Source organism: Pleurodeles waltl, chromosome 7 (assembly GCF_031143425.1).
Source record: "Pleurodeles waltl isolate 20211129_DDA chromosome 7, aPleWal1.hap1.20221129, whole genome shotgun sequence".
NCBI lineage: Eukaryota > Metazoa > Chordata > Amphibia > Caudata > Salamandridae > Pleurodeles > Pleurodeles waltl.
The window spans coordinates 757610558-757682646 of record NC_090446.1 but is presented as its reverse complement, the minus strand read 5'-3'; the positions used below and the strand labels follow the sequence as shown (position 1 = coordinate 757682646).

The window sequence follows — 72089 nt, the reverse complement described above, 5'->3', positions numbered from 1 at the left end:
GAAGTGTATGATTAAGGTAGGACATATAGTAATGTGTTTTATATGTCCTGACAGTGACATATTGCTAAATTTGTTTTTCACTGTTGCAAGGCCTGTCCCTCTCATAGGTTAACATGGAGGCTACCTTTAAATCTGATTAAAGTGTAGATTCCTTTTGGGAGTGGATGGACATGTGGAGTTTGTGGTTTCTGAGCTCACAATTTAAAAATACACCTTTTAATAAAGTTGATTTTAGGATTGTGTGTTTGAAAATGCCAATTTTAGAAAGTGAGTATTTTCTTGCTTATTCCATTTCTGTGACTCTGCATGTTTGTGGATTCCCGGTCAGTTTGACAGTTGGGCTTGTTGCACCTCACACTAGACAGTGACAGAAAGGGAGCTGAGGTGTAGTCTGCATTTCCTGATGAGCCATCTGTGTTAGGAGGGAGAGGAGGAGTGGTCACTCACACCTGAAAGGGCTGTGCCTGCCCTCACACAATGCAGTCTCCAACTTCCTGGTAAGTGTTTGGGGCCTGGCCTGGGCAAGGCAGGATTTCACCTTCAAAAGAGACTTTACTTTGAAGAATGCCTACTTCAAAGGAGAAATTGGGTATAAGAAGGGCACCCAAAACTACAGATTTTAGAAAACTTCTGGAAACCAAAAGGAACCTCTGCCTGGAGAAGAGCTGAATAGCTGAGGAAGAAGAGCTGCCCTGCCTGTGACTGTGCTTTGTGGACCTATCCTGCAGTTGTTGCTTCTGCCAGAGTAAGAGTGCAAAAACTGGACTTTATGTGCCTCCCATCTTGTGAAGATCTCCAAGGGCTTGATTTAGAGCTTGCCTCCTGTTGTTATAAGTCTCAGGGACAGCAAAGACGTCTCTCTGCCAGCACCTGGAGTCTCTGGAGAGACTCCTACTCTGCCAAGTGGTGCCCATCCAGTTCCTGGGACCCTGAAAGGAGAAGCTGGCAGCCTAAGAGGAAGAAATCCACGCACAGAACACCGTGCGGGGAAAGATCAACGCGACTCCGATCTGCAGCTGAAAAATCATCCCCCCGCCGGCTTCACTGCTAAAAATCGACACTCGCCTGCAACGCGACCGAAAAATCGATGCACAGAGCTGGAGAAATGACACGCAGCATCGCTGACGGAGGCTGGGAGATCTCAACCTCTGCTGTGTGGTTTTTGGATCATCATGCAGCTGGATTTCCGACGCAAACACCACTGGGCATGTTAAAACAACGCAAGGCCTGCCCGGACCCAAGGCGCATCGCTCTCCTGCGGAGGAAAGGAACGATGCACCCTGACCCGACGAAAGGACAAATGCCGCAAGGTCTCGCTCGTGAGTGAAATCGATTAATCGCAAGCCCTTTTTGACACACACTCGCCCATGCGGGGTTATTTTTGACGCATCCAAGGTACATTTTCATGCTAACAGTGTTAGTGTGTGGTTAAAACTACATGAAGACTCTTTTTGCTTTTTAATTGATATCTTGACTTGTGTATTGTGGATTTTTGTTGTTTTGGTCTTGTTTTGTTTAGATAAATATTTTCCATTTTTCTAAACCTGTGTTGTGTCATTTTGTAGTGTTTTTATTAAGTTACTGTGTGTGTTGGTACAAATACTAAACACCTAGCACTCTGAATTTAAGCCTTCTGCTCTGCCAAGCTACCAAGGGGGTAAGCAGTGGTTAGCTGAGGCTGATTCTCTTATACCCTGACTAGAGTGAGGGTCCATGCTTGAACAGGGGGTAACCTGACTGTCAACCAAAGTCCCCATTTCTAACATTGGTGATCAGCGGTTGGGATTTGGGGCCAGATGTAAGTAGGTTTCCTTTTGCGAGGTGCAAATTGCGAGTCCCAGCGACTCGCAATTTGCACCTCGCAAAAGGAAATGCAGAAAGGTGTCTCAGACACCTTCTGCGACTCGCTATGGGGTCCCAAAGACCCACCTCATAAATATTTATGAGGTGGGTCGCAGTTTGCAACCCCATAGAGAGTCCAGGCACTCACGGGGATGGTGGCCTGCTGGAGACAGCAGACCACCATGTCCATGACTGCTTTTCAATAAAGCAGTTTTTTTTTTTTCTCTTTGCAGCCCGTTTTCCTTAAAGGAAAACGAGCTGCAAATAGAAAAAATACCGAAACCTTTTAGTTTCGGTTTTTTTCAGAGTAGGCAGTGGTCCATAGGACCACTGCCTGCTCTGGAAAAAAATCATTGTGAGCATTCACAAAGGGGAAGGGGTCCCATGGGGACCCCTTTCCGTTTGCGAATGAGTTACCATCCACTTCAAGTGGATGGTAACTGCGAGTTGATTTGCGACCGCTTTCGCGGTCACAAATCAACTCTACATTGCGGTGCGACTCGCAAATAGGAAGGGAACACCCCTTCCTATTTGCGAGTCTGAAACACATTTTGCGAGTCGGTACCGACTCGCAATATGTGTTTCTGCATCGCGTGAGGGCATTAGCGCCTCGCAAATGGCGTTTTTTAGCCGTTTGCGAGGCGCTAATGCCTTCCTACATCTGGCCCTGAGTCTTGTATTTGTACTTGACATACAGTGATTAAGTGTACACTACTGTTTTGAGTGCAGACCACTACGTGACCACATACTACTTGTTTGGTGATCTTTGATTTTTCTCTTTTGCTTGGATTGTTCCCTACATCATTTTTGCGGTAATCTTTGATTGACTTCTGAACTTCATTTGGGAACTTTTCTGCTTTTTGGAACTTTGCACTTTTGTTGACTTTTCCCAATCTGGAGATGCATCAGTTGGAGCTGGTTCTGACCTGAAGAAATTGGATAGCTATACCAAGGCTCAGCTAAAGCGGTTCTGTAAAAGTTTTGACTATCCATTAAGAGCTCATCCAGGAAGGAGGAGCTGAAAAAGGCGCTGAGGGCCTGGGTGACAACGAATAGCACTGAAGGGCACACAGAGGATGAGGGAGATGAGGAGGAGGAGGAAGAGTGTTCCATACACAATGGTATTGTGGGTGGGCCTGTTATGTCCAGGGAGAGGGTCTCCAGGGCAGGTAGCAGTGTCTCATTTAAGGGTCTGACCCCTGAAGAATTGCAGGACAGACAGGCAGAGAGGGAGCACCAGAGGGATTTGGAGAAAATGAGGATGGCCCTAGAAGAGGAAAAAGATTTTGTTGGCTCATGAGTGTAGCTTGAGAGAGCTGGAGCAGAGAAGCCAGTCTAGTAGGGATGGTGGCAGCCACATCGCAGTGCACCCTGAAAGGAGGGTGCACATTCCTAAAGATCATGTGAAGGATTACAAGAGGGAGGATTGCATATACTTGTGGTTTAAGGGGTATGAGTCTGCCCTCCACATGAACCTAGTCCCTGAAGCTCATTTAGGGGCAGCTCTGTGGAAGCACTTTGAGGTAGCGGGGAGGGATACACTGACAGCCTTAGGGGATGCTCAGAGTCTCACCTACAGTATCATGAAGGATGCCCTACTCACTAGGTATGGTCTCACCCCTGAGCAGTATAAGGACAAGTTTAGGTCCTCTAAGAAAAAGGAATCCCAAACATGGTTGGAATGTGTTGATTCTTATTGCAGGTCACTGGATGGTTGGGTGAAGGGCAGTAAGGTAACTACGAATGAAGGGCTTTACAATCTGATTGCTTGGGAGCACTTGTATAGTTTATGTTTTCCAGAGCTGTGCCAGCACCTGATTGACAGCAAGCTGACTGACCCCAGGAAGCTTGTGCAGGAAGCGGAACGCTGGGAAAGCACCAGGGGCCAAAAGATGTATGGGAGAGACCACGCTCAGGGTGGGCAGGGTCCCTCTCAGAAGAAAGGGGGGTAAGGGTAAACAGGGGGAGTTCTCTAAAGGGCCCCAAACTGATTCCCAGAGTAAGGATTCCTAACCCCCCAGTGAGCAGAAGCCATTGTTCTCCAAAGGGAAGCCACTTGCAGGTGGCACCCCACGTAAGTGCTATGCATGTGACCAGGTGGGTTATGAGAGGGGGGACCACAAATGCCACATAAGTACACCGGCACCCACTGGTGTGCCGTCCCAGGGTTTGGCCAGTGTAGCGCTTGGGGAGGAGTTGGTTTTAGGTGGGTGGGAACCAGCTGAGATGACCCTTGTCTCACTAGGGGACAGTGATATGGTCCAGAGAACCTGTCAACATCAGGACAGTGCGACCTATACGGGCGACAAGAATGCAAAAACCCAACAGTTTCAAGCTAACATAATGTATGCATTGTGATGATATGACGTTGTTTAACCTTTTGCATTGCAGAGTTTAATCTTAAAGACTTATGTTCAGCATGCATATAAATACTGTTCACATGCAATGTACTGTTGCAGGTTTCCAGACTGTGTCAGGGTGTGGTCCCCTTCCAGGGCCTTCTAGAAGCTTTCCCTGCAGCATGCCTGGGTGTGGTTTGTGGGCTGGACCAAGACTCTAAATAAGGGAGCCAGCCCAGCTCCACGTGCTCACTATTCAGAGGTCCTGGTGCAGAGCAGCAGCAACTTCCTGAGCTCCAGTTCCTGTGGCCTACTTTGACCTTCCAGGCCTCTGCTCTTCATTTACATTGGTGATCCTTAATCAGGGCGGTAAGACGGAGGTTGGGCTGGGCCCCCGACCCCGTTATCGAGGACGCTCGAGTTCTTGGGCCTAATTCTTGCAAGATAAACCATTTTAACTCTTGCGCGTGTGAATGTGCACTTGGGCGTTTCGTGGCATTTGCATGCTGATACTCGAAGCGGCAAGACGCGCGAAACATGTTCTTGTGATTTAACCCTTGATATTCATTGTGCGCTACCATTCCTTGACAGTTACATGGTGGCATTCGAATTGGCAAGACACGCGATTCATGTTCTTGTGATTTAACCATTGATGTTTATTGTGCGCTACCATTCCTTGACAGTTTCATGGTGGCATTCGAATCGCCAAGACGCGCGTTTCATGTTCTTGTGATTTAACCCTTGATATTCATTGTGCGCTCCCATTCCTTGACAGTTACATGGTGGCATTCGAAGCAGCAAGACGCGCGATTCATGTTCTTGTGATTTAACCCTTGATATTCATTGTGCGCTCCCATTCCTTGACAGTTACATGGTGGCATTCGAATCGGCAAGACGCACGATTCTTTCCTCGTGCTTAATTCATGTTATTCATTGTGCGCTACCATTCCTTGGCAGGTTACATGGTGGCATTCGAATCTGCAAGACGCGCAATTCTTTCATTGTGCTTAATTCATGTTATTCATTGTGCGCTTCCATTCTAAGGCATTTACTTGGACGTTTTTGAGTTGACAAGTCACGTGATTTATTCCTCAAATCTGCGTGGTGTTATTCATGGTGCACAGTCCTTCTATGGTGTTTACTATCTATGTGAAAATCTGCAAAGTGCGCAAATTCATGCTCCGACAATTTGAGAAAACAAAAAGGCCAGAGTTCTAGATGTAATGTGGTGTGTTCCTAATATGTTTTCTCAAAAATGATTCATATGATGGTTTAGAAATTATTCACATTGTTTCCTAATTCTCACACAAAGGAAGGTACTGGAATTTGAAAGTTTCATTTAACCATTTCTTGATTCCCTCAAGGGGAATCCAGTCATCTTGAAGCCTAGTCATTTTAAGTCTATGTTTAGGTTGTTCATGTTTTCAGAATGACGATGCTTAGAGTCATTACCTAGTACTGATTTCTTGTGATGTAATTTTGATACTGTGTGTTTTAACTTTTGCTTCCTACAGGTCTCCTTCCCAGCTGTTCCCTTCCTAATCCCCTTTTCCCCACTTGGACTCTTTTAGACTCTGGGACAAATCTAATCAGAGTATTGGAGATGTCTTGTGGTGGAAGTGTTGGGAACATGCACAGACCCAGAGGATCTGGTGACTCTGACAGAATAGTGAGCCTACAAATTATTATCCTCCTGGTTTGTGTATGTTCTCAGCATGGCTACAGTGGACAAGCTAGTCAAGGTTATCACTCAGATGCAAGCAGAGGTGGTATCATCAAAAGATTTGGCAACTAGCCTAGCTGAGAGAGTGAGTCAGTTACAGGATAAGGTAGAGAAGAAGGAACAAAGTCCCACAGGTGTGTCTTGGCCAGGTACTTCTTCTCAGACTTCTGGAGGTAATCCGACAAACATTTTCCTCAATGTTCCTTCAGCCATTCCTTTAGCTCCCCCAGAATGTTTATCATGTGACCCCTTGAAAGCGCAATCTTTCCTGGTTCAAGTGGATTTACACTTCACCTGCAGACCACATACTTTCCCCGATGCCCAGTCCAAAGTAGCTTTCTTGTTATCATATCTGTCTGGAGATACAGCTACCTGGGCTATTCCTCTTGTGCGTAAAGATAGTCCCCTGTTGTACAACTGGAGAAATTTTGTTGGCGAGTTTGAGCGAGTTTTTGATCGTAGAACTGTAACACTGTCAGCAGATCATGAATTATTAGACTAACGCCAAGGGAATCAGGACTTAGGTGGTCATTACAGCCATGGCGGTTGGTGTTACAGCAGCGGTAAGACCACCAACAGGCCGGCCGTAAAAAAATTGCAATTAAGACCGTGGCGGAAACCGCCAACAAAGACAGCCACTTTAACACTCCGACCGCCACGGCGGTACAAACAAACAGCGCGGCGGTCACCGCCAACAGACAGGCGGAGGACAATGTACCGCCCACACTATTATGACAGGCCAATCCGCCACCTTTTCCGGTGGCGGATTCAACACGGATAAAAACACGGCGGAAACAGGAATTTCGAAGGGAAAACGCTCACCTCTACACATCCCACGAGGAACGAGGACACCATGGACCCGGAACTCCAAATTCTACCTGCGATAGTCTTCCTCCTCCTCTACCAGGAGCACGAACGCCGGTGGCGAAGACCACGGTGAGTACTGCACCTACGACACAGGGGAGGGGGAGGCAAAAAACAGGGTCATACACACGCAACACCCCCACCCTCACCCACTACAACCCACACAAAAGCATATCAATACATCACAGTTACACACCCCAAACCCCCGGAAGAATGCAAAGACAATAGAAAATTAGTGTAACCATTGTAATATATTAAAAACAAGTAGAGCAGAAATATATATATATACACCATGTACAAAATATATACCAAGCATAGTAGTCCAGGTAGTGCACTAAGAAAGTCTGTGGAACACTGAGACCACACGGTATGGGCGAGGCCTACACAAGATCCCCGACCATGATGGAGAGAACACTGCAGGGGCATCAGATACCAATAAAACAGGCACCTCAGGGGGAGGGAAAGGGGGGGGACCTCAGCCGCTAGAGTGCACAACACCAAATCCACGAGGGATGCCACATGCTCACTGTTCCATCCTGGGGAGTGCAAAGCCACAGTCTCTCAAGTCTCTACAGTGGGTGGGTTGCCCACTGTTCCATCCTGGGGAGTGCAAAGCCACAGTCTCTCAAGTCTCTACAGTGGGTGGCTTGCCCACTGTTCAATCCTGGGGAGTGCAAAGCCACAGTCTCACAACTGGATGACAGTCTCCACTTGTTCTGGATGGAGCATGGTGCCCAGAGTGCTTCATCCTGTTAAGGACAGAGGTAGTGGATGACAGTCTCCACTGGTTCTGGAGGGGGCATGGTGCCCAGAGTGCTTCATCCTGTTAAGGACAGAGGTAGTGGATGACAGTCTCCACTGGTTCTGGAGGGGGACTGGTGCCCAGAGTGCTTCATCCTGTTAAGGACAGAGGTAGTGGATTTATCTCTCCACTGGTTCTGGAGGGGGCATGGTGCCCAGAGTGCATCATTCACCCTGTGACGGACTCGGTTGCATCAGTGCCCCTGCCGCTCATGGGCTAGTAGTGCTTGAGATGGCGGTGCCCTGTTCAGCGGCGCTTGAAATGGCAGTGCCCTGTTCAGCGGTGCTTGAGATGGTGGTCTCAATTGCAGGGTCTCAGCTGCTGGCAGTCCTTCATGGCCCAGCGGGGCTGGTGCTGGCGGTCCTGCATGGCCCAGCGGGCCTTTTGCTGGCGGTCCTTCATGGCCCAGCGGGCCTTTTGCTGGCGGTCCTTCATAGCCCAGCGGGCTGGTGCTGGCAGTGGCCTCCTGGGTAGCTGGGCTGGTGCTGGCGGTGGCCTCCTGGGCAGCTGGGCTGGTGCTGGCGGTGGCCTCCTGGGCAGCTGGGCTGGTGCTGGCAGTGGCCTCCTGGGCAGCTGGGCTGGAGCTGGCGGTGGCCTCCTGGGCAGCTGGGCTGGTGCTGGCTGTGGCCTCCTGGGCAGCTGGGCTGGTGCTGGCGGTGACCTCCTGGGCAGCTGGGCTGGTGCTGGCGGTGGCCTCCTGGGCAGCTGGGCTGATGGCGGCCTTCTCCGCCATGCTGCCCTTCCCAGACTTGCCGGGTTTCTTGTGGCCCTTCATCACCTTGGAAGCTGTCACAGCTGACTCCACACTCCCAACGGGACCCCTGGGAGCAGCTTTGGTGGCTGGAGTCTTCCTCCTCTCCCGCCGGGCACTGGCCAACTTCTGATGCTTCACAGGTGGGGGACTGTCAGTGCTGTGGCTCCGTGCCACACTGGCTGCCCTGGTGGCCGGTGCACTACAGATTCCGGTGACTACAGGCACCACTGGTCCCGGAGATGTTGTGGCTGAGGTGCTAGTTTGGGACCTATGAGACGGACGGGGTGGAGGAGGTGTGGGAAAGAGGTCAAGGTTGGACAGGAAAAGTTTTTAGGACACACTGGGACGGGTAGCTGGAGGGGGTTTGGGAGTGGAGGAAGAGGTGGTGGTTGTAGGAGGTGTACGTTTGGTGACTATGGGTGAAGGTGCATGCGTTGGAGGCTGTCGTGAGGTGGATGGCGGTTGGGTGGGTGTGTGCCTGCGGTTGTGTGTCTTGGGAGGGGGCGTCACAGACACACTGGGAGAGGACACAGAGGACGTGTGAATGGTAGTGGGGGTGGTGACTGCATGTGTGAAGAGGGACGTAGTGGCTGTAGAGGTAGTGCATGCAGGTGTGAGTGTAGACGAGACTGGGAGGGAGACGAGGAGGAGGGGGACACAGTGGAGGCAGTGGATGTTGGTGTGTCTGCATGTGTGTGATGCTTGCGTGAGTGCCTGTGGGATGTGTGGTGCTTATGTTTGCCTGAGCTTCCCTTGGGTGTTGAGGTGTGTGCATGTTGGTCTGTAGGTGTGCTTGGTATAGGCTGAGGTACAGGGGATTGGGTTGGGGTGGAGGAAGTTGGACGGGGGAGGCTAGAGACGGGGACAATGGCTGCCATCAGTGCTGAGGCCAGAGACTGAAAAGCTCGCTGAAGGGCCGCCTGACCAGAATGAATGCCCTCCAGGAATGCATTGGTTTGTTGCAACTGCCTCTCTACACCCTGGATGGCATTCAAAATGGTAGACTGCCCAACAGTGAGGGACCTGAGGAGGTCAATGGCCTCCTCACTGAGGGCAGCAGGGGTGACTGGGGCAGGGCCTGAGGTTCCTGGGGCGAAGGTGATGCCCACCCTCCTGGGTGAGCGGGCACGAGGCAAAGGCTGAGGGGCTGCTGGGAGGGCGGTGCTGGTAGGTGGGGTGGCAGCTGTACCTGTAGATGCGGGGGGCACAGATGTTGCCACCACCACAAGGGAGCTCCCATCAGAGGACGAGTCTGTGTCGCTGGCGTCAGCTCCTGTCCCTGCCGTGGAGCTCCCCTCACCCTCCATCCTACTGGTGAATTCAGACTCCGTAGTGTCGCCCTCCAGGGGCATGTGGGATGCAGCTCCCTCGTGCTCCGGTGCCACTGCTCCTCGGCCTGATGATGCTAATGGACACAAGAACAGGGAGACCACAAAAAGGTGGGGGAAGACAGAAGAAATACATGCTGAGTGCATGCATTACCGCTACCGTTGGCGGATACGACAGACACAGAAGCCCCCTGCACTACGCCGCGCTCTTGGGCTCCACTGTTCAATTTCTAGGAAATGGCCTACAAGGCTATGGACGACATCTGCACACATAGATGACACAGGGGCATGACTAGGTGTACTTGGCACTCTATAGAGGTGGGCTGGGGTGCCACATGGCCTGCCTTACGGAGGGGCCGTGCCTACGGAACTCGCCCTGGCCTAGGGAAACACACAGCCCAGCTCCCCCACCCAGACACCTCCACTGCTCGCAAAGTCAGCAGAATGAGAGTATACTCACCCCCTTGTGGCTGCTGTGATGCCCTCAGGCGCCCATCCAACTCCGGGTACACCACTTCCAGGATCCTGAACATCAGGGGGGTCATGGTGCGACGGGCACCCCTCCCATGTTGAGAGGCCATCCCCAGCTGAGCCTCCGCTGTCTTCTTGCTCCAGCGGCGAATGTCCTCCCATCTTTTCCGGCAGTGGGTGCTCCATCTGTGGTAGACCCCCAGGGTCTGGACGTCCTTGGCGATGGCACCCCAAATATCTTTCTTCTGGTGGGCGCTGACCTACATGAAATGTACAGGGGAAAAAGGGCAGTTATTACCAACTGCACCATCAAAGTGATTGGCCCCCATCCCTACCCTTGCCATGTGGCACATGCATTCACCATCTTTCATGCAGGCCGCACTCTCCCCCCTTCCTTCTTACATCCAGCCCTCTCCACACAGGCATAGCCCATACAACATGCTCCCTGTGTACTTACCTGTTTGTCTGGAGGACCATAGAGTAGCGTGTACTGGGGGAGGACCCCATCCACAAGCTTCTCCAACTCCTCCGATGTGAAGGAGGGGCCCTTTCCCCAGACACTCGAGCCATTGTCTCTTCCAGACCGAGGTCACAGCAGCACTTGCAGTGGAGGTCCTCTCCTGTCGAAGATCAGGTATCGAGTGATTGAACAGATAGAAAATGGCGGTCACGTCCGCGGCGGTGCGTACCGTCACCGCTGGAGTACATCGCCATTAGCTCCTTGGACCCATGGGGTCCAATGTTAACCAATGCATCATTGCGCCGCGGTCTTCGACCGCCAACCGTGACGGTGTACAACGCCAGCGCAGTTACCTCACATCCCATTGTCCCACTTTACAGGTCAGGCAGCTGCCATTTCAGGGGACCACATGGCTTCATTTCCAACTGCATCACACATACCTAGGCCTAGACTCAACACACATACAGGCCACCTTTTGTGTATGATTGGTGTTCTGTGTAAACTGTGGGTACGTACCTCTGAGATGTTTGACTCTGTGCTCGCTGTTGTCCTTCATAGGCACCATCTGCTGGGACATGTGAGGAGATGGCGGCATCCTCCTGTGTACCTACCGTTGGTGGACCTGTCGACAATGGAGGAGCGACATTTGATTATCACATACAGGCTTAACCGTGCCACAATCTAGGAACTGTGTGCCCAGTTGGAGCCAGACCTGATGTCAGCAATCTGCCATCCCACAGGGATCCCCCCTCAAGTGCAGGTGCTGTCAGTGCTCCATTTCATGTGGGTCATTTCAAACAACAGTGGCCATAGCATCAGGGATGTTCCAGCCAATGTTTTCAAACATATTGTCCAGAGTGTTGTCTGCCCTTCTGAAACACATGCGGAGCTACATTGTTTTCCCTCAGGTGGAGGATTTGCCTACAGTGAAAGGGGATTTCTATGGCCTGGGACACATCCCCAACATCATAGGTGCCATTGATGGGACACACGTGGCTTTGGTACCCCCCCACAGGAGTGAACAGGTGTACAGAAACCGGAAGAGTTATAATTCTATGAATGTACAGATGGTATGTTTGGCAGACCAGTACATCTCCCATGTTAATGCCAAGTTCCCTGGCTCAGTGCATGACGCCTACATCCTGCGGAATAGCAGCATCCCTTATGTGATGGGTCAACTCCAGAGGCACCGTGTGTGGCTATTAGGTGAGCACCTGGAAGCAAGTCAGTGGGAATGGTTGTCTGGGTCTGGGGATATCCCTCCAGGTTAGTGCGTGTCTAACAGTTGTCCATCACCATTTGCAGGTGACTCTGGTTACCCCAACCTGTCATGGCTACTGACCCAAGTGAGGAATCCCAGGACAAGGGCAGAGGAACGCTACAATGAGGCCCATGGGCGAACTAGGAGGGTGATCGAGCGGACCTTCGGCCTCCTGAAAGCCAGGTTCAGGTGCCTTCATATGACAGGTGGATCCCTATTCTACTCACCAAAGAAGGTGTGGCAGATCATCGTGGCCTGCTGTATGCTTCATAACTTGGCTTTGCGACGACAGGTGCCTTTTCTGCAGGAGGATGGTCCAGATGATGGTGTTGTTGCAGCTGTGGAGCCTGTGGACAGTGAAGACGAGGAAGCAGAGGAAGAAGACATGCACAACAGGGACTCAGTGATCCAGCAATATTTCCAGTGAGACACAGGTAAGAGTACAGACCTGCCTACTACATGTACTTTAACACTACTACCTCTCTACTGTGTGTCTTTTTCACCCAGTGAATGGTCACTGAGTTGTCACTTTCCCTTACAATTTCACAGATGTGGGTCCCACAGTGTGACATCTTCTTCGATTTCTCATGGACTAGAGCTGTGTGACATAGGTATGTTGACATTAAACTTGAAAGACCATTTTTGTCACTGTAATTGCTAATACAGTATTTCGAAATCACAGACAGACTCCAGATTGTTATGTGCTTTAAGGGTGTTTATTTAAGTGCTCAATATTGGAGGGGGTAGTGAAATGGTGAGGGATGATGGCGGAGGAATGTCCATGGCAGAGTCCACTCTATTAGTCTCACAGGTGCATTGCCCAAATGGGCATCGGAAGTGGAGCTGGGGCAGTTTAAATATGGACAGAGTGACAAAGTGGGACAGTAGGATGACAATCAGGGTGGTCTCATTTCTTGGCGGGGGTCTTGGTATCGTGCTCTGTCTTTGTCCTAGATCTGAGGGACCGTTTGGGGGTGGGTCTCCCTCTGCAGGGGGTGGGGTGCTGGTGTGGTGGTCCTGTGGTGGGGCATCCTGTCCACTAGCGCCGGCGGAGGTGGTGGGCAGTTCATCGTCCATGCTAGTGTCAGGGGCCCCTTGTAGTGCCACAGTGTCCCTCCTGGTGTTGAGTAGTTCCTTCATCACCCCTACGATGGTGCCCAGGGTGGAGCTGATGGTTCTGAGTACCTCCCTGAAGCCCATATACTGTTCCTCCTGCAGGCGCTGGGTCTCCTGAAACTTGGCCAGTACCGTTGCCATCATCTCCTGGGAGTGGTGGTATGCTCCCATGATGGAGGAGAGGGCCTCGTGGAAAGTGGGTTCCCTTGGCCTGTCCACCCCCTGTCGCACAGCAGCCCTCACAATTCCCTTGTGTTCCTGGGCTTCCGTCCCCTGGACTGTGTGCCCACTACCACTGCCCCCAAGTCCCTGTTGTTGTTGGGGTGGTGGGTTATCCTGGGTTCCCTGTAGTGGTGGACACACTGCTGATTGACGTGTCCTGGAAACGGAGGTATGGGCCTGCTGGGTGGGTGCTGTGCTGGTGTTTCCAGAGGGTGGAAGCTCTGTTGTGGCCTGTGACTGTGTGATGGGAACTGACTGTCCTGAGGTCCCAAATGGGCCGGGCTGGTCATCTAGATCCAGTTGGACAGAGGCACTGTCATCACTGTGGGCCTCTTCTGTTGGTGGTGTGGACATGTGTGGACCCTCCTGTCCGGTGAAGTTGGGTAGGGGTCCTGCAGGGGTATAAAAGGATGGTTATTACATCTGTGTGTGTCATGGTGTGCAATGGGTGGGTGACCGTGTACCCCAGTGTTTGCATTCCTGTGTGGGATCTTGTGTGAGGATGGTTTAGGGGGTTGTATGGGTATGTGCAGTGGGCATGCTTTAGTGATGTGTGTCCATGCTTTGTTGTTGCATGCAGGGCTTGGTGTTGGGATGGGTGGTTTATGATGTTGGGGCATATGTGAGGAGTTGGGGTGCTGGGGGTGAGGGTGAGGGTGGGTTATGTGATAGCATGCAGGTAGGGTGGGGGTTGTAATAGTTAAGATTTGTCTTACCAGGGTCCATTCCTCCAGCTACTCCTGCGAGGCCCTCAGGATGCAGAATCGCCAAGACCTGCTCCTCTCATGTTGTTAGTTGTGGGGGAGGAGGTGGGGGTCCGCCGCCAGTCCTCTGAACTGCCAGGTGGTGTCTTGAGACCACAGAACGCACCTTCCCCCGTAGGTCGTTACACCACTTCCTGATGTCCTCCCGATTTCATGGGTGCACTCCCACTGCGTTGACCGTGTCCACTATTCTTTGCCAAAAGCTCCATCTTCCTTGCAATGGAGGTGTGCTGCACCTGTGATCTGAATAGATGTGGCTCTACCCGGACAATTTCCTCCACCATGACCCTGAGCTCCTCCTCAGAGAACCTGGGGTGTCTTTGCGGTGCCATGGGGTGGTGTAGGTGATGTGTGGGGTGGAGTTTGTGGTGATATGTGGGGTGATATGTAGTGGTGTGTTGTGTGAGGTGCGTGGAAGTTGTGTGGGTGATGGTGTTGTGTGCCTGTGGATGCTGTTGTTCTTGTTGGTGCTCTCTCTCTGGCCTTCTTTCAGAATTTTTTGTTGTGGGGGTTTGTGGGTGATGTGGGTGTGTGTTTTATATTGTAATGGGTGTGTGGGAGTGGTGTGTGTATGTGTATCAGGTGTGTGTATTTCAAATTGTCCAATGTGGCTGTGTTTTGTAAAAGTGTGTGTATTTTGAGCGCAGCGGTGTGTACCTTCAATGGAATACCGCGGTTGAAAGACCGCCACGTGGATTCGTGTGTCGTGATAGTGTGGGGGTATTTCTGTTGGTGTGACGGTGGAGGATTTGTTTTCGCCTGTTTATCACTGACCTTTGGGGTGGTGGACTTGTGTGGGTGTCTGAATTTTGGCAGATTCCGAGCTGTGGGTCATAATAGCTGTAGCGGCATTCCGCGGCTGTGGCTGTGTGTTGGCGGTCTTCTGCACAGCGGTAAGCAGCTTTTACCGCCAATGTTGTAATGAGGGCCTTAGTGTCAGATTTGTTTTCGCCAGTTTATCACTGATCTTTGGGGTGGTGGACTTCTGTGGGTGTCTGAATTTTGGCGGATTCCGAGCTGTGGGTCATAACAGCTGTGGCGGCATTCCGTGGCTGCGGCGGTGTGTTGGCGGTCTTCTGCACGGCGGTAAGCAGCTTTTACCTCCAATGTTGTAATGAGGGCCTTAGTGTCATATTTAGCCAACTTTAATCGGCTGGTCACTGAGACATCCTGGCCTGAAGAAAAACAAGTGCCCTTGTTTTTACAAGGGACTCAAAGAGGAGTTAAAAGATATCCTAGCTCAAATCGACCCGCAACCTACAGACTGTCAAGAATTGATAAACCTTGTCTTGAGGCTTGATCATTGTTTAACAGAACGAAAATGAATGCGCAAAAAGACCGAAAAATATTCTTGCCGTGTTCACGATAATAGAGACTCAAGAACTCCGAAATAAAGAACGCCGGAACCGATGGAAATTGGAACCATCAGGAGACCTTTGACCAAAGATGAAAAGGACCTGTGTAGAAAGAATGGACAATGTCTCTATTGTGGGCGGAAGGGTAATTTTGCCAAAGATTGTCCAATCAAACCAAAGAGCAAACGAGGTCCAGTTCAGAAGTTTGCAGTCAATGCACAAGTCGAGTCGGAAACACTAAAGCACCCAAGATGCAGAGAAGGGCTGCTCTTGGGTGTCACCGTGGACCCTTCACAATCTAGACATCTCAAACTGAGAATATGAGTTCAGGTTAAGAAAAAGACCTATCTTAAGAAAGCTCTAGTCGATTCTGGGGCTACCGGGAACTTTGTTGACGCCCAATTGGTTCGTGCATGGGGGATCCCATGTATTGAAAAGAAGACCCCAGAAATCATCCAGGCAGTCGATGGAAAATTCTTGACTGGAGGTCCGGTAACTCTTCAGACTGTCCCCTTGTCGGCGATTTGTGAGGATAAGAATCAAAAAAAGAAACATAAAGAGAAACTCATCCTTGACGTGATCCATGCTCCCCAGTATGGGATTATCCTTGGCTTGCCATGGTTAACTCATCACAATCCAGAAATTAATTGGACAGAATGAAAGGTCGTGTTCTCATCTGCGCTAAGAAGAGAAAATGCCTCCAAAAGATTCAAGTATCAAAAGTTTGCAACTCTTACATAGCTACTGCCGCGGAGAAAGAAGTTCAGTTGCCCAAACAGTATTCATCTTACGAAGATGTATTTGATGAGAAAGAAGCAGAGAACTTACCTCCTCATAGATCTTATGACTGTCAAATTGATCTAGTCCCAGGGGTGATACTTCCCAACTGTTGTGTATATGCCCTGTCAGAACATGAAAATCAACACTTACAAAAATACCTAGATCAATTCTTGGAGAATGGTTTAATTTGCCCTTCTAAGTCTCCTGCAGCTTCTCCTTTGTTTTTTGTTCCGAAGGCGAAGGGAGAACTTTGAGCTTGTATCGACTATAGGGGTTTGAACAAAGTCACCATCAAGAATAAATATCCTTTGCCCCTATTTCCGTTCTTACTGGAACAAGTAAAGAAAGCAAAAATCTACACAAAGCTTGATCTTCGAGGTGCTTATCATTTGGTCAGAATGAGAGAGGGTGACGAATGGAAAACAGCGTTCAAGACAAGATATGGCCTTTTTTAATACACCGTCATGCCTTTTGGTCTGTGTAATGCTCCGGCAGCATTTAAATTTTTCTTGAGTGACGTTCTTAGAGAGTACCTCAACATATTTGCCATAGTCTACATCGATGACATTTTGATATACTCAGACAATGAAAATGAACATGTCCAACATGTCAGGAAAATTCTAGCAGCCCTTCGAAAGCACCCTTTATATTGCAAACTAACCAAGTGTGAGTTTCATGTTACCACAGTTGAGATTTTGGGGGTTATCCTTACCCCTCAAGGGATGGTGATGGCTGAAAAGAAAGTAAAGGCCGTATCTGATTCGCCCATTCCAAAAACTGTTTGTGATGTACAATGTTTTCTGGGGTTTGCAAATTTTTACCGGAGATTCATAAATCAATTCTCCCAGACAGTGGCTCCAATCACTAAGTTATTAAGAAAGAAGGAGAAATGTGTATGGTCCCCAGAAGCTGACCAAGCCTTTTTCAACTTTGAAAGAAGCTTTCTCCACTGCCCCAGTCTTGACTCATCCTGACGCAGATCGACCCTTCATAGTAGAAGCTGATGATTCAGATGTAGCAATAGGTGCAATCTTGTCGCAACGAAACAAGGACACTGGTCAACTTCATCCTGTAGCTTACATGTCTCGGAAGTTGAATGAAGCCAAACAGAACTATGTCATTGCTGAAAAAGAGCTTCTGGTGATTTGTGATGCCTTTAAAGAATGGAGACATCTTTTGTTGGGTGCTAAATACACTGTCACGGTATACACTGATCATAGTAATCTTCAATTCATGAGTTCCACCAGACTTTTGACTCCTCTGCAATTACGCTGGATGCTGTTTTTTGCCGAATTTGATTTTGTGGTAACCTTCCGGCCTGGTAAAGATAATCACAAAGCTGACGCCTTGTCCCACCAAAAGTCTACCACGTTGCCAGCAGTTCAAACCTCTAGAGCTATCATTGCTCCCGACAAAGTCCTATGTATCATAAAAACTGAAGATTTCTTAGAAGACATCTGCAACTCTTTCACTGTTGAGAAATGGCAGACATGGGCCCAAGCAGATCCCAAAAGGTCAATCAAGCAAGGACTACCTTTTCATGACGCTAGTTTGTTCGTGCCCACTACCAATCTTCGCAAGATAGTGTTTCATTGGTTGCATGTTATACCTACGGCAAGTCACCCAGGTACTCCTAAAACTCTTGAATTAATCCAATGCTATTTTTGGTGGCCTACCCTATCAAAAGATGTAAAAGCAATTGTAAACAACTGCGAAGTCTGTGCTCGTACTAAAACAAGTCATTCGAAACCGAAAGGGTTGTTGCATCCACTCCCAACCCCAAGTCGTCCATGGGAGCACATTTCTTTAGACTTTATTACCGATCTGCCAGTGGTTCAACAGCATTCAGTAATTCTGGTGGTAGTAGATAGTCTCACGAAATATGGACATTTCATTGCCTGTAAGAAATTGCCCACCTCCAGTGAACTGGCAACTATTTTACTGAATAGAGTGGTTCGTTATCATGGACTGCCAAAAATGATCCTCTCCAATCGGGTGTCGCAATTTGCCTCCTATTTCTGGAAGACATGGTGTAAAACACTCCAAGTGACATCTACACTATCTACTAGCCACCATCCTCAAACAGATGGTCAAACGGAGAGATTAAATCAGACTCTGAAGCAATACCTACGTGCTTATGCTGAAAAAGGACTTCATTCTTGGACATCAATGCTCTGGTTAGCTGAGTTAGCCTACAACAACTCATTACACACTTCTACTGGCGTTACACCTTTTTTTGGTTTGTTTGGCTATCATCCTGACACCTTTCCCATAACAATCCGTCAAGAAAGTTCTCTTACTCCAGCTGTGTCAGAAACCATTCAACATTTGCCTCAAACCCAGAAATTGACTCAACAGCATTTAGAAAAGTCCAAACAAAAAATACAAAAAGACACATTGTGAGGGACCGCAGTATCAACCAGGTGACAAAGTGTGGCTTTCCACAAAATATATTGACTTCAAAAAGAAGCACATGTTTAACCCCAAATTCATAGGTCCTTACACTGTCCTTCAGCAAATCAATCCTGTGACCTATAAACTGCAATTGCCAAGATCATTACGGATTCATCCAGTATTCCATACTTCCCTCTTGAAAAAAGCAGTCCAGAAGGTCCGCCCTCATCCAGCTCCAGTTCTCGTACAGGGAGAAGAAGAATACGAAGTAAAGAAAGTGTTGGATTCTAAACTGAGAGGGCGTAACCTATGGTACTTAATCTCATGGAAAGGTTACGTCCCTAAAAGTAACTCATGGGTTTCCGCATCTGATATCCATGCTCCAGTACTTGTGAGGCATTTTCACCGTCTCAATCCAGACAAACCAGACCCTCGAGCGCATCTGGGAGAGGGGAGTACTGTCAACATCAGGGCAGTGCGTGCTCTACGGGCGACAAGAATGCAAAAACCCAACAGTTTCAAGCTAACATAATTTATGCATTGTGGTGGTATGACGTTGTTTAACCTTTTGCATTGCAGAGTTTAATCTTAAAGACTTATGTTCAGCATGCATATAAATACTGTTCACATGCAATGTACTGCTGCAGGTTTCCAGACTGTGTCAGGGTGTGGTCCCCTTCCAGGGCCTTCTAGAAGCTTTCCCTGCAGCATGCCTGGGTGTGGTTTGTGGGCTGAGCCAAGACTCTATATAAGGGAGCCAGCCCAGCTCCATGTGCTCACTATTCAGAGGTCCCGGTGCAGAGCAGCAGCAACTTCCTGAGCTCCTGTTCCGGTGGCTTACTTTGACCTTCCAGGCCTATGCCCTTCATTTACATTGGTGATCCTTAATCAGGCTGGGCCCCCGACCCCGTTATCGAGGACGCTCGAGTTCTTGGGCCTAATTCTTGCATGATAAACCATTTTAACTCTTGCGTGTGTGAATGTGCGCTTGGGCGTTTTGTGGCATTTGCATGCTGATACTCGAATCGGCAAGACGCGAGATTCATGTTCTCCCGATTTAACCCTTGATATTCATTGTGCGCTACCATTCCTTGACAGTTACATGGTGGCATTCGAATCTGCAAGACGCGCGATTCATGTTCTTGTGATTTAACCCTTGATGTTTATTGTGCGCTACCATTCCTTGACAGTTTTATGGTGGCATTCGAAGCGGCAAGACGTGCGTTCATTTTTCTTGTGATTTAACCCTTGATATTCATTGTGCGGTGCCATTCCTTGACAGTTACATGGTGGCATTCGAATCGGCAAGACGCGCAATTCTTTCCTCGTGCTTAATTCATGTTATTCATTGTGCGCTACCATTCCTTGGCAGTTACATGGTGGCATTCGAATCGGCAAGACGCGCAATTCTTTCATTGTGCTTAATTCATGTTATTCATTGTGCGCTTCCATTCTAAGGCATTTACTTGGAAGTTTTCGAGTTGACAAGTTGCATGATTTATTCCTCGAATCTACGTGGTGTTATTCATGGTGCACAGTCCTTCAATGGTGTTTACTATCTATGTGAAAATCTGCAAAGTGCCCAAATTCATGTTCCAACAATTTGAGAAAACAAAAAGGCCATAGTTCTAGATGTAATGTGGTGTGTTCCTAATATGTTTCCTCAAAAATGATTCATATGATGGTTTAGAAATTATTCAGATTGTTTCCTGATTCTCACGCAAAGGAAAGTACTTGAATTCGAAAGTTTCATTTAACCATTTCTTGATTCCCTCACAGGTATCCAGTCATCTTGAAGCCTAGTCATTTTAAGTTTATGTTTAGGTTGTTCATGTTTTCAGAATGACGATGCTTAGAGCCATTACCTAGTACTGATTTCTTGTGATGTCGTTTTGATACTGTATGTTTTAACTTTTGCTTCCTACAGATCTCCTTCCCAGCTGTTCCCTTCCTAATCCCCTTTTCCCCACTTGGATTCTCTTAGACTCTGTGACAAATCTAATCAGAGTATTGGAGCTGTCTTGTGGTAGAAGTGTTGGGAACGTGCACAGACCCTGAGGATCTGGTGACTCTGACAGATCCCTAGTGCCTGAAAACACTAAGAAGCACAGGCAGTGGGTGACCGTTAATGGACAGAGGGTGGAGGCTATGAGAGACACAGGAGTCAGGGTGACTACAGTGAGGAGTCAGCGGGTGTCTGAAGAGCATATTGATCCCAGGGTACTTCACCAAGTAGTTGCAGTGGACAACTCAGAGAGCCTGTGCAGAGTGGTGCAGGATCCCTTTGAATGGGGGGGTCTCAGGTTCCTTGAAGGTAGCTGTGAGTCCAACCATGCCTGTTGATTGTTTGCTAGGCAATGACCTGGAGGATTCCCCTTGGAAGGAGGTGGAACACAGGTCTCACTTGGAGATGTTGGGTCTGCCTGAGTGGGTATGCGTATCCACCTGGTCAATGGCAGCCCGTCAGGGTAATCAAGAGCCCCTGGAGCCTGAAACAGTGGTCCAGGGGACCACCAAGAAGAAGAAGGGCAGGGTGCATGGGAATCTGGCCCCAGAAGTTCCCACGGTCCGGGAGGAGGCGGAACCTGAGGGTGACGCCACAGAGCCTACAGGGGAACAGGTGGCAGAACTGGGGGAAGGTCCCTGACCTGTCACAGTGGCAGCAGGAAGGGGGGCCCACCAGGGAAGCATTCTGTGCAGCACAGAAGACATGCCCTACTTTGGAGGGTTTGCAGCAGCAGGCTGCACACCAGGTGGCTGGCAAGGAGCCAGGATCACACCTGATTTACTGGGAGGATGACCTCCTGTATAGTGAGCCTAAAGTTCCTGAGCCTGGGTCAGCCCGTGTGCTGGTGGTACCCCAGTGCTTCAGGGCCTTCCAACTAGGGTTGGCTCATGATGTGGCTTTAGCCGGACATTTGGGGCAGGACAAGACCTTTGAAAGGCTTGTCATCCACTTTTACTGGCCCCTAATGCGCAGGCACTCAGATGCACATTGCAGGTCTTGTCAGACTTGCCAGGCAAGTGGCAAGAGTGGGAGGAAATGTAAGGCTCCCCTCCAACCTTTGCCTGTTGTCAGTACTCCCTTTGAGAGGGTAGGCATTGACATTGTAGGGCCTCTGGATCCCAAGACAGTCATGGGCAACAGGTTTATCCTGGTCTTGGTGGACCATGCCACCTGGGACCCAGAAGCCATTCCTTTGAGATCAATCACTTCCCCTGTGGTGGGTCGTGCTTTGATGGGGTTTTTACCCGCATGAGGTTCCCCAAGGAAGTGGTATCTGATAGGGGTACCAACTTCATATCCACGTATATGAAGTCTCTGTGGAAGGAGTGTGGGGTAACCTACAATTTCACTACCCCTTAATACCCCCAAAGTAATGGTCTGGTTGAGAGATTCAACCGCACCTTAAAAGGCATGATCATGGGCCTGTCAGAGCCCTTGAAGCGGAAGTGGGACGTCCTCTTGCCATGCCTTCTGTTCGCCTACAGGGCGATGCCTCAAAAGGGACTTGGGTTTAGTCTCTTTGAGCTAATTTATGGCTACCCTGTGAGGGGATCTTTGAGTCTGGTTAAGGAAGCTTTGGAGAAAGCTCCTAGTAAACCCCCCCAGGATGTATTCAGTTACATGCTTGCCTTGCGAAACCAGACTGCCTGCTCCAGTAGTCTCGCTCAGGAGAACCTGGAAGCAAACCAGGAGGACATGAAATGCTAGTATGACCACAATGCCACTCTGGTCGAGTTTCAACCTGGACAAAAAATGTGGGTGATGGCACCAGTGGAGCCTAGAGCGCTCCAGGGTAAGTGGACTGGCCAATTTGAGGTGGTGGAGCGCAAGAGTGAAGTCACCTACCTGGTGGATTTGCGGTCTCCAAGGAACCCTTTAAGAGTCTTGCATGTCAACCGCCTCAAACCTCACTTTGAGCGGACGGAACTGTCCATACTCCTTGCGACAGATGACGGGATGGAGGAAGAGAGTGAGCCTCTTCCTGACCTCCTGTCTGCAGGAGAAAAAGATGGGTCAGTGGAGGGAGTGATCCTCTCCTCCTCCCTGACTGAGGAGCAGCAAGGTGACTGTTGCCATGTGTTGGGACAGTTTTCCTCACTGTTTTCCCTGATCCCAGGAGTCACACACTTGTGCACACATGATGTGGACACTGGGGACAGTACACTTATTAAACAGAAGGTTTACAGGGTGCCTGACAGGGTCATGGCATGCATTAAGGATGAGGTGTCCAAAATGCTTGCCCTAGGGGTTATTGAGCACTCCAGCAGTACTTGGGCCAGCCCAGTGGTATTGGTCCCAAAGGCTGCTGCACCTGGTGCCACTCCAGAACTCAGGTTCTGTGTGGACTACCGGGGACTCAATGCGGTCAGAAAGACTGACGCACACCCCATCCCCCGAGCTGATGAGCTCATTGACCGGTTGGGAGCTGCCAAGTAGCTCAGTATGTTTGATTTAACATCTGGGTACTGGCAGATTGCCTTAACAGAGGGGGCCAAGGAGATGTCAGCATTCTCTACCCCAGATGGACACTTTCAACTTAAAGTGATGTCATTTGGGATGAAGAATGCCCCTGCCACCTTTCAGAGGTTAGTCAACCAGGTGTTGTCTGGGCTGGATGAGTTCAAAGGTGCCTACCTGGATGACATTGCTGTGTTTAGTTACACATGGGAAGAACACCTGCACCTCTGGAGAGTGTTAGAGGCCTTGCAGAAGGCGCGCCTCACTATTAAGGCGAGCAAGTGCCAAATAGGGCAGAGTTCTGTGGTGTACTTAGGACACCAGGTGGGGAGTGGTCAGGTGGCACCCCAACAGCCTAAGATTGACACAATTCTGGCTTGGGAGCCTCCCAAGACCCAGACTGTAGTGAGAGCCTTCTTAGGTCTCACAGGATACTACAGGAGGTTTATTAAGGGATATGGTACCATTGTTATCCCCTTAACTGAGTTGACTTCAAAGAAGCAACCCAGGAAAGTGATCTGGACAGAGGCTTGCCAGAACGCTTTTGATGCCCTGAAGGATGCCATGTGCACAGCACCTGTGATGAAGGCACCTGACTACTCCAAGGAGTTTGTTGTGCAAACAGATGCCTCAGAGCATGGTACTGGAGCAGTACTCTCCCAGCTTAATGAAGAGGGCCTAGATCAAACCGTAGCCTTCATTAGTAGGAGGTTACTACCCAGGAAACGTAGGTGGAGTGCCATAGAATGTAAAGCGTTTGCTATGGTCTGGGCACTGAAGAAGCTAAGACCCTACTTGTTTGGGACTCACTTCCTAGTTCGGACCGACCACAGGCCCCTCAGATGGTCAATGCAGATGAGGGGTGAGAATCCAAAACTGTTGAGGTGGTCCATTTCCCTACAGGCAATGGACTTTACGGTGGAATACAGTCCTGGTGCAGAGCACGCCAATGCTTGTGGTCTGTCCAGGTTCTTCCATCTCATGATGAGAACTTCCATGAGGTTGGGTAGTTGCTCCCCACTTTCAGCTGGGGGAGACACGTGTTAGACTTTTCATCCTTGGCGTGGTCTCCCTTAACTTTTTGCCTCTGTTTCCCAGGCTGTTGATGGGTGCTGGACTCTGATTTTGCTGTTTTTGTTACTCTGGGCACTTTACCACTGCTATCCAGTGCTAAAGTGCAAGTGCTCTTTTACAAAATGTGTATGTAATTGGATTATCCATGATTGGCATATTTGATTAATTAGTAAGTCCCTAGAACAGTGCACTAGAGGTGCCCAGGGCCTGTAAATCAAATTTTTTGCAGCACTGGTTGTGCCACCCACATAAGTAGCTCTGTAATCATGTCTCAGACCTGCCACTGCAGTGTCTGTGTGTGCAGTTTTAACTGTAAATTCGACTTGGCAAGTGTACCCACTTGCCAGGCCTAAACCTTCCCTTTTCTTACATGTAAGGCGCCTCTAAGGTACGCTCCAGGTAGCCCCAAGGGCAGGGTGCAGTGTATGGTTAAGGTAGGACATATAGTAATGTGTTTTATATGTCCTGACAGTGAAATATTGCTAAATTTGTTTATTCACTGTTGCAAGGCCTGTCCCTCTCATAGGTTAACATGGGGGCTACCTTTAAATATGATTAAAGTGTAGATTCCCTTTGGGAGCGGATGGACATGTGGAGTTTGGGTCTTTGAGCTCACAATTTAAAAATACATCTTTTAGTAAAGTTGTTTTTAAGATTGTGTGTTTGAAAATGCCACTTTTAGAAAGCGAGCATTTTCTTGCTTATACCATTTCTGTGACTCTGCCTGCTTGTGGATTTCCTGTCTGGGTCAGTTTGACAGTTGGGCTGGTTGCACCTCACACTAGACAGTAACGGAAAGTGAGCTGGGTGTAGTCTGCATTTCCTGATGAGCCATCTGTGCTAGGAGGGAGGGGAGGAGTGGTCACTCACACCTGAAAGGGCTGTGCCTGCCCTCACACAATGCAGTCTCCAACCCCCTGGTGAGTGTCTGGGGATTTCAGATTCAAAAGAGACTTTACTTTGAAGTAGGCCTACTTCGAAGGCGAAATTGGGTATAAGAAGGGCACCCAAAACCACAGTTTAGAACACTTCTGGAAACCTAGAGGAACCTCTGCCTGGAGAAGAGCTGCCCTGCCTGTGACTGTGCTTTGTGGAGCTATCCTGCAGTTGCTGCTTCTGCCAGAGTAGGAGGGCAAAGACTGGACTTTGTGTGCCTTCCATCTTGTGAAGATCTCCAAGGGCTTGATTTAGAGCTTGCCTCCTGTTGTTTGAAGTCTCGGGGACAGCAAAGACTTCTCTCTGCCAGCACCTGGAGTCTCTGGAGAGACTCCTACTCTGCCCATCCAGTTCCTGGGACCCTGAAAGGAGAAGCTGGCAGCCTAGGAAGAAGAAATCCACGCACAGTACGCCGTGTGAGGAAACGATCAACGCAACTCCGATCTGCGGCTGAAAAATCGATGCGCCACCGGCTTCACAGCTGAAAATCGGCCCTTGTCTGCTGTGTGACTGAAGAATCGACGCACGGAGCTCGAGAGACGACACGCAGCATCGCTGACAGAGGCTGGGAGATTGCAACCCTCGCTGTGTGGTTTTCGGATCATCGTGCGGCTGGATTTCAGATCCAAACACCGCTGGCCGTGTTAAAACAACGCAAGGCCTGCCCAGACCCGAGAGTGCTGACTGGATCGCGCATCGCTCTCCTGCGGAGAGAAGAAACGATGCGCCCGACTCGACGAAAGGACAAATGACGCAAGGTCTTGCTTGTGAGTGAAATCGATGCATCGCAGCCCTTTTTGGCACACACTCGCCCGTGCTGGGTTACTTTTGACGCACCCAAGGTACATTTTCATGCTAACAGTGTTAGTGTGTGTTTAAAACTACATGAAGATTCTTTTTGCTTTTTAATTGATAACTTGACTTGTGTATTGTGGATTTTTGTTGTCTTGGTCTTGTTTTGTTTAGATAAATATTTCCTATTTTTCTAAACCTGTGTTGTGTCATTTTGTCGTGTTTTCATTAACTTACTGTGTGTGTTGGTACAAATAATTTACACCTAGCAAGTTAAGCCTACTGCTCTGCCAAGCTACCAACGGTGTAAGCAGGGATTAGTTGAGGGAGATTCTCTTTTACCCTGACTAGAGTGAGGGTCCTTGATTGAACAGGGGGTAACTTGACTGTCAACCAAAGACCCCATTTCTAACAACTGTTGTATGATAATCCTTGAGGACTTGGTGCAGTCTACAAGTGAAAACGGTTTCAAGCAACATTTAAAGGTAATTGGCATGAGCTTTGCTATTTTCTAATAGAGAATGTTGCCTCTGTTGATGCTCACAATTCGGTGTGAGCACAAAAGACTGCAGGCTGAGGAGGGGCTGACGAGCCTTCAATTATTAACTCAGCTATATATACAATAAATCACCATTTCAAGGATAATCTGCTGAGTATTTCTTCAACAATTTGGTGACAAGTGGCAGCTCCTATGTGTGCCACATCCATTTGGCACATTATGGCGAAAAAGCAGTGGAGGAGGAAAAGAAAAAATAAATAAATGACTTTCTTATTGCTCAGGAACCTTTTGATTATTGGGAACTGAAAGAAAGAACACATATGCAGTAAGCTGATTACAGAAGGATTCTCTTGGGCAAATAAAAAGGAATTTAGAAGCGGCATACCTTTAGCCATTTATAAAAGACTCCTTGGACTTGTTAGGGCAATTGGCTCACAGTCAACATTCGGCAGCACAAGTATGTGGAACATGCATTCAGGAAGACAAGACTGAAGTAGGTGTGTGACTCCTATGACGCATGCACGTATCAAATGTTACACAACGTCACCATAATTTTGTATGTAGTTTATTGTGCCGAAAGTGGTCACCATCGTATTAAAGAGCAGATCAGATTAAACCATTGAGGGCCATGGACGTAATGGTTACGTCCATGGCTGCGCCTCTCAGGCGCCATGGACTTAACCATTAATCCATTTACCAGCCCTTGGGGGAAGTTCTAGCGCTCCCCCCGAGGGCCGCTCCCCACCCCCCCAGGTCAGGGCTCCCCCACCCACCCATGACGTCAGCAGGCTATTGCGCGCTGACATCATGAAAGTGTGGAAAGACGAGCTGGAAGCCATTTGCTTCCAGGGCGTCTATGAGGGAGGAGGTAAGTTTTACCTCCGGGCTGGGGGGGATCCCTCTGAATTGAGTTTTCCTTTTCCTCGATGTCTCTTTGAGCATTCCTGCTGCCTGATCACATCACCAGGGAATTAGTGTGTGCGTGTTTTTATTGTGTGGGAGAGCGACCCCTTGGGGGTAGATCGCCCTATTTTTTTTAGGCCCAATCCACCTAGCGCCAGGGATCATGTGTATGGGTGTGTGTGCTTTGTGTGGGGGTGTGGCCCCTTGGGCAAGGGTCACCCCCCAAAGGGGACAATATAATCTATGCCATTTCTTCCGATTGGCCTATTTTTCTAGGCCCTTCTGCCCCGGGGGGGGGCAGAAACCATGAAGACGCCAAGGATTTTTTCTTTTTCATTATTTTATGGGAGTTTTTTGTGTTGCCCCCTTGGGCAAGGGTCGCCCCCAAGGGCCAAAAAGCACTATTGGCCAGTTCTGCCAGGGGCAGATCAGCCTATTTTTATTTTTTTAGGGCCATCTGCCCCCAAGGGGGGCATTATCCACTTAGTGCCAGGGATCATGTGTGTGTTTTGTGTGGGGTGTGGCCCCTTGGGCAAGGGTCGCCCCCCAAAGGGGGCAATATATATTCTAGGGCATTTCTGCCCCCCTTAGGGGCAGACTGGCCTATTTTATTCTTTTTAGGCTCATCTGCCCCCATGCAGAGAACACTAGACACAAGGGAAAATGTTAAAATGGTTGGTGGCGGGGTATTTGTCAACTGGCGAAGTATTTGCATTTATGATAATAACAGTATATTTTGTCCTTTTTGTTCTAGTTCAAAGCTTTTGCTTCCTTTGCTGTGGCTTGTTGCAGTTTTGGAAGTGATTGTCCTGCTGTTTGCGTAGTTCCATGTTTTAAGTAAGTAAATAAATTGACTCCAAAGGAGTATTGTTGCCATGCATGAATGACATGTTTGTAGGTGGTGTGCTGAATGCACGATTGTGTGTGAAATTGTCCTTAGATTTATGCACAATGATTATTTTGTTGTCTTATGTCTAATTTGCTTTTTTTCCTCTTTTTAGTGGGATATCATTGGTGATTGCTGTGCAGAGTAGTTGCTGGTGAGTCAAGCTTTTTCAGGCGAGTGAGCGGTATAGTTTTTGAGTTTATAACTCTTAATGATAAAGCTACACTTTGGGGGTCATTCTGACCCTGGCGGCCGGTGGCCGCCAGGGCCACCGACCACGGGAGCACCGCCAACAGGCTGGCGGTGCTCCCACGAGCATTCTGACCGCGGTGTCAGAAGCGGAAAGTCGGCGGTCTCCTGCCGACTTCCCGCTGCTCGGGGGAATCCTCCATGGCGGCGGAGCGTGCTCCGCCGCCATGGGGATTCTGACACCCCCTACCGCCATCCTGTTCCTGGCGGGTCTCCCGCCAGGAACAGGATGGCGGTAGGGGGTGCCGCGGGGCCCCTGCAGTGCCCATGCCAACGGCATGGGCACTGCAGGGGCCCCCGTAAGAGGGCCCCACTGTGTATTTCAGTGTCTGCAATGCAGACACTGAAATACGCGACGGGTGCAAACTGCACCCGTCGCACCCCTGCAACTACGCCGGCTCAATTCTGAGCCGGCGTCCTCGTTGCAGGGGCATTTCCTCTGGGCTGGCGGGCGCTCTTTTGGAGAGCGCCCGCCGGCCCAGTGGAAATGTCTGAATGGCCGCCGCGGTCTTTTGACCGCGGTGCGGTCATTTGGCGGCTACCTCCAGGCGGGCAGCTCCCGCCGCCCGCCGGGCTCAGAATGAGCCCCTTTGTTTGTTACTTATCATACACAGTGCTGGTTGTTGGTGGTTCATTTGTCCAGTTAATTTTTGTAGGAAGGATCACAGCTAGCCGTAGGATGACCGTTCAGCAGGTTGTTGGTGTGCTTTTTTAGTCGTCTTCTGACCATGATTATGAGTCTGACTCTGCATCTGAGGCAGAGGAGGAAGTGCAAGATTCTGGAAGTGAATTTTCTGTCAGAGAGGAATCATCTGATGATGAAGCCACTCTCAGTGCTGATGAAGGGCCTGCTTTAGAGGACACTGATGTGCCAATGGTGCAGCAGCCAGCAGTTGAAAGGCTTCCCATTGGAAGACCTGACATGTGGGTTGCACCAAACATGGAGCAGCCACAGTTGCCTGCGTTTACTGGTTTCCCAGGGTGTCGAGTTAATACGGAAAACCTTTTGCCTGTCAACTTTTTTGAGTTGTTTATGGACAATATATATTTTGGAAGAGATTGTTGAGCAGACTAATTTGTATGCAGAGCAGTATTTGAGGGACAACGCTGCCAGACTTAGACCACACTCTAGAGCTAGCTGGTGGATTCCCACAATTCTGGAAGAGTTGAAAAAGTTCTTGGGTTTAACTTTTTTGATGGGGCTGATAAGGAAGCCATCACTGTCTTCATATTGGTCTACTAGTCCCTTGATGGCAACTGCTATATTTCCTGCAATCATGAGTCATAACCGGTATGAGCTTCTTCTTCGGATGTTGCATTTTGTAGATAATGCTTTAGCCTTGCAAAGAGATCACCCTGATTCTTTCTGACTGTCTTTTAAAGATTAGACCTGTCCTTGATCATTAGGTAGATCAGTTTTCAGAAATCTATGTTCCAGGCAAAGAAATATCTGTAGATGAGTCTTTGGTCCTGTTCAAGGGTCGTTTGGTTTTTAGGCAGTACATTCCTAGCAAGAGGGCACGATATTGAATTAAGATGTGCATGCTGTCTGAAAGTAATACAGGATATGTTTATAATTTCCGGGTCTACACTGGTAGGGATTCCAATATTGACCCCCCTGGTTGTCCACCAACTTTTGGAGTTAGAAAACTGTGTGGGAACTTGGTAGATGACTGTTTAACAAAGGTCACCATTTATATGTAGATAACTTATACACTGGAGTTCAGTTGTTCAAGGAGTTGTTCAGAGTGGACCCTGTTGCTTGTTGCACAATCTGCTCTAATCAGAAAGGCTATCCAAGAGAGCTTGTCTGTAAAAAACTTGAGAAGGGACAGTGCAGTGCCTTGCGGAATGATGAGCTGCTAGCTCTGAAATTTGTAGTCAGGAGGGATGTGTACATGCTAACTTCCATCCATGATGAGAGTACTTCACCTGTGGCTGTTTGGGGTCAAGTCACTGAAGTGCGCAAACTTGTGTGCATTTTAGACTATAATAAGCACCTGGGTGGTGTTGAGAGAGTTGATCAGAGGGTGGAACCTTACACTGCTGCTCGTAAGTCTTATGTTTGGTATAAGAAATTAGTGGTTCACCTGTTCCACTTGGCAACTTTTAATGCTTTCGTTGTGTTCAAGGATAGTTCTCCAGAGTCAAGGATGACATTGTGAAATTTCAGGAGTCTATCATAGCGAGCCTTGTTGTGCTGGAACAGGCAAGAGTTCCTAGAGAAGCAATGGTGGAGGATGTGGCTAGATCGAAAGATTGTCACTTTGCTGAGCACATTCCTTCCACGGCCAAAAAAAACTTTCCTGCTAAGAGATGTAGAGTCTGTGCTCGAAGATGTATCAGGAAGGAGACTGGGATGTACTGCCCTGATTGTCCTTCAAAGCCTGGGCTGTGTGTGGGTGGCTGTTTCAGGAGCTACCACACACAGAAGAATACTTGTGAAATACTGTGATCGTAAACTGCTGTTTTATATTTTCATATGTTCAGTTTCACAGTTGGCATTACTATCATGTATTGAGTTGGAGCTTTTGTGTTTGTAGTTTTGTACTTATTTATAATAATTAGTGAATTAGAAGAATACTTGTGAAATACCGTGATCGTAAACTGCTGTTTTATATTTTCCTATGTTCAGTTTCTCAGTTGGCATTACTATCATGTATTCAGTTAGAGCTTTTGTGTTTGTAGGTTTGTACTTATTTATAATAATTAGTGGTTTCTTTGTTTAAAAACAAAAAGGAAGTGCTGGCGGTGTGCTTGGGGGTGGCGATTGGCTGGCGGTGTGCGTGGGGTGGCGCTTGGCTGGCGGTGTGTGTGGGGTGGCGCTTGGCTGGCGGTGTACGTGGGGTGGTGCTTGGCTGGCGGTGTGAGTGGGGTGGCGCTTGGGTGGCGGTGTGAGTGGGGTGGCGCTTGGCTGGTGGTGTGCATGGGGTGGCGCTTGGCCGGCGGTGTAAATATTGACTTGCTGTTGGCTACTGCAACACACTGCCAGGCAAACGCCAGTCCACACACTCCCATCAGCTGGTGTGATTTCTGTATCAGGCATGAGGGGGTATGTAAGTGATAGGCCCTTGACTGGCGATGTCTGTCGATGCAAGTGTTGTAATGTGCTGGGCCCGTGTCTGGCGGCGTGAATGGTCTTGTGCATGTCATGTATGAAAGGTGTGTGAATGAACTGTAAACCGGTTGGTGCCTTGACGCGGCTTTACAGCTCACGAGCTATGAGTCATTGGTTTAGTTTTTTGGCCTTTCAGTTATTAACAGTGCATTTCGTTTTTGTGAAATCTCTTGTTAATAAAATTTGATCTACTGAACCATCACTCACCCTCGTGCCAAATCCAACCAGTATGTGTGGTAAAAATAACAAAACCTGCTCCTCTGTAATCAGGTGTTGCAGCACACCCGTGACACGCTAGGTGTCTTGAGTGGGACCCCAATGATGAAGCATGCCACCAACTTGGTTGGTGGGTGAGGGGTCTTTTTAACATAACCTAAGAGTATTTCTTTTCACAATTTTAGTGTTTGGAACATCACATAAGTACATGGACACAGCAAAATGATGTATTGCAAAACTACCTGTGTTTTTGGGGGGCACCAATGTTTTTGGTCCCAGGAGTGGCCTTCATCTAGGAAACCTGCCAAACCCAGACATGTTTTAAAACTAGACAACCCAGGCAGTCCTGGATCCTCCAACATTTTCTTACTCAGACTCCTATGCAAACCTCAAAATTTGCTTAAAAAAGCATATTTTCCTCACTTTTCTTTGTAGGATCATCGCTCCGGCAAAAATTTCCTACCACCCAGCGTTCCCCTCAGCCTCCTAAGTAAAATGATACCTCACTTATGTGGGTCCCCAAAGCAGAGTCAGCCTAAAAGATGTATAAAAGAAAAATATATGCTTATCAACTCGCTGTGCTATCCCCTCAATCTCTGCAGGTTATTGGCATTTTTCTGTTGCAGGCACCTCAACCACCCACGCAAGTGAGGTATCTTTTCTATCGGGAGACTTGGGGGAACACTGGGTGAAAAGAAACTTGTGGCTCCTCTCAGATTCCAGAACTTTCTGTCACAGAAATGTGAGGAGAAAGTGTTTTTTGGGCCAAATTTTGAGGTTTGCAAAATATTCTGGGTAACAAACCCTGGTGAGAGCCCCACAAGACACCCCATCTTGGCTTCCCCTAGGTGTCTAGTTTTCAAAAATGCACAGGTTTGGTAGGTTTCCCTAGGTGCCGGCTGAGCTAGAGGCCAAAATCCACAGGTAGGCACTTTGCAAAAAACACCTCTGTTTTCTTTGGGAAAATGTGATGTGTCCACGTTGTGTTTTGGGGCATTTCCTGTCGCGGGCACTAGGCCTACCCACACAAGTGAGGTATCATTTTTATCGGGAGACTTGGGGGAACACTGGGTGGAAGGAAATTTGTGGCTCCTCCCAGATTCCAGACCTTTCTGTCACCGAAATGTGATGAGAAAATATTTTTTAACCAAATTTTAAGGTTTGCAGAGGATTCTGGGTAACAGAACCTGGTGAGAGCCCAACAAGTCACCCCATCTTCGATTCATCTAGGTGTAGGTTTGGTAGGTTTCCCTAGGGGCCAAAATCTACAGCTAGGCACTTTGCAAAAAACACATCAGATTTCAATGTAAAAATGGGATGTGTCCATGTTGCGTTTCCTGTCGCGAGCATTAGGCCTACCCACGCAAGTGAGGTACCATTTTTATTGGGAGACTGGGTGGAACACAGAATAGCAAAACAAGTGTTATTTCCCCTTGTCTTTCTCTACATTTTTTCCTTCCAAATGTAAGACAGTATGTAAAAAAGACGTCTATTTGAGAAATGCCCTGTAATTCACATGCTAGTATGGGCACCCCGGAATTCAGAGATGTGCAAATAACCACTGCTTCTCATTACCTTATCTTGTGCCCATTTTGGAAATACAAAGGTTTTCTTGATACCAATTTTTCACTTTTAATATTTCAGCAAATTATTTGCTGTATACCCGGTATAGGAAGAAAACCCATTGCAAGGTGCAGCTCATTTATTGGCTCTGGGTACCTAGGGTTCTTGATGAACCTACAAGCCCTATATATACTCGCAACCATAAGAGTCCAGCAGACGTAACGGTATATTGCTTTAAAAAATCTGACATTGCAGGAAAAAGTTACAGAGTAAAACATGGAGAAAAATTGCTGTTTTTTTCACCTTAATTTCAATATTTTGTTTTTCAGCTGTTATTGTCTGTAGGAAACACTTGTAGGATCTACACAAATTTCCCCTGGCTGAATTCAGAATTTTGTCTACTTGTCAGAAATGTTTAGCTTTCTGGGATCCAGCATTGGTTTCACACCCATTTCTGTTACTAATTGGAAGGAGGCTGAAAGAACAAGAAATTGTCAAAATGGGGTATTTCACAGTAAAATTCCAAAATTGTGTTGAAAAATTGGGTTTTCTGATTCAAGTCTGCCTGTTCCTGGAAGCTGGGGAGATGGTGATTTTAGCACTGCAAACCCTTTGTGGATGCAATTTTCAGGGGAAAAACCACAAGCCTTCTTCTGCAGCCCTTTTTCCCATTTTTGTGAAAAAACGAACTTTTCGCAGTATTTTGGCTAATTTCTTGGTTTCCTTCAGGGGAACCCACAAAGTCTGCATACCTCTAGAATCCCTAGAATGTTGGGAAAAAAAGGACCAATATTTGGCATGGCTAGCTTATGTGGACAAAATGTTATGAGGGCCTAAGTGCGAACTGCCCCACTTAGCCAAAAAAAGGCTTGGCACCTGAGGGGGAAAAGGCCTGGCAGCGAAGGGGTTAAGGAATGGATCATGCTACTGTTTACAAGATGAATGACTAACATTGGGGGGTTGAAAACAGAAGGTGAAGTCGCTCAGGATCCATGTCGTTGAGTTATATTTTTGAATGATTAGTTATAATAGTTGAATGATTGATGAATGATCATCACCTGGCCTTGGATTATCTGCTGTAAAGAAATAAGTATGGCACAGCAAAAGTTTACTATATGCCCTCCTAATGCATTTTGGCGTGCAGGATTGGAGCCTTCCATTCAATAATTTGAATGGAAGGATTACTTATTAAAGTACATTACGACTATTGATGAGGAGAAGGACATGTTATCTAAACAAAATACGAGATGTTTGCTACACTCGTTAGGGCCACATGGGTTAAAAATATGCACCAGCATGCCTAAGGCAATTACTGATTGAGATATCAATGTGTTTCAGGCAGCAATTAAGGATCTTGATAATCATTGGTATAACTAGGTCTAAGTTCTTTCATAGAAAACAGAGGAATTATGACCCTGTGGATGATTTAATTACAGATTTAAAAATACTCACAATAGATTGTAAATTCAGTGTGTTACATGATGATCTCATTAGGGACCAGTTATTAATGCATGCTAGTAACACAATACAAGAATGACGGGGGAAAGGCGACTCTCCACTGGATGATGTATCGGCCTTAGTGTGTAGGCTGCGATGTCTGGAAGGTGCGCTAATGTTTTCAAGAAGATTGAAATGAACATGACACTGCGAGCACAGTGACATTTCACAGTAAAGACAAAGAATATTGAAAAGAAAACAAGGTTAACACCTCAGTAAAGGATGGTGTCAGGTGTTTCCGATGCAATAGCAAGGAACATTTGGCATACTGCAAGAATTGCCCTACCTTGAAGCAGAGATGCAGTAGTTGTAGCATCATAGGACATTAGGCCAAGGTTTGCAGGGCTCATGTGCATGTGGGGCAGGAGAGATATCGTACCAGCGGGCCCCATGTAAATTTGAAATCTTTACGTGTATCCATAATTTTGTCTATCAAACGTTCCATGGTGATACCTTGCCAAAGGCATGTATGCCATTGTGATAATGAAGGGGCAGTTGTTCCTTTCCAGGCTGCAGCCAGAGCCATCTTGGTGGCTCCCAAACAAAGCCACATAATTGATCTGGCCCAAGCTGTTCGGGGCTTGAGGGTGTGGTCCCGTGGGCCCAGTAGTTTAAATTCTGGCGTTTGCGGTAGAGGGAACCCCAAGATGTCTTTCATCTGAGAAAGTATTTCAGACCAGTAAGGCCTAATTGTTGGGCAATCCCACCATATGTGATGGAAATCTCCCAGCAGGCCACAGCCTCTCCAGCATCTGTCAGACGAGTCCGGAAAAATCTTGTGTAGCTTAGCTGGCTGGCGGTACCAGTCATAGAGGACCTTATAGTGGCCTTCCCGTATACCAAGTGATTGACTGAATTTTGTGACATCTCTTGCTAGAGTCTGCCATTGCTCTGTGGAGATCTCCGTTCCCAGGAGTAGTTTCCATAGCTTCCTGTGTCTTAGTGTAGGGACTGCACCTGAGGAGGCCAACAAAGAATATAGGAAAGAATGGTCCCATTAGAGCATTTCTGCCTCCGCACAAACTTCTCCAGCGGGAGTAGTTCCCTTGTGGCTGCATGTCTAATCAATGGGCTAGATACCCAGTGCCTAAGTTGGTTCTAATGATATAACTCAGTTGCCTGTACATTGAAGTTCCAGTGACAGTTCTCAAATGTAAAGGTTTCATTGCTGTGGAAAAAGTCCGAGATAGTAAGACAACGCCCTTCCCTCCAGGCATCAAAGGGAACCGGTTTAAGGGCTGGTGTGAAGTCTTTATTAAAGTGTATTGGGGTATGTGGGAAAGGAAAGGTCATCAATATGTGTTTAATGGCTACCTCATCCCATGCTTTTAATGTTGTTTTAGTTGGTTTAGTCAGGCATGCGTTGGAGGGGCAAGTGCGCCTAGATTTCCAGTGTAAGTCCCATATCATTTTCCCCACTATCGCTCTGTCCACATGGAGCCAGTGTTTGTCTGACTCTTGTAATGACCATTCAGTAATCACTCCAATTTGCACCGCCTTATAGTAGAGGAGAAAGTTCGGAAGTGGTAACCCTCCTTCTGTTGTGGGGAGAGTCAAGAGTTTGTTTGGTAGCTTAGCCCTCTTCTTCTGCCATAGACATTCTGTCTGATCCGAATGGATTAAGTCTAGAATGAGGTCTTCAAGACTATTAGCTAATATTTTAGTGCATATTGTAGCGTCAGAGTTTAGAAAGTCTATCGGCCTTTATGAGGAACATTCTGTCAAATCCTTGCTGGCTTTGCGTATCACTGTTATTAGGGCTTCGTTCATTGAGGGAGTGACTGCTCATGTGTCTGTGAAGGAATTAAAGAGAGTGGTGAAATAAGGGACCAAGTCGGTTCCAAATGTTTCATAAAAATGGGCCATCTGGGCTGGGGGATTTGTTGAGCTTAGGGGAGTCAATAGCCTTTTGAACATCATCTGGTCTAATGGGCTCATTGAGGACTTCCTGTTGTGCTAAGGAAAGTTTAGGAAGTTTAGTGTTAGCCAAGAAGTCATGTTTTGTTTGTCCGGGTCCCAGGTCTTTAGAATAAAGCGCCCTACAAAAGGCTTGAAAAGACTCCACTTTCCCTTCTTCAATGTAAGTCAGTTTCCCTGATGGTGTTTGAATTGGCCCTATATAATCTTTTTCTTGTTTTTTACGTAATTGTTGGGCTAAATGTTTACCTACTTCGTTCCCTTTTTCATATGTGCTCTGTCTGAGGTGCAGTAAAGTAAGTTCAGCTCTGATGGCGTAAATAGCTGTGACTTTACCCCTGATTACCATCATCTTCTGCTGGAGGGTGAGGGTAGGGGATTCTTTATGAGCTTTTTCCACTTTAAGGAGTTCTGCCTCCAGTGTTAGTTGATCTTTGGTCTTTTGTCTCGAAAAGGTGGTCATGTGTGATATGCATTTCCCTTGTATCACCACTTTGAAAGCATCCAGGTATTGGCCAGGGTGGTGTCCTTCGGATCGTTCTTTTGGAAGTATTCTCTGATAGCTAGTCTAATTTCATCATGGAGGGTATGATCCCTTGTCAGTGGGGCTGGGAAAAACCATCTACAAAAAGCAGGTCTCGGTCCCAGCCAGTCCAAGGTGACCTCTACCATTGCATGATCTGAGATCGTAATAGAGAAGATAGTGGTTGTAGTGTTTGGCTAACAAATATATAGACTATTCAGGAATAGGTCCTATGGGAGAAGAAGGTGTAGTATTTAGTGGTGTGGTGGGATACATGCCACGTGTCTAGGAGCCCCAGCTTTGTGGATTTGTGCCACAGGAAAAGAGAAAATATACCTGTTTGCGACCTCTACGGGTGGGTACAATCTAAGTCAGGGTTCCATACTAGATTGAAATCTTCCATTACTATTATCTCTCCCTCAGCAAACCCCACTAACTGATTGAGGAAAGCAGTCAAATTTAGAGCATAGATCACAGCTGTGGTACAGTGACGGCCCACAAGGTTCCATGCACCATCAACATCCTTCCCTCCTTATCTGTTCTGACCTGGGATGTGTGGAATTTAAGCGAGGAGTGGAACATCAAGGCAACCCAGATATGCTTAGATGTGGCTGATGATCTATAAATCAAGGGATAGGTTTTATATTTTAACCTATGGTCTTCAGTTCTTTTCATGTGAGTTTCTTGTAGGGCCACTATGTCAGACCTATGATCCAAGATATATTTCCAAAATGTAGTCCGTTTATGGGTCAGTTGAGGCCTTTAAGATTCTAGGTACCTTCAGTAACTGTCGTAGGTAGGGGAAAGGTCTTCCTTCTAAATTGTAGTGTGCTTTCAATTTATGAATTGGGACAGCGTGCCGATCCTGCCCAGTGCCTCCCCTTACTCCTCCCTCGGCTCCAAACCACACCGCCTTATCGTCCCTCAGCACCAGACATGCCATATTACACCATTAAAACTTACTAAATGTAAAATACCTGGGAGCCTGAGCTCCTCACAAACAGATAAATTTAATCTTTGTGACATATTTCTGGGGGACTTCGGTCCAGTTCCGCTTGTTCACTGCCTAGAATCAAATAGATGCTCAATGAGATGCAGGCTACGGTAATGGGGACATCCCAGGACTAGCAGTGGTCTATATTATTAATCTCAAAGTAATAGCAGTATGGGTCCAACTCCCCCTTGAGGCATCTCCTGGCCATAGTTCCAGTGATGGAGTATGGAGGCAAGATCCACTCCTTGAAGATCTGTTCCTAGCTGGGTAGAGTTGATGTTCCCCTCTGGGCTACCCTCTAGCTCTGGAGATCTCAAGAGTGCTACCTCCTCAATTTTCACTTCCCTGACCATCTTCCCTTATGTTGCTGCTGCCACTGTCCACTTGTTGTTGCTCATGGCAGATCCATAGGTCGGTCGTTCTTTGTTCCATGTTTCTTCACTGGTGTTTGGGACATTGATGCCCAGGAGAACCACCACTTCCTCCAGGTCTGTAAAGTGATGTGATTTATTGTGGAGCACAAAACTATGCCGAATTGGTTGTCCATCTGTTCCTTACTCGTTCCTTTCTCAGATAGTCCATGACAGGCTTGAATCATATTCTCCTCATCAAAGTGGCAGGTGTTACATATTGAAATAGTGAGCAAGTTGGTCCTTGGAAGGAGACTGAGGCCCTCATTATGACTTCGGCAGTCTTTTTCAAAGACTGCCGAAGCCGCGGGTGCCATCATACCACCAGTGCTGGCGGTATGATTGCCACCCTATTAGGAGTTTTCCTCTGGGCCCAGCGGAAAACTCACCACAACATTGAAGCCGGCAGCAATGTTGAGGTGCGTCGGGTGCAGCAGCACCTGTCACGCATTTCACTGCCCGTAACTCCGGCCGTGAAATACGCAATGGGGCTGTGCATGGGGGCCCCTGCACTGGCCATGCCAAGTGCATGGGCAGTGCAGAGGCCTCCAAGGGCTCCCTGATGCCCCCATTCTGCCAGCCTTTCCATGGCGGTCTTTACTGCCATGGAAAGGCTAGCAGATGGGAGCACGTAATCCTCCGGGTAGTGTTGCTTGCAGCGCTGCCCTGGCAGATTACAACCACTGGGACCACCAGGCTGCAGGCTAGCTGCAGCCTGGCGGTGTCGGCGGTATGACTGTGGCGGATTAGCCTGAGTCATAATGAGGCAGTCGGACCCCCCTGTCTGCGGCGATCCAACCGCCATCTTGAGGCTGGCAGTCTTAGGACCGCCAGCCTCATAATGAGGGCCTGAGACTCATTTGCAGGCCTCAGGGGGATCTTCTCTTTGACTTTGAAAGAGTGTAGCTTGGCTAAGATGTCCTTGACTTGGCTACCGTCTCTTACTCTCTGTGGGCTGACCCTGTGGACCAGCAGGTTTGAGAATAGCCCCACCACGAATGCATCCAAGTCCGTCCCCTCAGCTCCTTCCTCCACACCTCTAATTCAAATGTTATCTCACCGAGAATAGTTTTCAAAATCTTCACACTTGAGGATGGCTATCTGTAGTTGGTTACAGACATGTTCGATATCATTTTCCAGTGGGGCCACGCGCTTATCGAGTTCTATGCAGTTAGCTTCCAGGTCTACAGTTTGAGATTCAATTGCATCAATGTCTGCCTGGAGCCAGGACAGCCGGGCATTGATATCTGCCTTCAGGGTATCTAGAGATGCATTCAGATCTGTACGTAGTTCCTCCCTGAGTTCTGTTTCAAAGTCTCTGAGTGAGGTTAGGAAGTCCTCTTTTGTTAGCGCTATGTCGTTCCCAGTAGCTTCTTGGTTCTGCTTTGGTGATTGGGTGAAGTAACCAGTGACTTTATTTGACTGGCTTTTCTTCAGTGGCATAGAGACTGTTAGGTCTGGTGTTCTTCACTATTGACTATTTAGTCCCCAGTAGCCGCTTCGATGACCTTTCTTCAGCTCAAGAGAAACTTCAAATGGGGCATTTTCCCTGTGGCCCTTTCCTCACTGATTAGAAGGCTACTGGGGAGGTCCTCTGTTCAGGTTAGTTGCCTTTGATCCCAATCTCGGGGTCTTTCAGGGAAAGCGGGTTCCTCTAGGTGTGTGGGGACCCGTTGCTCTCATCTAGTGAAACACCTAAGTCTGAATCTTAGAGCCAGGTAATGGAGTTGCAGAGTGGCTACAGCAGGTCCCACTATTTTCCAAAGGTGTCCAGTCAACGATCCCCATGTGAAAGATTTTTCCCAATGTCTCCTTTATTCCCATCCTTAGCCTACTCGTTCGCCCCCCCTGGCCCTCAGTGGGGCCATATGTCGAACTGGGTATCAATGGAGGTGTCACTTCTGCCTGCTCACGTCTTAGTTCGGCTATACGGTGCTTCTCAACTGCTCAGCAGGTTTGCTTCGGCAGGGTCAGGTAAGCTCATAACACTCCATCTCTCACTGCCTACTTGACCCCTTATCGTCACTTTGTGTGGTCTTCACTGCCCTGGGTCTGAGGCATCAGTCCCTCACGTCAGCTGTCGATTTACTGCTGTCTTCCGTTCTCCCAGGCTCGACGCGTCATCGTACCCACCATTACTTAAGTACGGCCTTTTCAGGCCTCGGTCTCTCAGCACCACCTCTGGAAGCTTTTCGGGCTATTATTGCCCGCGGTCTCCCATTTACAGTTCCCCGTCTTTGGCGGGGTGCATTTGTTTTGTAGAAAGAGCCCGTGCCTCTGTTTTAGCAGTGTAGTGCGGAGCCCCTGTGGATCACGTACAGACGGCCATGATGGTTGGCCACACCCCTTGTGGAATGATTTTCAGATTGCGTCAGCATTAAAGAGGGGTGGAGTACAAGAACGATAGTGTGTTGCAGAATGAATCTAGAGTCATCTGTAGAGTTTGGCATAGGAAGGAGCACTTTGAAAAGGAGGTGATACCATTTTGGGAAATTAGATCAGAGCTTTCTATAGATGGTGAGTTAATCTTCAGAGGGGAGAGAATTGTTCCTCCAAAGGGGGTCCGGCCAACCATTTTAGAGTTGGGTCACGAAGGCCACTTTGGTGTGGTTAGGATGAAATCTGCAGTGAAGAAATTATTCTGGTGCACTGGAATGGATTTGGTTGTAGAGAGATTTGTAGGGGAATGCTACAGATGTTGTTGACAGGGCAGACACTGATTTGGTTTAGAAATGTTTGGATGCAGGGCAGACACTGATTTGGTTTAGAAATCTTTGGATGCAGTTTTCTCTTCAGAAGGAATTCCTTCCACTACTCTGAGTGAAAATAGGGTGCAATTCTTATCCAAGGCATTCAAGGAGCATTTTGAAAGGGTTGGAATTATCCACAGGACGTCACACTGTACAATCCTAGTGGTGCCTCATGGTTGAGAAATTCAACCAAGTGATCAAGGAAGTGATTTAATCAGCCATGTTGTGCATTAGTGATTGGAAAGTGCAAGTATTGAAGTGAGTGTGGGCTTATAGAGTAACCACTAATGATGTCACTGGTTTATTACATTTTGTAATGATGAGAGGGAGAAATCCCAGGGCGAAGCTAACCCTTGTTGGCTGAAAGATGTTAATGTAGAGAATTGGTGACCTGAACTGGTGCTGGGTTGGCTACTAGAGATGCATGACAAAAGTAAACATTACTATGATGAAAAGCATGGTGCTAAAAACGGTGAATGTGAATGTGAAAGTTTGGGATTCGGTTTGTATCAAAAAGCCTTATAAGGTTCCTAATGGTGTGAGTCATTATTTTGATCCTGAGATGGTGTTGGAAGCATTGCAAAATACAGTAGGAGTGCAAAGCGGTTTAGGTGTGGAATATGAAGAGAGTAGCTGTTGGATCACAGGAGTTATGGAAGGATTGTGAAGTGAGTGCCTGAGGATGTTTTTACTGGTTGCACAATTCAAATCACATGGCGTGGGCCTCATCTGAGGTGGAATGTTTTGGTTGTGATAGAGAGGCAAATAAATGGAAACGGTGTGGTAAAGGGGCGGAGGTACCAGAAAGCTTAGAACCAATGACAACCACAAATGAAGTGGGTAGAAAAAAATCCTAATATAGAAAGTGAAGTTTTGTGTGGTAAGAATGAAGAACCTGAAATATGTGTTGGCAAAAGAGAAAGGAGATTAGATTATATTGTGGAAAGGAAGGAGTATTAATGAGTTATGTAGCGTGTTTTGGATAGAATCTAGTTAGTTGTACAATTATTTACGTTAGTGTTTTTGATTATTATTTTTTAATTGTGTATTTTATTAAGGTTAGTAATTTAGTATGTCAGTATTTGGTTATTCAGAAAGGGGGAGATGTATTATGGCTATTATTTTTTTATTATTCAGGAAGTAAGGGATGTGTTATGGGCTTTGCTATGTTATAATAGAGAATGTTGCCTTTAGTGACACATGCAGGATTTGTGGGAGTACAGAAGACTGCAGGCTGAAAGACGTGCTGACCGGCCTTACTCCCTCAGAGATATACAATAAACCTGCATTTCAAAGATAATCAGCTGAGTGTTTCTTCAATAGTAATTCAAACGTTGGTGTGTGCCAAAAGTGGCTAAAGGGTGTTTTTGGCCTATTCTCAGTGGCTTGTGATGAATTGTGCCACTTTGTGAATTTCTGAAAAGCAATATGAGAAGGGAAATGTTTAAAAAAAGGGCGATTCCGGGCAATTGTAATTAAAACACTTGTTTTACCTGGGCGAACCAGTTTTACAATGACTAATTGAAGTTTTCTTGTGTAAAAAATGGCGATCTCATTAAAAAAGTAGGTATTTGGTGAGGCCACATCATTTTCAACAACCTCACTGCTTTTGTATATCTTTTACAATTTCTGATTTGTTACTGTCAACTGGAAGAGTACATTTACAGTAGTATGTCAATGTAAGGTTTTGGAAGGGCGTAGAACATAGCACTACGTAAACAAAACAATCTACCAGTAATCAGTGTAACACTAAAACAAGGAAAATGCAGAGTGTAACAATTACAAACTTATACAGGGCCGGCATTAGAGCACCTCAACAGTTTAGGGTTTTCTCCTTTCATTTGCATCAGCCACATGAGAGGTCAGTGGTCAGTTTGAACTGTGAAGTGAGTACCAAAAAGGTATGGTCTCAACTTCCTCAGGGACCAAACCACAGCAAAGGCCTCCCTCTCAATGGCACTTCAACGCTGCTCCTTGGGGAGTAACCTCTTACTAATAAAAGCAACAGGCTGGTCAAGGCCATCATCATTTGTTTGGGACAGGATTGCTCCTAGCCCATGCTCAGAGGCATCAGTCTGAACAATTAACTGCTTAGAATAATCTGGAGCTTTCAAAACTGGTGCTGTACACATAGCTTGCTTGAGGGTGTCAAAGGCCTTTTGACAGTCCACGGTCCAGTTAACTTTCTTTAGGCATTTTCTTAGAGGTCAGTTCTGTGAGGGGTGTCACTATTGATCCATATCCCTTCACAAACCTCCTATAGTACCCAAACAAGCCAAGGAATGCCCTGACTTGTGTCTGGGTTTTTGGAGCTACCCAGTCCAGAATAGTCTGGATCTTGGGTTGGAGTGGCTGAACTTGGCCTCCACCTACAAGGTGTCCCAAGTAAACCACAGTTCCCTGCCCTATCTGACATTTAGATGCCTTGATAGAGAGGCCTGCTGTTTGCAGGGCCTGCAAAACCTTCTTCAGGTGGACCAGGGGAACCTGCCAGTTGGAGCTAAAGACAGCAATATCATCAAGATAAGCTGCACTAAAGGACTCCAAACCAGCAAGGACTTAATTCACCAACCTTTGGAAGGTAGAAGGGGCATTCTTTAAGCCAAAGGGCATCACAGTATACTGGTAGTACCCATCAGGTGTAGAGAATACTGTTTTCTCTTTTGCTCCAGGTGTCATTTTGATTTGCCAGTACCCAGCTGTCAAGTCAAAGGTACTCAAGTATTTGGCTGCACCTAATTTGTCTATGAGCTCATATGTCCTTGGGATGTGGTAAGCATTTGTCTTGGTGACAGAGTTGAGCCCTCTGTAGTCCACATAAAACCTCATCTCTTTCTTGCCATCTTTGGTGTGAGGTTTAGGGACCAAGGCCACTGTCAGAGTGCTCAATCACTCTCAGCATCATGTGGACTTCCACCTTGATGCTTTCTTTGACTTGGTCAGACTGTCTGAATATTTTCTTCTTGACAGGCATACTGTCTCCTGTGTCCACATCATGGGTACACAGGTGTGTCTGACCAGGGGTCAAGGAAAAGAGCTCAGCAAACTACTGGAGGACTTATCTGCAGTCAGCCTGCTGCTGGCCAGAGCGGGTGTCTGAATAGATCACTCCATCTACTGAGCCATCTTTAGGGTCAGTGGAGAGGAGATCAGGGAGAGGTTCACTCTCTGCTTCCTTGTCCTCATCTGTAACCATCAACGTGATTACATCTGCCCTGTCATTATAGAGTTTCAGGCAGTTAACGTGGACCACCCTCTTGGAGGTCTTGCAGGTGGCCAAGTCCACCAGGTAGGTGACCTGACTCTTATTTTCTAGCATTTGTCCTGAAGTGACTTGTTAGCCACAGGCTTCAGAACCCAGACTTTCTGCCCTGGCTGAAACTCAACCATAGCAGCCTTTTGGTCATACCACAACGTCTAGAGTTGTTGGCTGGCCTCAAGGTTTTTGCTTGCCTTTTCCATGTACTCTGCCATTTTGTAACGTAGGCCTAGAACATAGTCCACCACATCTTGTTTAGGCTCATGGGGAGGTCTCTCCAAGCCCTATTTTACAAGTGCCAGTGGTCCCCTAACAGGATGGCCAAAGAGAAGCTCAAAGGGGGGAATACCCTACTCCCTTCTGTGGCACCTCTCTGTAGGCGAAAAGCAGGCATGGCAAGAGGACATCCCATTTCCTTTTGAATTTTTCTGGGAGCCCCATGATCATGCCCTTTACTGTCTTATTAAATCTTTCAACAAGACCATTGGTTTGTGGATGGTATGGCGTGGTGAATTTATAAGTCAACCCACACTCATTCCACGTGTGCTTTAGGTAAGCTGACATGAAGTTTGCCCCTTTGTCAGAAACCACCTCCTTAGGAAATCCCACTCTTGTAAAAATACCAATGAGTGCTTTAGCTACTGCAAGGGCAGTAGTGGACCTAAGGGGAGTTGCTTCAGGGTACCTGGTAGCATCATCCACTACTACCAGAATATATTGGTTCCCTGATGCTGTGGGAGGTTCCAGTGGACACACTACGTCAAATCCCAGTCTCCACTGGAAGTGGAATGAGGGGGGCTTTTGGATGGCCACCTGTCTTACCACTGGCTTGACAGGTGACACAGTAGGTGCAAAGCTCCTTTACCTTCTGGGACATATTGGGCCAATAGAAATGGTTGACTAATCTCTCCCAAGTCTTGGTTTGTACCAAATGCCCAGCAAGGGGAATGCCATGGGCTAAGGTCAGAATGAACTCCCTAAACTCCTGAGGCACTACCACTCTCCTAGTGGCACTAGGTTTATGATCTCTTGCCTCAGTGTAAAGGAGTCCATCTTCCCAATACACCCTGTGGGTTCCACTGACAGTTCCTTTTTCTTGTTCAGCTGCTTGCTGTCTTAGGCCTCCAAGAGAGGGACAAGTTTCTTGCCCCTTACACAGCTGTTCCCTTGAGGGTCCCCCTTGGCCCAAGAGCTCAACCTGGTAAGGCTCCAGCTCCATGGACTCAGTTCCCTCAGGGGATAGAACATCTTCCTGGGAAGAGAGGTTCTGTTTCTTTTGCTGTGTTGAAGCTGGTTCCCCAGTCTTCTTTCCCTTTCTCTTGAAAGGTTGGACCTTTATTCCAGGCTCCAACACTTCTTTTTCACCCTGAGCCCTGCTCTGTGCCCTTTTCTTGACACACACCAGTTCAGGGATACCCAGCATGGCTGCATGGGTCTTGAGCTCTACCTCAGCCCATGCTGAGGACTCCTTATCATTTCCTAGCAGATATTCTACTGGAATTGCAGAGGAGACTACCACCTGTTTCAGGACAGTGACCCCTCCCTATTCTTAAATTACCATTGCCATGGGATGGACTTTAGTTTGATTGTCAGCATTAAAGTCTGGATATGTCTGTCCAGCCAGGTACTGTCCTGGGGAAACCAGTTTGTCTGTCACCATTGGGACACTGGCACCTGTATCCCTCAGGGCTTCTACTCTAGTCCCATTGATTAAGAGCTGCTGCCTGTGTTTTTGCATGTTAGGTGGCCAGGCAGCAAGTGTGGCTAGATCTACCCCACCCTCAGAGACTACTGTAGCATCAGTGTGAACCCTGATTTGCTCTGGGCACACTGTTGATCCCACCTGGAGACTGGCTATTCCAGTACTAACTGGAGTAGTTGTTGTTGTGGGACTTTTCTTTGGACAGGCCTTGTCTCCAGTTTGGTGTCCATGCTGACTACAGTTTCGCACCAGGCCTTCTTGGGATCAACGTTTTTATCCTTATACCCATTTGTGGCTGATGGGCCTCCCCCACACCAGTAATTAATTTAGCCCCGGGAAGGTAGTGGTCCCTGTGGATGCGGGGGCAGTGAGGTGCCTGGGACTTGGCCCACCCAGGGGCTTAAGAAAGACAAAGCGCAGGAGCCCACGCTTTGTTTTTTAAAATCTTTTTGAGGATCCTCATGAATTGCGGCAATTTTTTTTTTTTTTTTAAAGCTTTTTAGCCCATGAGGGGGAGGGACCCAGCCACCAGCGATAAGGGGTTATGGTGTCTGTACTCTGGCCCCTTTTCTTTTCTTTTGATTTTTTTTTTCTGGGACTGAGATGCAGAGTTCCAAGATGGCTGCCAACACGTCCTGGTTGAAGTGTTGACAGCCAATCAGATTTCAGCACGAGATCTGGAGGGGTCGTGAATCCTTATATATAAATTTGTTTCCCCTTAATTTCTCAAAAATTACTGAATACACCTGAGGGATTCCAGGGAGGTGTGACTTGTTTGGATCCCCCAGTGTTTTTGTACCCAGAATCCTCAGTAAAGCTCAAATTTAGCAAGACAAATCACATTTTTCCCACATTTCTGTGTGGGATCACCCCACCAGGACAAATTTCCTACCACCCAATGTTCTCCTCTGTCTCCCGATAAAAATGATACCTTACTTGTGTAGGTGGGCCAAGTGCCTGTGACAGGGAAGAGCCAAAAACATGTCGAAATTGAGGGAGAACCAAAGCGGATCTAAAAGGGCAGTTTGAAAAAAAATATTTTTAGGCTGACAAGTGGGGCAGAATTTTTATCGGTATAGATGCGACAATGCTGGGTGGTAGAAATTTAGTGGATTTCTGCAGATTCAGGAAGGTTCCATCACAAAAATGTGGGGAAAATGTGTGATTTCCAGCAAAATTGGAGGTTTACAGGGGCATTGTGGATAAGAAAATGGTGCAAGATGCATGTGAAGCACACCACCTTGGACTCACCCAGATGTTTAGTTTTCAGATGTGTCTAGGTCTTGTGGATTTTTCTACATGGCAGCATCCCAAAGTTGAAAAAATGCATCCCTCTCCATTCCAAGTGGGACGATTTTGAGAGTTAGCCAAGCTCTCATGGCCCAAATGTAAAACCAAAACCCAAAATAATCAAATATCCCCTTGCTTGTCGTGGGATACCATGTTTTAGTGTGTAGGGGAGAGCTGATAGACTGTTACCCCCTTCAGTTGGGGTAGGGGCATAACCATGCCAATACTGGTTGGCAGCTAACAGCCCATTATTTTTAGTTTCTTTTAAATTCCCTGGCATCTAGTAGACATTCTGTTCCCCCCCCCGGGGTGTGGATCGGGGGTAGTTGCCCCATCTGCCCACTGGTCGGCAGAACAACTTTGTCCCCATTTATTCGGGTGGGGGTATACCCATACGCCCACCCTCTTTTTTTGAAAAAAAATCTTCCCTGGTATCTGGTGGGGTTTCCGCTCCCGTGGGGGCAAATGAGCCTTACATAAATAGCCCGATCTGCCCCCAAGGGGGGCAGAAATGGCCTAAAATAAAGTTGCCCCCCAGGGGAGCGACCCTTGCATAAGGGGTCACCCCCCCCCCCCTTATGAAACAAAACCAAAAAAAAACAATCCCTGGTGTCTTGTGCCTTCTGGCCTAATCAATAAAGGGGATGAAAAGACCTAATAAAGAAATGCCCTCCCAGGGGAGCGACCCTTGCCCAATGGGTCACTCCTCTTTATTTTTAAATTAAAAAAAATAAACTCCCTGGTGTCTAGTGGGCGTGCGATAGGGCAGCAGAAATGCTCAGAATGACATCAAAAGAAAGGAAAAGCCTTTCCTTTCTTTCGATGTCTCTGCCTGCCCCCTCCTCCCGAGCGGAAGAGAAATGCTTAAAATTACACTTCCGCATCACCAGCGCGATGGGAGGTGACCTCTGCTGAGGTCAGCACGCAATCACGTGCTGACATCATCAGACGTCACTGGGGGAGGGAATATGAGGGGGTCAGGGGTAGAAGGATAAGCGATTCCCCTTCCACCCCTTACGGGGGTGTGGGTGGTAGGCCCACAGGGGGAACGCTAGAACTCCTCCCGTGGGCACGGTGCAGGACGAGCTGGTCTCGTCCCTGGCACACAGGAACCGAGGGCGAGACAAGCTCGTCCAAGGCACCGTAAGGGTAAATGACAAATACATTTTTCTTTTGAAATTGTGCAGAAGTATCTCATTCTAATTATAACATACATCAAAGCCTAACAAACTCTCTCTCTCCCTCCCTCTTACTCTCGCTCTCTTTCAATCTCTTTCTCCCACTCAAACATCCACTCAGTCACTTATGCACTCACTCATGGACCCAGTCAGACACTAACGCACCCACTTATAGACCCACTCAGAACATCGTGCACCCACTCACACCCTCAGGCACCCACTCACAGACCCACTCATACAGTTACCCACCCACTCACCGTCTCACTCACTCTCACACACCCACTCACAGACTCACTGACACTCACATGCTCCCGCTCACAGACCCACATACACACACTGAAGCATCCACTAAAACACTGATGTACACACTCTCACACCAAGATGGAGAGTCTCACAGCCACTCTCACCCCAGATACAAACTCTCACGCCTATTCTCAAATCCTGAGAGGCTGCAGCCTACCCCTGCCGTGTACGGCCATAGGGTTGTGCACAGCATGGGGTTGGGTGGCGAGGGGGGTTAGCCACAGGGTCTGGCGGCTGGTCAAGTCTTTCCTGCAGCCTCCACTGAGCATGGGCGAAGGCTGTTCATAATGCAAGGTTGGGTGCTTATAGGTGGTTTGCCTCAATGATTGGACTCAGGCTAGGCCCTGTGGCCAACTACCACCACACACGGTCAAAGGCCATGAATGGTGGCGTTCGGATTAATGTATAGTTTGAAAATAGAATTAAGAAAAAAACATACAAAATCACTTTAAAAAAACTATAACTGGTGAATTTCTATGATTTCAAACGTTTAAAATGTGAACCTAACTATAACGTCCCTGTAACCTTTGTTTTTTTAAGTGAATTTTTATGTTTTTTAAATTGTATCTCCTAACTATACCGTCCTTGTAACCTTTGTTTTTCTCAGTGAATTTCTTTTTTTTAACGTAAAGTAATTTGAATTACTATATGTTAATCCAATCACATCCCATGCCTAGCATAAACCCTAAAAACACCTTACCACCCAAAACCCCATACCAGCCCTAAACCCTAATTATTCCTTTCCCACCCAAATACACATACCCAACCCAAATCATAAAATTGCTTTTCCTTCCCAAAAACCCATACCCACCCTAAACCCTAAAAATTCTATTGCCACCCAAAAACCCATACCCACCCTAAAACCTAAATTTGGCGTCTCTAAACTGTCTCTAAACTTTACAGTACTTCTGCTGGAAGATACCCTAAAAGTGTCACAAACAGGAAGCTGACACAGATTGGGTACCCTTTAGGGATGCTTCTGTTCTGCATGACAGAGATGGGTAAAGTAATCACCACATTTTGCATTAAGAGCAGCAGGAGCGGTAGAAGGCAGTAAGTGGATACGGATCAGTGCCTCATCTTTTCAGGGCTCTAAGTCAGAGCAGCTGGCCCCCAACGAGCACATCTCAACGCAGAAGTTAGACTGGTTATGGTTGAAGAGTCACTTGAGAAGCTCACACCTTACACATGCACAGCTCTCTGTGACAAGGGGGAGAATAAGAGTGTTCCTGTGGTTCGGTATTGGTCCAAGCTATGATTTGCATAAAGATTATACCCACAAGGAGCTTGCAAGGCAACTCTGAAGTCTTGCATGATTGCAGATTTTGCTGTTGATCACACATCACTTCAGAGGTGACATTTCGGGATAAGGCTGGCCCGACCAAGACATTGCCCATCCAATTGAGAGACCATCTGAAAGTCAGGATTTAACACGCTCCCTGTTAAGCAATTACAGAATGCCTGCTGCTGAGAACATACAAGGCAAAAATAGATATTTTTTTCTGGTTTTGTATGATAAAACAAGAATGTAACCTGTGATGATTCTGTTTACATCTAAGCTGTAAAATAGTTCCTCGTGCAATGTAGTGCAAGCACTCCATAGGAGGCAGAATGTCCCCCAAACAGCCAATAGCATGAAGGGCGCTAGAGATACTCTTCTCTGAAGGGTCAAACCACAGTCTATTTCTGTTTTAAAAAATTGGCAGGAATAAATCGTGCATACAAAAGCACTGTCAAGCGATACTAAAAGTAGTTAAAAACTAAATTGTTTTGGTTAATGGCCAAGAGCTGGCATACCTATTCAGTAATGTTAAAACAGAGCCTACGTGTTTGTATATGTAAAGCACACTATATAAACGAGTTCTACCCATCTCCGACTTCCGGGTCACTCTGAAAATTAGTGTAGATACAATTGCCCCACAGACCTTTCTTTATTTGACTAGTTCAAATATACAGTGCACAATTATCACCTGGCACAGAGTTTAGGAATTAGACCATTTACATCCTGCACCCCATTCATTTCTATATCTGCAGAAGCAACATATCAGCGCTTGACCTCTTTTTGGTGTCTGCTCATACTACACGATCAAAGCTTTACTTTACTTGCATTGACATTAAAAAAATCCTAAACTGGCTGAGAATTAAAGAAAAGTGTGATTTGAGGATAGCCTCCTCCTTTGATTCTATCTGAAACGGCTGGCTTTTGTCTGTTCTAGTTCATGCATCATGTCCTGTTCATCTGTCTCTTCTGCTTCCGGTTCATGGAATAGTGGAGATTCGCTCACAGTAACAGCACATTGACAGTCCTCCAATGAAATGTCAGGTTCCAAATTGATTTCTATTTGAAAACCACAAAATGTAATGCGGTTGGTCACTGTCAATGGAATCTGCTGGAGATAGCGAAGACGCAAGCCGTTGATTCTTATTTTGCCTTTTGTGCTTAGATTCTTGAAGCAAAACTGCAGGAATGTCCTGTCCTTTTCCAAATATGGTTCCAAGATGGCATGGCATCGCGACACCCTTGCGTCTCTGAGTTTCAGCTGGCAGTTATATCCTCTACCAATTGATATATTATTTGCATTGATGCATAAAACATTAGGAATATCACTGAAGATCCCATTTTTTTGCTCCCTGTGATATAGGCGGATTCGAAGGGGCGTAATTGGGGCATCCATTAGTTCATATACAAGCTTGTAAAGTACTTGTTTATTTGATTTGTTATCTCTGTGAATAATGGAAAATAATACTTGTTAGAATTCTAATATAATGTTAAATAGTATGTTCTTGAAAAAGAAGCAAGAATATCTTTAACCGTATTTAAGGGTGGTAAAATCATTAACAATACAGAGAGTAAATATAAAAGAAATAGTAAGAGTTAACAAAGTCAAATTCAATAGTGTGAGCAGGGAACCGCCAGGAACGACCACAAAGCACCAAAACCGAAAAACACAAGCAGAAAAGAGTTAGGTAACAAATAAACAGAAGTGAAAATATGCATGACAAATGTAGAAGACTAACATCAACTGACACAAGGCCACAAATACAATGCAGTAACTCTACTGTTTTACAGGCTTCCAAATTATTACAAATTGAACACATAACACACACACACCCCTGTCATACAATACAGTCCTCCTTCTCCTGACTCCATGCACTTTTGAGACACTCATCTCTGACTCCTGACACACTAACTCATAAAGCATACACATACTCAATGCACACACACTCCTGTTGGTATACACACAAACTAATATAGTCGGCTGACACACTTAATGCATACAGATAATCCAGGATGCCTGAAATTCACACTCCGTGTGACACACACAACACACACAGTCCACATGATACAGACACCTCCTCTCCAGATTCTGTAATCCTGACTGTACACACTCTTGAAAGACGCACACTCATGACTCTAATACACTCCGACTGATATATACACTTGACACACATGACAAATACACACACTCTACAATGTATGATACACTTTCCTGACTTCTGATACACGGATTACTCAAACACACTCACTGCTGACACTATATACATTCAGATAAATGTAGGCACCTGACACACCTAATGGAAACAGACACTCCATGATGCCAATACATAACTCCATGCATGCACAACATACGCAGGCCACACAGCACAACCACCCCACTCCAACCTCCATCTCCCTCACCAGTATTTCATTTGAGCAGGTGGCCGAAAGTGGGGCCCACCGGCATTCTTTTTTGAGGAACAGCAGTTATTTTAACTCATCAGACTTTGACCCAGAGCACTTGTGTAAAAAACACACAAGCGTGAAAGAAAGAGTAAGGGGAAGGTGGAAAACTGAGCAAACGCACAACACTGAAACCTGCAACAGTGAGATAAAACATCAGGGAATGCCTGGTGAGGAATTAAAGAGGCTTGGGGTGGAATCAATGCCTAAGTATTTGGCATGGTAAAATTCAATATCACCAGCTACGAGCTTCTGAGCAAAACTTTGGGCTCTGGCACTTATTCTTTTACAAATTAACCACTACTCCTGACTCTACACACTATTTAAAGGCAAGCACTCCGGAATCCTTACTGGCATATACACCAATAAAACACAAACACTCCTGACTCTATATATACTTAGACTGTTATACACTCCCAACACACATGACAGATACAAACACTTTACAACACCTAGTGCAAACACTCAACACAATACACACCATACACCTACACAACCCATGCAGAACCATATAAGAAACAATCTACATCCATATAAACACAACTATGAATCTAAAAAGCCCAATCAAATAGCAGCAAAGCCACATTCATGTGCCCACACCCACTAACATACATTCATACTTGCACCAATGAAATACCCACACACCCACCATCATACACCAATTCACAGATTATCATTGATCTATACACCCACCATTTAACAATGCTCTAATGAAAGTAACAAAATAACAACCATCATCCCTCCATTGAGTCAACATCAAATGTTAGTATACAGCCATTATTTGTGTGCACAACCAGCAGTACATGCACACACAACCTCCATTGAACAAACACAGCCATTTTTAGCCACGCTCACCAACATGCATTCATAGGCACATCATTAAATATCCACACACCAGTCATCATGCACCAATACAGTCAACAAATGCATCAGTGTCTACAACAAAGCACCAACTATCATATGCATATTCACTCATATACGACGGCCCACCAACCATTATGTGTACACCTAACAACCATTGTACTCTGAAAACCCAGTCAACACAGTCACACATCCATATAAACATACCCCCATCAACTTCCATACATACATGCAGCCATGTTGAAATGACCATATAGCAACCATCTTACACCCACACAGCCATGATCATACACCAGCACATGGACCATCCTACACCAATACAACCACTGTTCACCCCTGGTCTATAGTACTATCCCAAATACTTAGTGACACAATCATATGATCTTAAAAACACTTCTGAATATAACAAATGACTCTCACCCTTGACTTGTAGGCAGCAGGGATTATCCACCTGAGGGGGTAAGGTGGCCGGCACTCTGCTCAGCTTTTGTATGTGGCATATGATTGCATAATCCTAGAAAATCACTGAAAAAAAGTTAAAATGAAGCTATGATTCACTTTGGGTGTAACACCTCAACATATTTTTTTAAAAAGCTCCGAAATTCATTTAAAAATCTAAAATCAGTACAGCTTTGGCAATGAATTAAAAGCAAAAAAACAATTAAATTCACAAGCTAGGGTTAGCACTGCAAAACAGCAACACAAATCATACTTCACACACCAAATGCAATGTTTATGACCTCCCCAAAAAAAACCACAAGTGACATCTAAAATCACATCACTTCATAACAACATGTACTAAAAATAAATAATATTATATTCATTGTTGTCTCATTGTTATATTTAATAATAATGCCAAATCAAGGGTGAGGTTAAGTGCATTGCATTTGTTTTTAGAGTTTTGGTTTGCATCACTGTTCTGTGAGTTATGCTTGTGCAGCTAACCATAAAAGGATGGATTTCAATGTTTTTTGTGACATGCAACAAATTTGACTGAAACGTTTCCAGAAAAAGCGCTTCCACATCGGGTTCCTTGAGGAAAGTTTCATGCAGAGTGCTTATATGTATGTGTTTGTATGTATCATACAGTTTTGAATGAACAAAACCACTGAAATTCACCAGTTATAGTTACCTAAAGTAACTATAACGTGTGCCTAAATTAACTATCAATCACACCCCCATGCACAGTGATGTTATCAATTATGTTATTTCAGATGTTAAAGTGATGTTATCAATGATGTCATAGAACATGAAGTGAGTGATGCACTATGGGAGGAAATTAACAGTGCATGATGAGGGAGTGAGTATAGGTATGATAGGGCACAGCTGTGTGCTGCGTGAAGTTGGACAAAGAGCCTGGCCTGTGGCCAGGACCCGTGGCCAATCCCCTGCCACCACGCAAGGCTATCTCCTGTAACAATATAAAGGGTGTAATTTTAAGTAAGGCAGACCTACTGGCTTTGTCAAAGCATCAGAACACCTAAATATAATAACGGGCAGGCCTATTGGCTTTATTAAGGGGTTAACTCATCAAAATACATAAAGCAGACCTATTGGCCTTCTCAAAAAGTCACCAATTTATATAATCACAAATATCTTTAATTAATTCACTGTGCAGTCCTTAATAATAGTGAGTAAAGATATATTTTTTAAAACACATAAATATGTTGAATCGTTTTTAAATATTTTCAGTGCAGCCATAGAACCAAGAGGTCCCTACACCTTATCTCAAGAGCATGCAGCTCCAGCTCAGAGTGCTTTAACAATGATGGTAATTTTCTGCTGACTTCATGGATTAAATGATCCAGGAGACTTGCTGTGGTTTTTATTTAATGTTGCTGGTGGGCTGATGTGCTCCCTGCAGACTTCCACAACATTTAAGAAAATGCTTGGGGTGCCCCTTCCACTTGTAAGGGTACCACTAGGATCCACAAATATAAATAAAAAGTATTTGAAGAACATTTTTGGGCACTAATTGCTTGGAACGGTGAGCAAGAAATGAACAGCTTCTACTGCTAATTTATTATTCTTTTTTTTTTTTTTTTTTGTGTCCTGGTTTCACTCTGAACACTCACATTTTATATTATATTTGGGGCATGGGGGTGAGCCCCAATGCCCCTGAAGTCACTGCCAGGTCCCCAGCCAGCACTCCATCCTAGGTGCCAGTGTAAGCCCGCTCCATTGCTTGGCTCCTTCCCACAGCTATTTTCTCTTTTTCGACCGGGCAGGAACACAGCTGTTTCCTGCCTGGGAGGATGCGAGCAGGGAGTTATTTTGCGTTCCCATTCCATCTTTTTGTGTACAAGGAACAGAAGTGTCCTGGGGGAAGAGGTTTCCCGGAATGCTGCTTTCTTTAGGAACTAGGGGTTAGAGTCCCTGAGGCCATTGTACTACCCCTGGGGGAGGCCTGATGCCCCTTCCCCATTAAAACACTCATTTCGGGTAATGGGTTCCCAGGGTATCATGAGTGACATACACCCCTCGCACCCACTTTTTTGGTAACTATAACTGAAAATGCAATGGAGTACATCAAAAATGCTTCACTTCTAAAATATCCAATTTCATTTGCATCTTTCAAAAGCCTTCAGAGAAGCTTATAAGAGCCAACCCATCAATTTAAGTTGCTCTATTACTCCTCATTCACAGAATCTATAGCACACTGTCAGCATCATTGGCTGATCTTCTTAGTAAATTCAACAACGTAATTTGAATATAACCAGTGATGTCATACACATAACATTCAACGTATCATGAGTAATGTAATTGGTGAGGCTATAAATAGTGAATGAAGGGGGCACAAGTTAGTTCACTAAACTAAAACTGGCGTGTTTCAGTGTTTTGGGGTTTTTAACATTAGCTTGCGTTTCATTTCAATACCTACCTTAATTGTTTTTTTCAGTGACTCAAAGTAATCTACCCCAGCCCCCTACTCTGTAGCAAATGTGGACACATTCTCCATGTCACATTTTATATTGCCCAGTGGTAGTCGCCACTTGGTAGTTACAGTTAGGTCTGTGTTTGCATAGGCAATTCCCGTTTTAGTTTGGTAAAGACTTCAGCACCATTTGACGAAACTTTCAGAAAAGCACTCTTTTTTGCCTAGTTTCTTAATGGAAGATTTTGGGGTGATCCGTCAAGTTGGGCAAGTGAGGGGCACGAAAAAAGGGGGGGTCCCAAAGTGCAAAATCCCCATGTATACTCCATACACTTTTTTGGGCATGTGATTTTGCAAAAACTGCTGACCCATATTTCACCAAATTTGGCAGGAAGGTAGATCTTGGTGTTTTTTGTGATTTGATGTACACCCGTTCAGTAGTTTAGAAGAAACTAAGGTACAATTATACTTGTATATTTGGACGGTTGGGTTTGAGGGACTCACGTAAGAACCCCTCAAGCTCAACTCTGCTCTGATTGGCCGAGGAGGCTTTTTTTTTGCTTCGGCCACATCACTCACGTGGGAGTGAGGCTCCTGTGGTAATGAGTTCTCTGACTGACTGACCGCAACATGAATAAAAATGCTGTGGCAGCCATTGCAGGACTTTGGGACTTAGTTCCCTGTTCTGATTTTTTTTTTTTTTAAGATATGAAGGGGCAGTCTAGGGATACCCTGCTTTCCTAGCCTTTGTTGGAGTCCCAAAATTAAAGAAAATATTTCCATGACCCTGCAGTACTCCAGTGGCATCGTGGGAAACAAAACAAAATGGTGACTGACACTTTAAAAAAATAAATATGACCCCTGGGGTAGGCCAGGGTGTCAATGGCTATAGATATGTAGCCCACCCCCTGGGGCCCTCGAACTTTAGGAAAGGGGAGGGGGCACGTGGCCCCCCCTTCACAAGCTGTGCATGACCCAGGGACTCCACTCCCTGTAGCGCAGCCCTCCCTACCCCTAGCGGACCATGGCCCCACTGGCCCCATTCCCTGGGGCTTGACATTAAAGTTAAAGTGGGTGGCACACTGCCCCCTTCTCTGAGCCGATCATGGTCCCAGGGGCACCATCCCCTGGGGCCTGACACAAAAGGTAAAGGGGAGGGTGGCACGCAGCCCACCCTTCCCAAGCCGATGATGGTCCTGGGGGGGCTATAAAAGTTAAAGAGGGGGCACAAGCCCCTCTTCCTGAGCTGATCCTGGCCTCTGTAGACCCCATCCCTGGGACCTGGCATAAATGTTAAAGGGGAGGGGGCTCGCGGCTCCCTCCCCTATCCTCTTAAAGCCTGACACAATCAATGCAGTGTGCCGGGAGCCCACCACCGGGACAATGTTTCCCTTCCCAAAAGAATGGAGGCAGGGAAAATGATCTGCTTTCACATGGCGTGAGTTGTCAAAATAACCCCGCCATGTGGTAGCAGACATTTGTTTCTCTGCCCACATGCTTAGTTATCTCAAGTAAGCGTTCTCCATGATGCAGTCTTGTCATCATGATGTCATTTTATATGTTGCAGTCATGCTATCAATCATCTCATAGATCATGCCATGAGTGATGCAATATGTGAGGTAATTAGAAGTACATGGCACTTGTGAGAGTTATAGTTACCTTAGGACACAAGTTAACTGGTGAATTTCAGTGTTTTTGTTTAAAATGTTATGTTGTCACTGAAATTTGTAACTATAATATTACTTCAACCTTTGTTTCTTTCAGTGAATACAGAGAGAGAGAGAGAGAGAGGGAGAAAGTGGGGAGAGAGTATACATAATGGATAACTGTATATTATGGTCCAGTGTTCTCATGGTGGGTTTCTGGTGGCATCATAAACCACGAAATCGATGGCTAAGTAGATTGTAAATGTCACCAGAACCTTGAAATGGCACTATAGAGTCATATTACGCAAGATACCCATAATGCATTTCTATACTGGCTGTTTATGATAGATAGATAGATAGATAGATAGATAGATAGATAGATAGATAGAATAAAATGTGAGTACAATTACGTAAATATTATTTCTTATTTAAACATTGAGCTTAACAGTTTATGAAGTCTTAAGAAAATATAATTTTTAAAATTCTACTGCAAAATTGAATGAAAAAGTACAGTGCTTGTTGTAACTATGCCAGCAAAGTCACTAGCTGTTCAGTAAAACCAGGTTAAAGAAAATAGTAACCGAGTATGTAACTCACCGAACTTTGAATCAGAAGTAATGTCTCTATTGTGTGCCCACCGTCTCCTCCGCCTTAGTCAAGCACTAATAAAGCGTGACAGAGATGCCTCTGGTTCTTGAATTTTTTGTTTGGTGAGCCAGTCTTTGAAAAACCGCAAAGCATTTTAGAAAAAGGAACTGACGCGCAATGTTTCTTTCACTGCAAAGAGGAACTTTACTTATTGTGTGGGGATTGCACAGAAGTGTACATAGTTCGTCACAGGTTTTGAAAATACCAGCTGTAAAACACTGTAGGAGGGCGTTTTTCTTGAGTTTCCCTGAGGCGGGCGGTTGTCGTTTCGACCATATTGGGTGTCTTCGTTTTCGTGACCGAGCAGAATTTTCCACCTGGCGCTTGAAAAGAAATATCGCTGGGTGGAAATACGTCTGGCTATGCCATAAGGGCAGAAGTAGGGGGGCCTTTTACCCCTTTCTGAGATAGGATTTAGTGCCCCGGGACCGCTTCAAACTTCAGTGGGTGTCAGGTAGCCCAGCCATGCCCCTTTTTACATTACACATAGAAGTGGGTGGGACACTGAAGGCTCTAGACAGGATCCAGCCAGATTCCTTGGCTATAGTTGCTTACTGGCTGCAGCGAGGATGTTTCCTTACAATACAAAACAAGGCAGCGGACCATCTCCATCTGCCGTTTGACTCGGTTTGTGCTATAGAAATACCATGTACATATAGGAGATGGCGTTCCAGAAAGGAAACTGGATGCCTCATTATCAATGTTCAAGATTCCGGGACATGCTCAAAATGCCATTTTTTCCCCACCGGGCATTCCCTGGTGGGTTGGAGCGTTTGGAGGACAGTTTTTTAGGGTAAAGGCTGGTTCCACTTGTCACTTTCTCCATCTTCTTCGGGTTATTAAATCAGGTGAGTTGGCTCTTCAGCAGAGAGCCAGAGGAAAGAAAAAGCATTTTAGACACGGCCACTTTTGGGTTCTAGCGTGGCCCTGTGCCTGGCTCAGCTCGAGGTCTTCATGGACCCTCAAGTCCAAAACGGGTCTTCATATTGCTTCTGTCTACCACCCACTCTCTAACGTTATGTGCCCATTATAAAAAAAAAACATTAACCTTTGATGTAAAAAGGGAAGAGTAAAAGGCGTACCCATCAAGTTACTGAATGGAACAACCTGAAACTAGAAAACCTGGGATCCTTCTGACTTCCATACAGAGAGGCCTGGAACTATTTTCATGGGGGTTGCACCATGCAAATATGGCCATAACTGCCCGCCTGAAGGTCATGGGCACATACTCCTGGGCAGATGGTTCCTACTGGAAAGAGGGTCCAACAATCGCCATTGAAGAACTGCAGATAGGGTGTGTGCTTCCACCCTGTTATTTATATGGGGCTTGATGTTTAATATGCAAATAAGTGTATTTGATCTTTAAGGCAAGACAATTAATTTGATTGACTCAGCTAGTAAATAAATATGATCTGCAAGAATTTAACATTCATTTGAAATACTAATTAATGCTCAATGGATTTTCTAATTTTACATTTACAATGATTGAATGATTACCTGTGTCCAGATGATGTAGGCGTGCCAGCATCATTAAGAATAAACCCTTACTTACGTCTATGAAAGTTGTCTTGGTTGTACCAGCACGATAAGCCTCTGAGATGGTCCCGACGTGGCCCAGATGCGCGAAAATGTGACAGTTCATGTGTTCTACGGTGAAGCAATTTAGGCACTGAATATTGTGTTATTGTGTATATAAATTATAGCTAAACATTAGATTCATGTTCCAAGTAAGCTATAATAAGTGCAAACTCTCAAGAAAAAAACACAGTTATTCGGTGAAAACATTGGATTATTGTACACATGAGTTTTAAGAAGACAAATGGTTTAAACACAATCTATTATGGCGCCCATAGTTTTTTTTAACCTAATACACTGTTACAGGAACGCTTTTAAATTAGATTATTCCTAGTCAAGTCCGGCTACCTCTGATCTATGTAGTGCTGATTTCTGTCAATAATCCTCTAAAAAAAAAGAAACTGAAAAAAGGCATTTTGCAATGTCTTAAAAAAGAAGAAATTCAGCCTAAAGGAACGAAAGGGAACCACTTTACCTTGAATTTTAATTTTTAAAACATGCTATTCCTGTATGAGTAGAGCTTAATTTGTGCAGGTGAATGATGTAGTGGGCACCAGCACGCATTTTATGGGATCAGGACTTATTTTCATCATCAGGCTATGCCCCAGAGCCAGAGAAAGAAAGTTTGAAAGGGGACAAAGAGTTAGGAAGGGAAAGGTATGAAAACAGTGACAATGGGACACTGGATAGGTGACAAATGATCTGCAAAAATAAGCAAGCAAGACAGGATTTGTAGGATAGTGGAGAAGAGCGGGATGAGGTGGATGAGGTGGAATCAAGACTAGGCAACCAGTTTTGGGTTGCTTGTGTTCCAGTTCAGATAGGACCTGGCCTGGCAGTTTGGGCTGGACTGTTCCTATTGAAGCAAGGTCAAGACTGATTTACATATGTCTGGTTCCAAACTGAGATGAACGATGGCATAAAATGCTACTCCAAGTGATTGCTAGTGGTTGGATTTATTGCAAGCATTCCTCCCATCATCATTTGTGTGTTTGATGTAACACCCTAGTTGGCCAGTTGTATGCCCAGACGTGGGTCCCTTACTCGCTGTTTCACTGGAACCAAGCTACACCTTACTGAAGAGTCTCAATCATAGCAAAACCAGTCTTGGTTTGCTTGTGCACCAGTTAACGGAGGACCTGGTCTGTCAGTTTGGGCTGGACTGTTCCTACTGGAGCACGATCAAGACTGATTTGCATGTGGCTGGCTTCAGTGGCGGCTGGTGAAATTTGAAAGTGGTGGGCATAGAAGTTCTGGATGAGTGCCCTATGGTGAGTGAGCCCTACTGTCATCAGGAGGATTCAGCGGGATGGGGGTCTCCCCCCAAGAAAATTTTGAAAAAAAGAGCGGGCAAGTGGTGTATTTTTAAGCAAATTTGGGAAAGGTGTAAACAGTTTGTCCGGGGCTAATGGATTTCCAGTCCCTGCATGTTTCAGTTGACCAGTTACAAATGTTTTCCCCTGGGCCATGCTGATGGCATGCAGGGCTGGGCCAAGTAGTATACTGCTATTTGGAAGAATCTAGAATTCTCTTGGAAATGGCTGTAGGTGATCACTTTCTGCAGCGAGGATGTTTCCTTAAAAGAAAAAACAAGGCAGCAGAACTTCTCCATCTATGCACTCAGGATCTGGGACAGCATCCTTCTTTCCATCAGGACCGCCCCAAGGCAGATCCATTTCAGGAAAGAGTTGAAGACTCATCTCTTTAAAGAACACTACATCACAATGCATTAACCAACCACAACCCAGCTATCTCTCCCATCAGTCATTGTCCTTGAGCTTGCACAGTACTTCACTGCCTTTTGACTCGGTTTGTGCTATAGAAATACCATGTTCATACATACAAAGGTATTTCAGAAAGGAAACTGTATGCCTCATTATCAGTATTAATAGCCTCTTTAATACCAAACTACACAACTGAACTGAACTGACTTTTGTTTATTAAAACACTTCCAACCCCAAACTTCTTCACTTCGGAGTGAAACCTTTCACCTGTATGTCTTGTTTGGAAGTAGGGAAGTTAACACACAGAACTTACTATGAGAATTACCCTCAGGTTACATCAATGTCTACAGCAGAAATGTTAACCCTCTGAACTATGGTCAGGACCAGTAACATTTAATTTACAAACATAATTTATTTGGCAGGCAGTTTTGTTATTAACTCACTGAGCCATCTTGTGATTGTGTGTTACAGGCTAGGCACTTATCTATACAGGAAACACATTAACACACTGAACTAACTTACCGTAATTGGAACTAATAACCTGGAGGTTGCACCCAAAGTTCTTGTTATTGCAACCTGCCACCTGCAGGCCCCACACACATCTTCACGGCAAGTGCATTAACTAAGTGAGCTATCTTACTTGCATGGAAACCTTGATCTGTGGGCTACACAACCATCTCTCAGACACATCAACCCCTTGGGATGTTGCCCCAAAATGCTGCTGGTGCCCCTCAGGTTACACAGATCTCTGCAGAGTGCACTGACATTTTACCAAATGAACCTTTGCCTAACAGGATGGTGGGAGTATGCAGCGAGCTACAGGAGCCCCGCAGGTGCATGCTGTATGCAACGGACTGCAGGACTCTTACACAGTGCTGGTTATGTGAAGGGTGATGCTGTATTCCTGAAGGGTGCAGGCTCATGGAGGTAGCAGAAGTCCTTCACAATGTAGTCTGTATGCAGGGCACAAGGAGCTGCAGCAATCCTGCAGGATGAATGTAGCAGAAACTTACAGGATGCAGTGTGTGTGTGCAGGGAGCTGCAGGAATTATGCAGGTAGCAGAAGTCCTTCAAGATGCAGTCTGTGCAAAGCGCAACACGATTTCTGCTGCATGCAGGCCAAGCTATGCCTGGTGCAGGAAGCTGCGGGACCCCTGCAGGATGCAGGCTGAATATGGGGTACAGGGAGCTGCTGGATTCAAGTGGAACACAGGCACGGTTGACCTGAAGACTTGAGTTGGAATGGACCCCTCACAGGGCCGACCTCCTCTTCCTCTGGTAGCTGCCAAGGACTCCACTCGCCTGCCTAAATTCCAGCCTGCTTAGGGTAGAGGGAGAAGCGTCAAGCAGTGCCAGGAAGCAGGGCAAGCACAGGCTGCAGTGGCCACCAATGCCACCACATGGGTAACAGTGAAACCTCTTATTACTGAGCTCAGATTGGGGATTGAGCAATCCTGCCTTACTTACGTACTCAGTCCTGATCACAGTTCTATTACTTTTTTATTTTCCTTCAACCTCTAGCGGACGTGCTATTCATCTGACCGCCAGCCACACACTACATAATCTGTACCTGTTTAGTTGGAGGCCTGCTAAATAGCAGAAAAAGCCTCCACACCAGGCAGCTACACTCCACCCTACTCCCGTGCTAAGATTCACCACTCACACTGCTGCACTTACCCTGGGCATCTTCAGCCAGACAGTTGCTGTTGAACTCACCATGCACAGTTAGGCCGTCCACTATAAAGTGATGAGTTTACCGGTTAGGGTTGACAATGGAAGATCAAGGAAGCACGGGACTAACCCTGGCTGATGCGTCAATGGTAGGTAGAGACATTGGCGTAACAAAGGCCCCCAAAGCCCCTGTGGTGCGAGGAGGCCCCGGAGCTGCAGGGGGCCCTCTTAGCTTAGTACCCTGGCATGAGACGTCCTCAGGGAGTTTGGTGGGGGCCTCCTCCATGTACTTTGCACGGGGGTCCCCCAAGTTTCTTTATGCCACTGGGAAGAGATGGTATCCAGATGCACACAGTGCCCTAGCCACTGATGGGAATGGTTCTACTGCTCCGAGAGCAGCTACTGGGACAATGAGCTGTCAGAGGAGGACGATTGCCACCCTGCGCCGGCACAAGGATAGCTCAGCGGGTTGAACACCTGCTGCAGATATATCTGTGTGCTCCTATAGAGCTCATCCCTTTGTATCTTTGCAGCCAGATCCACACTCTTCACCCGCCATGAGACAGTCTGCTTTTCACACCATGAGAGCAGCGCCAGGATTGGCTTGAGCACACAAAATAATTGCTCATTAAGAGACTGTGGTCTGCGGTTTTGAGCAACTCCCACTCACTAATGTGCAGGTGGAGAAAGGCCTATAGTGCACATGTTGGGCTGGCAGGAGAAGGGCAGCCATCCAACCTGAAATGCTCACTTTTTGGCCACAGTGCTGTGTGCTCGCTACTACACATGTGTGTCCAGCAAATTGAAGCCACACACCCTTCAAGGCCGCAGCAGTGCTCGTGGCTTAAGGCTTACTCGTGCTAATTGGAATAAAACTGCTTATTTAAATTCTTGTACATGTGAACTTGCTGTCGATACTATGTAGTGTATAGTGATATGCAATATGGGGGTTAAAGTGGCCAAGATATCAGTGGGTCAGTGCCCCAACACCCTAAGGCAGGAACAGCACCTGGCTGGCTCTAAACTGAGGTGCCTTGGTGAGCAAAAGAATGCTGGGTTGTAATGCTTTCCTGAGCAATTGCCAGTGGTTAGACTTATTGCAAGCACTCCTCTCATTACCTTTTGTGGGTTCATGTAAATGCAACATATACACAGACAACCGTAAAAGATGGTTCCATGCATGGCCCTCATATTGACATCAGGGTAAGTTACTTGAATATAGTGCTCATAATAACACATGGAAAAGCCTGCAATGGTAAATGTCCTGGCCTGCTTTAGTAGAACTGGTATTCACAGAGTGGGTCAGAGACTACCTGTACTGGATCCGGAGTCACACGGCTACGTTCTCCTGCTTGCCTAAGCTCGGTGGTGTTAGGGAGCTGAAGTTACAAGAAACAATCGGGGTGTCACATGTCCAGGACCTTCTAAGACAAGGCTGATGAACACAAAATACAATATGCAAAAGTACTAAATGCCAATGTGGGATTTATTTTCACGGCTTCCCAAAAATAATGTGCACTCTGTACCACAGAGTCACCAGCGGCACAGTCTAAATATAACGACATTAGACAGCTCTGTTGGTGATCTGTATGTTAAGAACAGGTGCCACGTTCTCTATACACCCGTGTTTCGATTTTTACCCTCTTTATTAGGGCTTTACTTTCCTTCTTTTTCATTTATGAAGCCCCTTTACTTCGTCTTTAGTGTAGTGGAACTTACCAGTAATAAATGCCTCTCATTCAACACTCTTTCCCATAATTTACTCAAGAATGACAAAACCTCTCTTCCTACTGGATAACCTTAATAATGATGACTGTGCATGCTCCCACTTGGTCATCCATCTTCCTTTTCTAGGAAAGATTATAAAAAATGCCATGATCACAAAACAACCCAAGAAAATCAATGCCAACAGCCTCCCCTAGTACTACCAATCAGGCTTCAGGCTACAGCACAGACACGCCACCTTCCAACTGATATATAATATTTTCCAATTGTCATCTCTTTTAAGAGCTACCTGCATTGTGTACTCCAAATGATTTGCTATTTGCATTAGGAAATTCTATGTATTTTCTCTTACCTTACATCACCATCACAAGATATTTTTTGTTAACATAACTGGCTTAGAGTATATAATAGCTGTTTAGAGCCCTGGCTGTGACAGGGATCGGTACATGAAAAACAGTCCACACAGCAAAACAGCGAAGCCCCGACTTGAACCATACCCAGGTCATCTGGGCTCTTTGACTCACAAAATCTTTCCTGCAAAAACATAACTTGGCCTCATGTCTCAGACAGGCCCCCAGACTGGAATAACACACCAAGATCAAGTATGAATGTGTGTTGGCTCTTTTGAAATACATACCCTCTTTATGGAGAACTCTTTGATGCTTAAAGATTAGGTATGGGAAGATACTTAAAGTGCACTGTTAAAATATGTTGCCTAGTTTCACAATTTTTAGATTTTTGTTCTTGCTCTTGCTATGATACTATTGATTACTGTAATTATTTTGTTACATTTATTCTGCTAATGAATTGACTTAAATAAAGTACTGTAAATAACAGTGTGTCTTTTTTGTTTGTGCGCACTTGTTTCACAAGGATTCCGAAATCTACAACATCAATGAATGAAATATGCTTGACAGTCTCTGGCATTGTTACATACACAGTACATATTATCTCCAGGTTACCTGAAGGAGATGCATGGTTCGTAACTTGATCCTTCAGTTTAGAGTTGATAAGTTGGTCCTTACCTGCACCTACCAAATGACCACAGAGGAGCTATTGGGTGCTTGTAAAAGTGTTACACACTGACAGTGGAGCACTGTTTACACATCCTACTTGATTTCTTAACAGAGTTAGATTTTCAAGTCTTGCTCAGCACTCTCTCCTCCAAGATAAGCTTCAAAGGTCAGGTGCTCGAACTGCTTTATTACATGATAAACAAAACCCAGATTCTTCCAGATTAAGCCTTCCTGATTTCTGACAAAGCCTATCTTTATCTACTCTGGTATTCTGAAAGGCTCCAACCTATTGCTGATATTCTTCAACCTGTACATCAATCCTTAATGGAACATAGGGATCAGAATCCACCGACATGCAAATGACACTGTAGTCTAAAGGAAGACATTCCCAAATTCACCATATTCCACCTTTGAAGGTGAGACACCAAAACACATTCTTCGATCTCAAGAGACCCCTTAAAGCTCAACTCAAAAGAATAGATTTTGTTGCATTGCATGATAAATCAAGCAACAATCAATCCAGGAATGTGTATTTTCACATAAGATCAATGAAGTCTCACCTCAACTGCCCAGCAGTGCCAAGCCCCTAGGTTTTCTAGTAGGCATCAAACCTTTCTTTAAGAAGAATACATCACTGTTAGAAATGGGGTCTTTGGTTGACAGTCAGGTTACCCCCTGTTCAAGCAAGGACCCTCACTCTAGTCAGGGTAAAAGAGAATCACCCTCAGCTAACCCCTGCTTACCCCCTTGGTAGCTTGGCAGAGCAGTGGGCTTAACTTCAGAGTGCTAGGTGTAAAGTATTTGTACCAACACACACAGTAACTTAATGAAAACACTACAAAATGACACAACCCCAGTTTAGAAAAATAGGAAATATTTATCTAAACAAAACAAGACCAAAACGACAAAATTCCGACATACACAAGTCAAGTTATGAATTTTTAACGATTAAACTCAAAAATAGCGTTTAGAAACAAAAATGCTTCGATGAGATGTTAACACGGCATCGTGACGGAGTCGTTCCCAACAAGCTGACACCAGCGGCGCCGGACACAGATCCTTTGGTGAAGAGTGAAAACAAGCCGATGCACGAAGTCAGGGATCGCGGCGTCTGTGCGAAACGTTGAACCACGCACTTCGAGCGGCGTCGGTCACGACGTGGTGCGGCGACTTCCACAGAGTCGCGGACTTCAGCGGGGCTGCAGCAGCGTCGGGCCTCCGAAGAGCGTCGCGTTCCAGCGAAGGTTACGGTGTCGGATGCAGGCGGCGTCACCGGTTTCAGCAGCGGCGTCGGTCCGGAGTCGTCCGAAGTCGATTTCCTTGGATTTCCACCAGCTTTCTGTTCAAGGGCCCAGGGACTGGATAGGGCACCACTTGTCAGAGCAGGAGTCTCTCCAGAGACTCCAGGTGCTGGCAGAGAGAAGTCTTTGCTGTCCCTGAGACTTCAAACAACAGGAGGCAAGCTCTAAATCAAGCCCTTGGAGATTTCTTCACAAGATGGAAGGCACAAAAAGTCCAGTCTTTGCCCTCTTACTCTGGCAGAAGCAGCACTGCAGGAAAGCTCCACAAAGCACAGTCACAGGCAGGGCAGCCCTTCTTCCTCAGCTGTTCAGCTTTTCTCCAGGCAGAGGTTCCTCTTGGTTCCAGAAGTGTTTCTAAAGTCTGTAGATTTGGGTGCCCTTCGTATACCCATTTTAGTCTTTGAAGTCACCTTTCTTCAAAGGGGACTCACACCTACTTGTGAAATCCTGCCTTGCCCAGGCAAGGCCACAGACACACACCAGGGGGTTGGAGCCTGCATTGTCAGAGGCAGGCACAGTCCTTTCAGATGAGAGTGACCACTCCACCCCACCCTCCTAGCAGAGATGGCTAATTAGGAAATGCAGGTTACACCCCAGCTCCCTTTGTGTCACTGTCTAGTGTGAGGTGAAAAACAACCCAACTGTCAAACTGACCGAGACAGGGAATCCACAAACAAGGCAGAGTCACAGAATGGTTTAAGCAAGAAAATGCTCACTTTCTAAAAGTGGCACTTTCAAACGCACAATCTTAAAATCACCTTTAATAAAAGATGTATTTTTAAATTGTAAGTTCAGGGACCCCAAACTCCACATGTCCATCTACTCTCTAGGGGAATCTACACTTTAATCATATTTAAAGGTAGCCCCCATATTATCCTCTGAGAGAGACAGGCCTTGCAACAATGAAAAACGAAGTTGGCAGTATTTCACTGTCATGACATATAAACCACATTACTATATGTCCTACCTTAACCATACACTGCACCCTGCCCTTGGGGCTACCTAGGGCCTACCTTAGGGGTGCCTTACATGTAAGAAAAGGGAAGGTTTAAGCCTGGCAAGTGGGTACACTTGCCAAGTCAAATTTACAGTGCACATTTACACACACAGACACTGCAGTGGCAGGTCTGAGACATGATTACAGGGTTACTTGTGTGGGTGGCACAATCAGTACTGCAGGCCCACTAGTAACATTTGATTTACAGGCCCTGGGCACCTCTAGTGCGCTTTACTAGGGACTTAACAGTAAAACAAATATGCCAATCATGGAGAACCAATTACATACACATTTTAAACAGGAGCACTTGCACGTTAGCACTGGTTAGCAGTGGTAATGTGCCCAGAGTAATAAAAACAGCAAAATCAGAGCCCAGCACACATCAATAACCTGGGGAACAGAGGCAAAAAGTTAAGGGATACCACGCCAAGGATGAAAAGTCTAACAATCACCCACAAAAAAGACTGCCCATCACCAACTATTGCTGCCCTTTATTGTGGACGCTTTATTACATGAAACAGAATTCAGTAGCTCTAGTTCTCTCTGACTTCGAGGGTGGGAAATTCTCTTCATCAGTATACTAGAAAACAGATCCCATTGAAAAGTGTTCTCCTGTAATGCTCTTTCTGGTGGATACTCTAACCACTGATTCATCACTGATTCTACCATTCTCCCCATTCCAATGAGTGGATTTTATGTAGAATAACACCAACGCCTAATGAAAATCACTAGCTTTGCCAACTGGTCTTGATAATGTCCAAGACCTCCTGCATTATCCAGAAGGCAAGCCTCAACAAGTCAAAACTATACTTAGGTGCTAAGCTCAAGCACTCTGGGATACCTACTGCTTCCACAGTAGCTTTACAAGACTGGAGATTAAGAAATTCATTAAAGGCAACATCACACCAGAAGCCACATATGGGTATACCATACCCATCTGGAATGGCATCCCAATAAAGATCAGAAAAGTGCCAATGCTCTATCGTTCCTGCAAGGAGGTAAGGACTTTTCGTTTCAGACATCTTGTCTCTCCTGGCTATATTGTGGCCTAATACATTATCCTCACTATTCCCCTTGATATCTCTTGCTACCTATTGCATCCCAAAGTCCATCACTATGTTGGCTTGTGGCTAGGTAGACGCTAGAAAAATCCTGTACAAAATACATACTTAACCCTGTGAAAAGTGATAACACTTGTGGTGCCATTAAGGTGACCCATATGTCATTGGGATAGTTGTTCTACATGGTGGCACTTGCTGGTGTAGTGTTTGGGAGATGTTTGATGTGATGTTCCAGGTGGTGGGAGTGGTTCTGTAAGTGAATGGTAGGAGAAAATGATGGCTGTACTAGAAGTGGGCAATTTCTAATTTGTTGTGGTGATTGATATGCATGTGCTGAGATGATGTCAGGGAACTAGACAAACTCACAGTTGTTCCGAGTCCTTTATGAAAACATACATCATTGTGATGTAGTGGTGTAACAAAGGTTTGCGCAGTCCCCATGGTGCGGAGGGCCCTTACCTGAGAGCTCCTGAGTGAGTTTGGAGATTGGTCCCTCCATGTAATTTGTAGGGCGCTCCCCTCAAGTTTCATTATGCCACTTTTGTGATGAGAGGAAAGACAGGTGGATATATTCAGGTCATCTCTGTTTTTTTCTTTTTGAAACCCACTACATTCACACACAGGAACTAGGACACATGAAATGACTTAGATGAGGACAGTTTGGACAGGGTTGGAAGTCCTAATTATCAGAAGAGAGGAGCAATTAAGTTGAAAAAAGGCATTTGATAGAGATCTTTATTCTTTATTGTTTCAGATGTACAAATGTAAGTCATACCATAAAACAATGATGATGGCAATTGAGATAACGATTAAAAATATTGATTTAAAAAAACTGTTCATCCGCTTCCTGTGCAAAAAAGCAATTCCAAACCTTTGGGAGCAGGCAGTACCTAAAACATTTATAGAGAGAGCTCCAAAACTAATTGAGTGGCGCTATTCATCAAGAATGTGTGCGAGTAGTCATTCCAATAGTAATAAATAATACTTAGGTAAAAGTGATTCCTCATCTTCTTGTATTAGAAAGGAATGGGAAGCATTTAATAATATGCAGTGCCCAAGGCGTATTTAACAACATTGAAGCAAATATCATCAAGGTTATACACATTTGGGGATCTATTTAAGAGGCTGTTTGCATCACTCTTGCAACACGCAACGTGGTGTAAGAGTGACGGGAACCTTAAAACAGATTTTTGAAGCCACGCAAACCACTGTGCATGACTCTGAGTGGCTCCAAAAATCGGGAGTAACACAATGCAGCAGAAATCACTACATTGCATTACTCTGCCCTGGAAAGCAGTTCCATGGGCATAGCATGGGTATTCCCACGCAACTCACACTGATTGTGACGTATCCCCAGATTTACAAGAAATTTTAAACCTGGGAATGCGCCAAAATGTTACACCTTCCCAGGGGAGGCGTAACAAGGAGAAATATCTCTATTTCTCTTTATTTCTTCCTCTTCCTATGTGTACTGCATTCTTCAGCACACATGGAAAGAAGAATATGCCTCCCAGGACTGTTTCTGTGCAGGACGGTGTCCCTTCCTGCACAAAAGCAATCCTGCATGCAACGCACACACCCATTCACCATGGTGCCAGGGCGCCTGCATTGGTCCTAGGCAAATGATTGTGCTCCAGCCTATGGGAAAGGAAAGGAATGCACCGTAATGCCTTAAATATGGAGCATTCCTGTCCTTTCCCTATCATGCAGTGCAGTGCAACAAGGTGGCTTGTTCACTGCACTGCATGACTTGCTCATAAATGAGGCCCTTGGTCTTTATGTAGGGCGGTCTTTGTGGACAAGCAGCTCAAAATGCATCAGTTGACATTTAAATGAGAAAGCTAAGAACTAAATAAATAACATTAGAAAGATTTCATAAATGTAATGTACAAATTATTGTTAGGATAAAAATAAACATTCATTTAGTAGGGGGAATTCAGCACCTTCTTGTGCATGGTGGCAGTTCAAAGTATCAGGATGCAAGCAATGCCCTGGACGTAGACGGCGTTTATACAAATAAAAACCAAACTTAAACACCGTGCTTGATATAAGTGTGCATAGGGTGAAAAATAGTATAATGCACTGCACATGAATTAATGAACACCGTATGGACCTGAGTTATTTGTGTGCCAAAGCCACATTGTCCTTGTGGTCATGTAGAGGAGAGGTCCTCGTGGATGGCAAGTATAGTTGCACTCCAGGCCGCGTAGATGAAGGAAGTCACCAGGATTAACAAAATATCAAAGTCTACTCAGAGACATAATAACAA

General features: G+C 46.2%; 1 protein-coding gene and 1 long non-coding RNA gene across 2 annotated transcripts; both read right to left on the bottom strand.

The window, feature by feature from the left end:
• Positions 1-51182: 51182 nt before the first annotated feature.
• Positions 51183-51674, bottom strand: TIFAB (TIFA inhibitor). Its single transcript, XM_069201707.1, has one exon. The coding sequence runs from the start codon at positions 51672-51674 to the stop codon at positions 51183-51185; it is 492 nt and encodes a 163-aa protein (XP_069057808.1).
• A 9-nt stretch (positions 51675-51683) lies between these two features.
• On the bottom strand, positions 51684-59174 carry LOC138247317 (uncharacterized). The gene is made up of 3 exons (XR_011194433.1): positions 58700-59174; positions 54002-54106; positions 51684-51723 (listed from the first exon to the last, which is right to left on the bottom strand). It is a non-coding gene; the product is annotated as an uncharacterized lncRNA (long non-coding RNA).
• Between the last annotated feature and the right edge of the window lie 12915 nt (positions 59175-72089).

Coding starts and splice junctions, on each gene's coding strand:
- TIFAB (XM_069201707.1), bottom strand. CDS start 51,674: ATGGATGCCCCAATTACGCCCCTTCGAATCCGCCTATATCACAGGGAG.